Source organism: Crinia signifera, chromosome 5 (assembly GCF_055691185.1).
Source record: "Crinia signifera chromosome 5, ASM5569118v1, whole genome shotgun sequence".
NCBI lineage: Eukaryota > Metazoa > Chordata > Amphibia > Anura > Myobatrachidae > Crinia > Crinia signifera.
This window is the reverse complement of record NC_139221.1, coordinates 82,953,477-83,025,565: the sequence shown is the minus strand read 5'-3', so window position 1 is coordinate 83,025,565 and position 72,089 is coordinate 82,953,477. Positions and strand designations below refer to the sequence as shown.

At 41.5% G+C, this 72,089-nt stretch overlaps 1 protein-coding gene and 1 long non-coding RNA gene across 2 annotated transcripts; both read right to left on the bottom strand.

Moving 5' to 3' along the window:
- Nucleotides 1-31,729: 31,729 nt before the first annotated feature.
- Nucleotides 31,730-33,778, bottom strand: LOC146079497 (uncharacterized). Its single transcript, XM_083186256.1, has 3 exons — nucleotides 33,573-33,778; nucleotides 33,337-33,375; nucleotides 31,730-33,119 (listed from the first exon to the last, which is right to left on the bottom strand). The coding sequence occupies exons 1-3, from the start codon at nucleotides 33,601-33,603 to the stop codon at nucleotides 32,065-32,067; spliced, it is 1,125 nt and encodes a 374-aa protein (XP_083042382.1). The 5' UTR covers nucleotides 33,604-33,778; the 3' UTR covers nucleotides 31,730-32,064.
- Nucleotides 33,779-34,311: 533 nt separating this feature from the next.
- Nucleotides 34,312-35,059, bottom strand: LOC146079496 (uncharacterized). Its single transcript, XR_014474568.1, has 3 exons — nucleotides 34,816-35,059; nucleotides 34,637-34,736; nucleotides 34,312-34,437 (listed from the first exon to the last, which is right to left on the bottom strand). It is a non-coding gene; the product is annotated as an uncharacterized LOC146079496 (long non-coding RNA).
- Between the last annotated feature and the right edge of the window lie 37,030 nt (nucleotides 35,060-72,089).

The window sequence follows — 72,089 nt, the reverse complement described above, 5'->3', positions numbered from 1 at the left end:
CAGTGCCCATCCTACGTCAAGGTCATAAGGAGTATGTTGTTGAATCCATTCTGGATTCCAAAATTTCCAGAGGGAATTTTTTTTTCTTAGTGCATTGGAGGGGGTTTGGACCGGAAGAGAGGTCTTGGGTCACTGATCAGGATCTTCACGCTCCTAGGCTCAAAAGGAGATTCTTTCAGTCTTTTCCCGACAAGCCCGGAATTAGAGGTCAGTTGACCTCTCCTCAAGGGGGGGGTACTGTCAGAAGCCGCCGCCGCGCATATGTCTCCCCGTCCTCCGGGGTGCGCGGCGGGCGGTTCTCTGACTATCGGGACGTTGCTAGGCAACGTCCCGAGCGTCCACGACGTCACGTCCGGCGGCCGGGCGTCGGGGCGTTGCCTAGCAACGACATCCCCGCTGCCTCCCGGCAGGCCCCGGCTTCCGCGTCATCATGACGCGTCCTCTCAGTGTGCTGTGCGCACGTTCTTTCCTTTATAATGGGGCCAGCGCTGCCAGGCAGACGCTGGCTATAGCTCTCGTTGGACTCTGTGGTGCTATTCACTTTGTCCTCTCCAACGCTGCACTTTGTCTCCAGCCTGCTCACAGTGGATTCCCTTCTCAGTGCTGCAGTTTCTTCCCTGCTCCCGCTCGTGGATCCTCTGGCTCAGAGACCTGCAGTTCTTCCTAGCTTCCTGCATTCTCCCCTCTCCTCGAGACCATTCCTGCTATTCCCATTCACTGGAGTGGTATCGTTATTTACTCATTATTTCTATTATTATTTCATTTGCTGTACCGTAGGTTATTATTTTCTGTGGTTACTCTAGCTAGCTAAAGTTCAGGGGTTTTCTAGGGTCCCTGTCCTGGTCTCTTAGGTGTCCTCTGTCCCAGCCACCGGGGTTCTAGTTAGCTCACCCCTTGTCCATCTTGTTTCTCCGTCGGTAGGTTGTCGCCACCACCTAAAACGCTTTGGAGGGCACCGGAGTTGCACAGGCTTAACCCGTGCTTCAAACGTGGCTGCCGTGCGAGAAGATCTAGGGCCTCTGCACCTACCGGTGGACATACAGGGTGGCAACGGAGTTAGGGGCTGGGACAGTATCATCCACTCCGGTGCTGACCTCTCCCACCTTCGGGTCAGTAACCGGTCCACGTCAGTGTCCCGTTCTACGCGGCACTCACCCCTCATACTCTCGTCAGTATAACATCTGTCGAACGGCTATGATTACCAGCTAGACCCATTCGGCTTCCTAGCTTACCTGGGTTCCTAGCCCGCCTGAGCCGTGTCGACACCACCACCTGGAGTATACGGCGCCACGCGCCTAACATATACTATATCAATTTATTAACAGACAGTACAGGCCGTGGCATCAAGATGGTGGTACTTTTTACCCAGGTCTGCTCGAGGGAACCAGGTCCCACTCCCCCCTCCTGCAGGTAGCTGGGTAGTGGGGAAAGAGATGACAGGTTGCTGCCACAGCACAGCCTCTCTCCCCAGCTCAGTACACACTGCTCAGTGCCATGTGCTGAACTGAGGAGAGAGACATCTGCAACAGCAGCCTGTACTCTCTCTCCCTTTCCTTTATGGGGGCATGGCCAAGTCCCCACCCGGTGACCCCACCCCCTTAATTTTGCCGGGGCTCAGCCAACCTGTCGACACCCCTGAGTACAGGGCAGTGGTACAGTATTTCAAAGTACCAATATAAATGGACACAAGCTTTTATTTTTTCCCAACTATTTCATCATTTTTCAACTATTTAATTACAATTGAGAAGTAACCTTGCCTGATGCCTGGCAAGTGGAGCCCATGAAGGTACACTAATTTGATTCAGATATGTTGGGGAAACAATTGTGGCAACCATTTTCATGTTGTTCTTTTGGACCTGTCAACTTTTTGGAAAAGTGGATAACTTAGACTAACAACAAGACAATGAAAGAATATGAATCAATTAAAATGGATGTATTGTTTACATTTTTTACTATTTATAGTAATTCTCCAAACTATTTTATTTATCTAAAGACATGTACCACTAGAACCAATTTATAGTCACTCCCATTTGGGTGATGAAACAAATCTAGATTTTTTTTTTTTTGCACATTTCAGGATCCATCCATCTGTTTTAAGTAGGGAGCAGTGCTGCTCAATTATAGGTATACGCAATAATAATATTTACAGTACTATACTGTATGTACAGTACTTGGATTAGTTACATGGTCTATTATATTTATTTGAGAGCCAGCACTGGGACTGTGGACTGGTGATGTTGGGTTCCACGGTCCCCGGCGTTATGGAGCATTGTGTGGGTGCTGATATGAACAGAAGAGTTTTCATATTTGCAGAGAGAGAAAGATTGCAGTGTAAAGGCAGCATACAGAGACCAGAGGGAGAAACAAAGCTGCAGGACGTGAGGTGTGAGTCTTGGGAGAGGACCATCTGGGTCAGTGGAGAGGAACCAAGTTGGTGAGAGGCCCCTAGTGCACATCCATGAGAAGTCCAGTGTAGAAAGTGTTGAGAGAATCCTCCATGTATAGGGGAGGGCGCACCACAAAGTATAGTGAGAGTAGCTTGCTGAGGCACTACTAATCCCAACAGGAAGCTGTGGAACTACAAGTCCCAAAATAACCCTGGTAATGTACCACTTTCCTATTCATTGTTATGCTACATTATGGAAAGGAAATCATGAAATGTTGAACCTGACAGAACTTAAATGAAGTGTTCTGGAGAGAAGAGAAAATGAACTGATGATTATTTCTGTGATCAACTGCCTGAACTTTTAAAACGTTGTGCTGTTTATGAGGAGTTGGTCTGGTGTCATGGACTTTATCACAAACCATTATAACCATTATTTACTGTATTGTGTGCTGCCTGGGGTTGCACAACATACATGCTTAACCAATATTGCTATACCTCTAAACACCCGGGTAGGTACCACATTTGCAAATACAGGTCCAATAATGTCCATACACCCTTTTAGAAGCTTACATAGTGGTAGAGAGAAGCTTAAAAGGATTGGGGTTTAATATAGCTCACCAAATATAAGTGTACGTTACATATAAATAACTGTGCAGGGATCCTGAAACAACTTTATGGCAGGTGTTAAACAAATCTCTCCTCGGAGCTAAGTAGGAAACTTTTGTATCCCACCATGACACTACAGTCTTATACAATAAAGAAATAAGAAAAAAGATGGTTCCTGAATGCTCTCAATAGTGATTTTGGAGGCCATCTTGGTATAATTCATGAGGCCTCCGTGCAACACATGAATACTAGAGTCTGTGCAGTAGCACACTCTTCTTTGAACACCTGCCATCTCCAAGGTACAGCTCCACGGACTCCAAACAGCACAGGACTGTGTGATAGTAGCTCTGCCAACCTCACCCTGTCACCCACTGTATCTTCCTGTTATACAGTAGATTTCCTCATGTAATTTCAGTAATTTTTCACATCACTATGCAATGTTTTAAATTAATGTTCTGTCACTGCACATTTGTAATTAATGTAAAATTAAATCATCACACAATTATTAAATCTCCATATGAAAAGGAGTAATTATGACTATCTTAAAGTATCTATCAAATTAAATTAATTAGTTAGTATCTTCACTATACATCTGTGTTTTTTTTTTTTACAAAACAGAATATTTTTTTATTTTTAAAGTAGAAACAATTAAGTCTATACAATGTTACCGAGTTACTGAAGTTTAGTTTATGCTTAATAATGATTGTTATACCTTTTTTATATTAATTTTTTTACAGTTTAAAACATCAAGAATATTGAGGATTTGTCAAGTAACTTTGCTCCACTTTTTGTAATAATTCCACACCTGAAGGTCAGGTATATTGTATTTCTTCAATCTGTCTCACCAAGAAAGAATTACAGAGGTAATTCTCATCTGCAAGCTAATTACCTGATGGATAAAAGCCAGTGATTTCTAGAACATGTCATTTAACAGCCTTCAGGGAGTTTGAATCAATTCCATATACCCTGCATCTCCTGGTTATGGGGAAAGATAAAAGATATGCCAAGCAAAGTATTCCTGTTTTATTTTAAAACACACATGAATTAGGTGTCACCTGTAGCTATTATATCATATTTAGAGTTCTTAAATTGAAAGTAATACTTTTCTGCCATTGGCATGCAGTTGATGTAAGAAACCTATCTATATTATTCCTCTATATTAAGCCGTACAGGAGATGGAATATATAATAGCTACTCTGGGGATCAGGTGGATTATTTTTATTAAGTTCCTTTATTCATGAAGCACAAGCATATTATGTAGCAATGTATATGGGAGGAATTGTGATACAAATAGATATAGGAAAATAAATAGGAAGATTAATAGGGCACTGCTCAAATGAGATTCTAATGTAGAATGTGTGTGAAACAATTGTAAGAATGAGATATAGTCAAAACATAGACAATCAAAGGTCGCTAACATGGTCAAAATGTGACAGCTCGACAGTCAGTATCCAGAAGGTCGGTATACTGACATCTGAATCCCAACTGTTCAAATGCCAAACAGTTGGGATCCTGATTGACTGGGGCTATTCTCTCTTGTGGGGTCCAGAATAGAACCTGTGGCGAGCTACCGAGCCCGCAAGGAGATTCTTTGTGCTCACCTCCCTGTCGAAGTACCGGTAGTCATGATTCCGATGTTGGTATATGGACCATCAGAATCCCGCCAGGCTGTCATACCACATATTAAAATGTTATCAACCGAAAAGTCAACGTGGACAAGGTTGATAGAGTCAATAAGGTCAACCGATAATATGCAGACACAGTAGAAATGTATTATTATTATTATTATTATTATTATTATTATCCCTGCTTTATATGGCACCACATAGATTCTGCAGCCCCAAAGTGACTTACAGTACAAGACAATGCAGGGTAAGTATGTGCTGCAATAGCAGTCATAACACTCCAGGATGGCAAGGGGTTGGTATAAGATCAGATATGGAAATAGGAGAGTGAGGTGAGAGCTTTGTAAGTGAGTGTGAGATGCCTGAATTGGGTTCTGATTGGGAAGAGGAGCCATTGTAGGGCTAGAAGGATTGGGGAGGCAGATGTAGTACATTTGGAGAAGTACATACTCTAAGCTGGCCAGCAGAATGGAGTATAGATTGGAATGGAGAGAGGTACTGTAGATGTCAAAATGCTGACATTGAAAAAAATGTCACCAGTAAAAATGTTGACAGGGTCAAAATGTCAATAGTTTGAAGACACAGGTTAAATGTTGGCAGTCATAATGGAGGACTGTATACCCTAATTCTAAACAAACAGAGGTGCTACAATGATAAAAATTGTATTGCCACACAGAGAAAAAGATAATGCAGGTTCACACACTCAATACTGAATCCTGTCAATCAGAACAATTAGAATGAATTGCAATCTAATTTATATTTTAACTGGGGTTCTTAATATAATTTTTGCCAAAAATATCGGCCACCATGCCCAGGTGACCTCATCAGTTGGGTCCCTAACATACAGTAAAAAGACCGAATGGGTCTTTGTTTCTTGTTTGATGCTCATATACTGTACAGATTGCAATCTTGGTTCTGTTTGGTATTTGACTCTTTTTGTATGATTGTTTTCATTGCGATCTTCCATGTGCCTGTGTTTTCAAATATTTGTTTTTGTTTCCTTGGTCTCCAGGCAACCTCTGGGAATGCACCGACAGGCGCACGTCACAGATTTGTGATGTCATCTGCCAGAAGGTACATGGTGCCGATTGGTGATCCATGTGCACTCGAAAGTCAACAAAAGTCTCATTCAATAAGCAACTGTTCTGGTGCACTCCTATCAATCCAATCCAAAATCCAGCAAGAAAAAGGCACTCTTCAAAAATAATGAATATAAGTAAGCTGTATTAGCACCAAGCACTTTTGAGGAACTGTATAACCTCGTCCTCGGGGCACAGCTGACAAACACACATTGAAATCACATCCTTACCCATATATATACCCTGTCCTCGGCCGCTGCTTCTCTGCTGGGCACCGGTGTTCGGACTACCAGAAGTCATCAGCGCCCCACTTCCGATTACACCATACCCAGAAGTCAGATGGTCACGATTGCGTTCCACCTGCCCAGGTCCAGCGTTCCACCGGGCCCGTCTTCACCATGTGCTAGTATCCAAATCGCCAGCATCCTGGAGGAAAAGCCATGCAAATCGGCTTTGGACTAATGCAAAATACAGACATTTCAAAAATAATTAGAAAAACACAAAACACAAAAAAAATATAAAGATCATATGCAAAGAAATATTGTAAAAACCATGAAAAAATACATTAAAAACTTGAAAAATCGGAACATATTATGCACTATCACCAAACCTAACTCAAACAAAAACATGAAAAAAAAAATGAGAAATGTTTTGTTATCTAGAAAAGTATATATATAGATATATACGCAATACTTTAAATCTGTATATATCCATTCAAAAACATATCTACTGTAAATTAAACTATTCCAGTTTATTTTTTTGTTTAACCCTCCAGGATTCAGAGTGCCTAGTCCTAATATCCACTGCAACTCCTTCATAAGTAATTGTTTGGCATGATCCCCCCTCTTATAGATAACAGGACCTGGTCGATCATGAAGTATTTTAAGGATTCCAGGGAGTAGTTCATGTTCCTCCAGTTGATCAATATACCGATATACCAACCACGCACTGCAAGATTGATAGAGTACCTTTTTTGAAAGCTGGCGGATGGAAGCCGGATTGCCTGAAATAAAGGAATAGCAGTTTATCTCTACACTATTCATACTATCATGTTAGATACATTCATTGCCCCTGTTGAAGACTTAAAAGGACGAAACGAGTAGGGATGCAACGTATTTCTGTATGTGGCACACCATGAAATATGGAAATGCATAACTGAAGATAAACTACATGATGTACTACTGAATAAATGTTATTTGTTTTGATCTATTTGATATTCTTTTTTTGTGGCCCTTAGGTCACCTAGGAGTGCTGGTGGGACTGGAGGGAAGATGTATAATATAATAATTAGGACTGAACACAGTTGCTGCCCCTTTTACGAGGTTGTGTACCTCAATCGAAGACCAGAGTATTGCAGATACTGCATGCAGCCTAAGCTCGCCTGCACTGCCAAGAGGTCCAGCTGTGCCCAGGACACAAATTAAGAGGATGCAATTTCCTTAATATACAGATGGAGCCCCTGCCATCCTTGGCCAGGGCTCGCCAGACCCTCCCCGCTGGTGAGCGCCAGCGGCAGGGGCTTCACTGAACTGGGACGCGCGTGCGTCTCACACGCACGCGCGTCCCAGTCTCTCGGCGGGGACGCTGCGTGTCCCTGCCCGTCTCCGCTTCAGGGGGACAGGCAGGGTTAGGGGGTGCCCGGCGCGGTGAGGGCGACGGTCGGCGACGGTGGGGGAGGTGGCGGGGACCGGAGGAAGGCTCCGTTTCCCAGGGGGAAAGCGAGCGTCTCGTGCGTGCGCGCCCCCTGGTGGGGCTGGCGTGATGGCGGGGCTGGCATTTAAAATGCCAGCACTGCAAAGATGAAGCCAGCCCCATCTGTAGATATTTATTTAAAAAACACATATGAAAAATGTATAATTCATAGAGAAGTGCACTTCATATGTCTTCACAATGACAGGACAAATACAAATCAATTACAAACAACATTTAACATTTAGAATGCTTGGCATATATAGAGTATGAATGGCTAGAAATGGCTCAATTCTTAGGCTTTGACATATTCAGCATGGCAAGTATTTATAGTTACCAGTCCCGCTCAACATTAGAGCTCCAAAGGCTGTATTGTGGATTTTCTCAGTCAACCTTATATTAGGTGTTCACTTCAAAGTCCACCCTCATCAGCCAGCAAGCTGTTATGAGTGCTGGGGAGACAGGCAGTGTTCGGGGGCGCCCGGCGCAGCGAGGGTGATGGTCGGCGACGGCGGGGGAGGTGGCAGGGACCGGAGGAAGGCTCCGTTTCCCAGGGGGAAAGCGAGCGTCTCGTGCGTGCGCGCCCCCTGGTGGGGCTGGCGTGATGGCGGGGCTGGCATTTAAAATGCCAGCACTGCAAAGATGAAGCCAGCCCCATCTGTAGATATTTATTTAAAAAACACATATAAAAAATGTATAATTCATAGAGAAGTGCACTTCATATGTCTTCACAATGACAGGACAAATACAAATCAATTACAAACAACATTTAACATTTAGAATGCTTGGCATATATAGAGTATGAATGGCTAGAAATGGCTCAATTCTTAGGCTTTGACATATTCAGCATGGCAAGTATTTATAGTTACCAGTCCCGCTCAACATTAGAGCTCCAAAGGCTGTATTGTGGATTTTCTCAGTCAACCTTATATTAGGTGTTCACTTCAAAGTCCACCCTCATCATCCAGCAAGCTGTTATGAGTGCTGGGGGGACAGGCAGTGTTAGGGGGCGCCCGGCGCAGCGAGGGTGATGGTCGGCGACGGCGGGGGAGGTGGCAGGGACCGGAGGAAGGCTCCGTTTCCCAGGGGGCAAGCGAGCGTCTCGTGCGCGTGCGCCCCCTGGCGGGGCTGGTGTGATGGCGGGGCTGGCATTTAAAATGCCAGCACTGCAAAGATGAAGCCAGCCCCATCTGTAGATATTTATTTAAAAAACACATATAAAAAAAATGTATAATTCATAGAGAAGTGCACTTCATATGTCTTCACAATGACAGGACAAAGACAAATCAATTACAAACAACATATAACATTTAGAATGCTTGGCATATATAGAGTATGAATGGCTAGAAATGGCTCAATTCTTAGGCTTTGACATATTCAGCATGGCAAGTTTTTATAGTTACCAGACCCGCTCAACATTAGAGCTCCAAAGGCTGTATTGTGGTTTTCTCAGTCAACCTTCTATTAGGTGTTCACTTCAAAGTCCACCCTCATCAACCAGCAAGCTGTTATGAGTGCTGGGGAGGGATGTAATCAGCGGCCACAGAGGAATTGTAGTACCAGCTTATAGATGTAAGCAGCGGTGGATGAACTTTTTAAGCAGCAGTGACCAGATCCATACAGCTTTTTCCTAGCCTCATCAATAGCTCAACAATCCCTCGCCCCTCTCCAAAACAGGTGGGGAACCACGAATGACCAAACCAGGGTGCATAAAGGCCACGCTGCTCTAATGGTGACCAGATCATCAAGGATCAAGGCCCGCAGCTCCAACTGGGACATTTTCCCAAGGTCATTGTCACGAGATGAAGCACCAATACCTCAGACAATCCGTGCAACCTCACCTTTGCCAGGGGAAAGCCCTTAGCTCGCGCCAAGACATCCCCCTCACTCCCAACCAACGCTCCAGGCAACAACAATCAAAAACGGGTCCATCTCCAGAAGCTACTAGCCTAGCCGCCCAATGCATGAAAATGACCCACTATCCACACCCTGAGGCTATCGTTGCCCACACCTATATGGAGAGAATTGCATAGAGAGGAGTTAGAATTGTTTAAACAAGGACAGGTAAAGTGCACATATTAGGAGGATCTGCCAAAAATTTTGAATGTTGCACAAATTTGGGGCGGTAGAACTGCTTCAATAGCAATTGAAGCCTCTCCTAGACATGGAAGGGAAGATAACAAACAAAGGGGGGGAAAGGGGATGGTCGGGAGTATAGGTAAACTAAGGATTACTCGGCCGGAGAAAAAACGTCTGGACCTGCTGAGGGACTCTTAATTGGAGCCAAATTAGCTGATTTGATTGTGCCAAATTCAGTCTGTCAGTCAGGTAAAAAAGAGTGAAAACTCCGGACGCTGGCCCAACAACAGAGCGTAGCTAATCCCTGAGTAGGAAGACCAATAGGGAAGGGGAAACACAGGAGTTCAACCAATCAACAGGAAACCATACATGCACAGACCATCAGGGCAGGAGGTGTGGACGGATATACTTCTTATAGGTCCCAGAGCGCCATCTCCCTAAATTCTTGATGTTCTTTTCCTGCCAGCCAGCCCTAGCCGCAGACGTGGCCGCACCTATGTGAAAGGAATGAGTGCCAAAAGTCCCCCGGTGAAAGGCACAGTCCGCTCAAACAATGACGCAACATCAAGCTGAATTGATACCTGGTCATAGGTGACCCGTAATAGTGTAAAAGCCAAGAACTTGCAGCCACAGGCTGGACAAGGGCATATTGCTTTGCTAAAGCCACCAGGCAAACTGAAACTGGCATGATGGGACCCATCGGCACCCAAGTCCCCTGGCCCCCTGATCTGTTTTGGAATGTCTAATCCTACACCAAAGAGCCCCTTCGTCTATGTGAATGTCTGAAAACAACAGTGTGGCCTCTCTATGCTTCGAAGGAGCAACCAGCTCTGAAACTCTCAATGCTCCATGAAAGGCCACTGAAAATGCTAAAAGGAACAGTAAAGCCTCAAATGCGGACTCTGCAAAACAGCTTACCTTATCAGAGAGAGAAAGATTTAGAGAAAAATCTATGGGGCGCCTACTATCTGGAGCAACGGGAGCTGCATGAGACCAACCTTTCATGGCCTTCCGCACTAAGAAACCTTTCGTAAAGTCAGGGAGGCCCTTCAGCTGTGCAAAGAAAGCTATTCTGGCTAGACATGCTGCTACCGCCCTGGACTTGCCTGCATTGTAAAGTTTCCAAATAAGAGAAAGCAGGAGCTTTTCTCCTCGCCTACCTGGCTGCGCAGACCCTCCAGAAAAAGATTCCCATTCCAACCAAGCCTGACGGTATGTCCTCAGAAAACTTTTTTCTCCACTGTAGCAACTGCGCCTAGAGCAGCAATGAAGATTACAAACCACAATGAGGGATAGTTCGGTCCCTCTACACAAATGATACAAAACACAAAATGTGGTGTGATCCTCGTAGCGCTCAAAGTTATGGGTACATTAAAAAAGGAAGATAATAAAAAGTAATAGTAAAAAAACAGTAGTTACGTGTTCATATGCCTCATACGTTCCAGGTATGAAATGTGTACCATCCGCAATTCAAGGATGATTCGTACATAAAAAGAGAAAAAAAGGGGCACATATAGCGTAATTTGCTTTTCAAAAGTTCATACTGGGTCTGTATTCCCCAACAGGACACAAATGAGGTTCTCCACTAAGTGGTGTTGTTATTCTTTATAGGTTCACCTCCTGTGTGCGTAGTAATGGATAGTGCTTACAATAAGCTTACATTCAAACTGGTGGTATAAAACACATCAAGGTATCTTTCAAACGCTCACTTGTATGCTTACATAATCCTCGTGGTGGATCCTCATATAACGGTTTCTTTTCCAATAAGATCACGTCCAGGCAGAAATGTTAAAAACATTTTTTTGGAGTTTATTTGGAATAAAATAGTAAAAGGGGAGGGACTTGTTTGATGACAAATACAATTCAAATAGTCTCCTCCAGCATCATAAAACACCAACGCGTTTCAACAGTACCTGTCTTTGTCAAGGTGCAATGTCTATCTGCCTGGAGCTTCTGTTTATACCTGAGGGGTATGGGACCACCCTTCTGGGAGGTGTGGTTACACATTAACTGAGATGGGCTAAAATGGCTTGATGGAGGCTAATTAAGATGTGTATACTGCTACACATAAGACAAGCGATATTGTAATTACAATTGTGTCCAAAATATGAGCATGTAATATGCTGAAAAAGGTCTGAAAAAAGTTAATTAGTGGCGTGCGTTCCACACAGGTGGAACGCACTTCACTTCCGCCGGAAGTGTGTATTGCGGCAATGCATACTGATACACGTGTTACACGGGCTGTTTTAACGCCCTCCAATAGATGTGAACCGCTATATAGGCTAGTTCTAGTTTAGGGGAAGGTCTCACGAATAAAACCATCTGTATACCGTTGTGTTATAAATTAGCGCTATAGCGGAGGTATGTCACGCTCCCGTCCACTTCCGGTTTCGGAGCGCAGCATACCTAGTCCTAGGGGAACTATACACAGTGTCAGAGGTTCCTACTGAGCAGAAGGAGCTGAATGGAACGCAAATGCGTTTCAACTTGTAGGAAGTGCCCTGTTTAAAAGCATATAAACTGAATGGTACGCAAATGCGTTTCAACTTGTAGGAAGTGCCCTGTTTAAAAGCATATAAACGTGACTTGCAGCAATTTACATAGCATACATGATAAATCCTGCATATATATAATATTTAAAACAACATATGTACAATTAATTCATGCAATGAACTGGGTGTTTGAAGATATATGGTAGATGAATACATAAATAAAGCAGGGATGGGATATAGGAAGGACTCTATACACATCTAGGGGAATATATTATTTTATGTATTTTTTATGGCTAATAAGGCTTCACAAGGGATTTTTATGTGGAGGAATTTTATAGGAACCATTTGAGTTCGAACTCCAAGTTCAATCCACCTGGTTGGAGTGTGCCGAAATTAAAAATGGTTCTCATCTCATTTTTAGCCAATAATTCTTCCAGATTATTTTTCCTCCAATTGTTCTTAACCAGTTCAATTCCGCAGAAAAAGGACAGATGTTTAGGATCACATCCATGAGTGGATTTAAAGTGGGCTGAAACACTATGAGAATCTAGACCCTTCTTAATGTTCCTCACGTGTTCAGACATCCTATCTTTGAGTTTTCTGCTGGTTTGGCCTATGTACTGTAAATTACATGTACACTGAAGGAGATAAATCACACTTTTACTATGGCAGGTTATGAACTGGTTGATGGAGTGTTTTTTACCCCATTTGGTGGAAGTGACCTCTGTAATTTTCCGTTCGGAGCTCTTGCAATTCCTACACATCATACAGGAACCACAGCGATGGAAACCTTTGGTATAAATGGTACCCGGTGTTCTCTTCTCTTGGTAACTGCTTACGCTTGAGACGACATTGTCTTTGATGGTTTGGGCTTTTCTGTATACGAATTTCGGTCTTTCTTTTAGTGTATTCTTCAGGGTGTTATCCCGTAATAAGATGTTCCAATGCCTCTTTATAATTGTTTCCATTTGTTTATGTTGACTATTGTATTTTGTGATATAAGGTATGGTATCCAATTTTTTTATCGTTTTTTCTGTTGTTAAGAGTTCTCTTCTATTGCAGTTTCTATATTTTTCAAATGGTTTCTGAATTGTTTCTATTCTGTAGCCTTTGGAGAGGAATTGTTCTTTAAGTGTATTTCCTTGGGTTTCATAATCCTTTAACGTAGTACAGTTCCTGCGGATTCTGTGGAACTGACTGTTGGGCACCGATGTTAACCAATTGTTATGATGGTTACTGTTAAAGGGAATGAGGGAGTTGCAATCTGTAGGTTTGATGCATGTTTTGGTTTGGATACAGTCGTTTTCAATGTATATCAAAAGATCCAAAAAATTAACTAATTCTTTGCTGTATGTGTAGGTTAAATTGATATTTCTTGTATTATTGTTAAGGTACTGGAGGAAGTCTTTAAGTGAGTCTTCGTCTCCCTTCCACAAGAACAGGATATCGTCAATGTTTCTTGACCAGAGGACCAGGTTCGCCCCTAGGCCATGCCCCCCATAGACACACTGGGATTCCCAGTGTGCCATGAAGAGGTTGGCATAGCCCGGGGCGAACCTTGTCCCCATGGCCGTGCCGTTGGTCTGCAGGTAGTACGATTCGTTGTACCAGAAAAAATTATTTTTCAGTATGAACTCTATTCCTTCCAGGATAAAGTGAGTTCTGTCCTCTGTCGATTGTTCTTTGTTTAAAAAGTAGGCCACAGCATCCAATCCATCCTTGTGGTTGATGATTGTGTAAAGAGAGGAAACGTCCGCTGTGACTAAAAAATATGTGGGATCCCATGTAATGGTCTCCAATTTTTTTATAACTTCCATGGAATCTTTGAGATACGACTCCGTCCTGACGACCAAAGGTTGAAGGAAGTGGTCCAAAAGATGGGACAGATTGGCTGTCAAGGATTCTGTGCCGGCGACTATGGGGCGACCAGGGGGATTTTCCTTATCCTTATGGATCTTCGGCAAGATGTACATAACCGGAATAGATGGATTGGGGATTAGTATGTATTTTTTCGTAACCTCTGGCATGAATTCTTTTCCCAAATATTTGTCTAGCATCCGGATCAGTTTCCCTTTTATTTCTTCTGAGGGGTCTTTTCTTAGTTTTTTGTAGGTTTTGTCGTCGTTAAGCAACTTCATCACTTCATTATGGTACGCCGTGGAGTCCATGACGACCACTCCTCCGCCTTTGTCCACTGGCTTAATAGTAATGACCTTGTTATCCTGTAAGTTCTTCAAGGCTTCCCGTTCTGCTTTGTTAAAATTATTCTGGGGTATCTGTTTGAATGTTGTATTTTCCAGATCTTCCCTAACCATTCTTTCGAAAGTTTCTATGAAACATCCCTTTTTGTGGGTAGGGAAAAAAACAGACTTTGGTTTAAAAGGGTTAATAGGTCTTTCTGATTCGTCATCCTCTTTGTCCTCGAAGAATTTTTTCAAGGTGATTTTACGTATAAAACGTTGTAGATCTATGTAGGCCTCAAATGGATTAAGTTTGCTGGACGGCGCAAATTTCAGGCCTTTCTCCAGGACTTTTACTTCTATATTAGTCAGGGTGTAACTACTAATATTAAAGATTTTTGTACACCCGTTATCTTGATTCTCAGTCATCATTCCTCCATTCTGATCCATATCTGTATTATTTTTCTTTTTTCTTTTTCTACTTTTCTTTTTTGTTTTATGTTTAGGTTTGGTAACTCCTCCTCTTTTCCCTCTTCTTGTTTTGCTTGGTTTCTTAGAACCAAGCTCCCTCATTCTAAAAAATCATTGGCTACTTCTGGGTTTCTTAGGGGTTCAAATCGGTTCGATCTTCTTGGCCTTACTCCGAGTGATTGGAACGTGTCCCTTGTGCCGTGATGTCCCTCTCTATGTTCCCGATAATTCGACTCATACCTCCGGGTTGGTGGGTATTGTTCCCTTCTCTGATGGTCCCTATGATTACTATGGTCTCTATACGATTTCCTTCTTTGGTGCATGGGAGTAGATCTTTCATTCCGATTATCAGGATGAAATCTATGTTGGCCAAATCCGTTGCTCCGTCTCTGGGGTTTGGGCTCTTCGTACTCATCTTCAGCGTCTCTCCTATATGTGTTTCTTTGTCGGATGTTATCTCTTTGATTGTACTGATCTCTTCTATCCTGGTCCCAAATCCTAATGTTTCTTCTTATGTATGGTTTGTTGATGCGGGGGGATCTCATTTCCCTGTTATTTATAAAGAAGTTTTTCTCTTTGTTGGTGATGAGATGTGGTTTTCCTTCTTTAAAGTCGTTGACATCCCTCAGGTATTTTTTCTTTTTTTTCTCCATAAGTTCCTTTTCATTCCTCCTTACTTTCTCTATTATTTCCTGTTCCATGTCCAGGAAATCTTGTGAGTCTTTGATGGGTTCTACCATACTTTTTAGGGAATCGATTTCTGATTCTAAATCTTTGAGTTGTTTTGCTCTTTCCCTAATATTTAGTCTCATAAGTGACAGTGAACATGAGTCAAGTATTTTGACCCACTCTTTTTCAAAACCTACAAAGAAACACATATAGGAGAGACGCTGAAGATGAGTACGAAGAGCCCAAACCCCAGAGACGGAGCAACGGATTTGGCCAACATAGATTTCATCCTGATAATCGGAATGAAAGATCTACTCCCATGCACCAAAGAAGGAAATCGTATAGAGACCATAGTAATCATAGGGACCATCAGAGAAGGGAACAATACCCACCAACCCGGAGGTATGAGTCGAATTATCGGGAACATAGAGAGGGACATCACGGCACAAGGGACACGTTCCAATCACTCGGAGTAAGGCCAAGAAGATCGAACCGATTTGAACCCCTAAGAAACCCAGAAGTAGCCAATGATTTTTTAGAATGAGGGAGCTTGGTTCTAAGAAACCAAGCAAAACAAGAAGAGGGAAAAGAGGAGGAGTTACCAAACCTAAACATAAAACAAAAAAGAAAAGTAGAAAAAGAAAAAAGAAAAATAATACAGATATGGATCAGAATGGAGGAATGATGACTGAGAATCAAGATAACGGGTGTACAAAAATCTTTAATATTAGTAGTTACACCCTGACTAATATAGAAGTAAAAGTCCTGGAGAAAGGCTTGAAATTTGCGCCGTCCAGCAAACTTAATCCATTTGAGGCCTACATAGATCTACAACGTTTTATACGTAAAATCACCTTGAAAAAATTCTTCGAGGACAAAGAGGATGACGAATCAGAAAGACCTATTAACCTTTTAAACCAAAGTCTGTTTTTTTCCCTACCCACAAAAAGGGATGTTTCATAGAAACTTTCGAAAGAATGGTTAGGGAAGATCTGGAAAATACAACATTCAAACAGATACCCCAGAATAATTTTAACAAAGCAGAACGGGAAGCCTTGAAGAACTTACAGGATAACAAGGTCATTACTATTAAGCCAGCGGACAAAGGCGGAGGGGTGGTCGTCATGGACTCCACGGCGTACCATAATGAAGTGATGAAGTTGCTTAACGACGACAAAACCTACAAAAAACTAAGAAAAGACCCCTCAGAAGAAATAAAAGGGAAACTGATCCGGATGCTAGACAAATATTCGGGAAAAGAATTCATGCCAGAGGTTACGAAAAAATACATACTAATCCCCAATCCATCTATTCCGGTTATGTACATCTTGCCGAAGATCCATAAGGATAAGGAAAATCCCCCTGGTCGCCCCATAGTCGCCGGCACAGAATCCTTGACAGCCAATCTGTCCCATCTTTTGGACCACTTCCTTCAACCTTTGGTCGTCAGGACGGAGTCGTATCTCAAAGATTCCATGGAAGTTATAAAAAAATTGGAGACCATTACATGGGATCCCACATATTTTTTAGTCACAGCGGACGTTTCCTCTCTTTACACAATCATCAACCACAAGGATGGATTGGATGCTGTGGCCTACTTTTTAAACAAAGAACAATCGACAGAGGACAGAACTCACTTTATCCTGGAAGGAATAGAGTTCATACTGAAAAATAATTTTTTCTGGTACAACGAATCGTACTACCTGCAGACCAACGGCACGGCCATGGGGACCAGGTTCGCCCCGGGCTATGCCAACCTCTTCATGGCACACTGGGAATCCCAGTGTGTCTATGGGGGGGCATGGCCTAGGGGCGAACCTGGTCCTCTGGTCAAGATACATTGACGATATCCTGTTCTTGTGGAAGGGAGACGAAGACTCACTTAAAGACTTCCTCCAGTACCTTAACAATAATACAAGAAATATCAATTTAACCTACACATACAGCAAAGAATCAGTTAATTTTTTGGATCTTTTGATATACATTGAAAACGACTGTATCCAAACCAAAACATACATCAAACCTACAGATTGCAACTCCCTCATTCCCTTTAACAGTAACCATCATAACAATTGGTTAACATCGGTGCCCAACAGTCAGTTCCACAGAATCCGCAGGAACTGTACTACGTTAAAGGATTATGAAACCCAAGGAAATACACTTAAAGAACAATTCCTCTCCAAAGGCTACAGAATAGAAACAATTCAGAAACCATTTGAAAAATATAGAAACTGCAATAGAAGAGAACTCTTAACAACAGAAAAAACGATAAAAAAATTGGATACCATACCTTATATCACAAAATACAATAGTCAACATAAACAAATGGAAACAATTATAAAGAGGCATTGGAACATCTTATTACGGGATAACACCCTGAAGAATATACTAAAAGAAAGACCGAAATTCGTATACAGAAAAGCCAAAACCATCAAAGACAATGTCGTCTCAAGCGTAAGCAGTTACCAAGAGAAGAGAACACCGGGTACCATTTATACCAAAGGATTCCATCGCTGTGGTTCCTGTATGATGTGTAGGAATTGCAAGAGCTCCGAACGGAAAATTACACCAAATGGGGTAAAAAACACTCCATCAACCAGTTCATAACCTGCCATAGTAAAAGTGTGATTTATCTCCTTCAGTGTACATGTAATTTACAGTACATAGGCCGAACCAGCAGAAAACTCAAAGATAGGATGTCTGAACACGTGAGGAACATTAAGAAGGGTCTAGATTCTCATAGTGTTTCAGCCCACTTTAAATCCACTCATGGATGTGATCCTAAACATCTGTCCTTTTTCTGCGGAATTGAACTGGTTAAGAACAATTGGAGGAAAAATAATCTGGAAGAATTATTGGCTAAAAATGAGATGAGAACCATTTTTAATTTCGGCACACTCCAACCAGGTGGATTGAACTTGGAGTTCGAACTCAAATGGTTCCTATAAAATTCCTCCACATAAAAATCCCTTGTGAAGCCTTATTAGCCATAAAACATACATAAAATAATATATTCCCCTAGATGTGTATAGAGTCCTTCCTATATCCCATCCCTGCTTTATTTATGTATTCATCTACCATATATCTTCAAACACCCAGTTCATTGCATGAATTAATTGTACATATGTTGTTTTAAATATTATATATATGCAGGATTTATCATGTATGCTATGTAAATTGCTGCAAGTCACGTTTATATGCTTTTAAACAGGGCACTTCCTACAAGTTGAAACGCATTTGCGTTCCATTCAGTTTATATGCTTTTAAACAGGGCACTTCCTACAAGTTGAAACGCATTTGCGTTCCATTCAGCTCCTTCTGCTCAGTAGGAACCTCTGACACTGTGTATAGTTCCCCTAGGACTAGGTATGCTGAGCTCCGAAACCGGAAGTGGACGGGAGCGTGACATACCTCCGCTATAGCGCTAATTTATAACACAACGGTATACAGATGGTTTTATTCGTGAGACCTTCCCCTAAACTAGAACTAGCCTATATAGCGGTTCACATCTATTGGAGGGCGTTAAAACAGCCCGTGTAACACGTGTATCAGTATGCATTGCCGCAATACACACTTCCGGCGGAAGTGAAGTGCGTTCCACCTGTGTGGAACGCAAGCCACTAATTAACTTTTTTTAGACCTTTTTCAGCATATTACATGCTCATATTTTGGACACAATTGTAATTACAATATCGCTTGTCTTATGTGTAGCAGTATACACATCTTAATTAGCCTCCATCAAGCCATTTTAGCCCATCTCAGTTAATGTGTAACCACACCTCCCAGAAGGGTGGTCCCATACCCCTCAGGTATAAACAGAAGCTCCAGGCAGATAGACATTGCACCTTGACAAAGACAGGTACTGTTGAAACGCGTTGGTGTTTTATGATGCTGGAGGAGACTATTTGAATTGTATTTGTCATCAAACAAGTCCCTCCCTTTTTACTATTTTATTCCAAATAAACTCCAAAAAAATTTTTTTAACATTTCTGCCTGGACGTGATCTTATTGGAAAAGAAACCGTTATATGAGGATCCACCACGAGGATTATGTAAGCATACAAGTGAGCGTTTGAAAGATACCTTGATGTGTTTTATACCACCAGTTTGAATGTAAGCTTATTGTAAGCACTATCCATTACTACGCACACAGGAGGTGAACCTATAAAGAATAACAACACCACTTAGTGGAGAACCTCATTTGTGTCCTGTTGGGAAATACAGACCCAGTATGAACTTTTGAAAAGCAAATTACGCTATATGTGCCCCTTTTTTTCTCTTTTTATGTACGAATCATCCTTGAATTGCGGATGGTACACATTTCATACCTGGAACGTATGAGGCATATGAACACGTAACTACTGTTTTTTTACTATTACTTTTTATTATCTTCCTTTTTTAATGTACCCATAACTTTGAGCGCTACGAGGATCACACCACATTTTGTGTTTTGTATCATGGTATTTCCTCAGAGTAGCTGGCCCCACCTGCCAAACATAAATTGGGCACGAGACCCCAACAGCATCAGCACTAGGAGCCAGTTGTCTAAAACACTCCCATTGGAAGCGCAACCTCATTCTGCACTCCAGGGACATGCTTAGCTTTAAACAAAATGTTGAAACGCAAGCACTGCAAGGACAGTTGAGCCAAAACTCGTAGCACCATCAGTGACTTGGCCTTCTGATTATTAATTGTGTCAACGGCACTGTAATTATCGCACCAGAAGAGCACGCTGCGATTTGCCATACAGCGCCCCAGATCTCCATGGCGACCATTATCGGAAAAAGCTTCAGAGGCAACATGTCCCTGTTAAGTTAAAAATACACAATACTGTGGGTGTAGAGTGGACCTCTAGGGGTTCTCCACAATCCACAGGGCCCGGCGCTAGATGAAAAGAAAAATATTTGTTTATGTAAAAAGTAATAGGGCTAATTTGCACTCAGCTGCAGCAGATGCAAGTGGGTCTGCTTGGGACACACTAAAGAATTGCAAAGGACTGGGGTTTTGTTGCACTTGTGCAAGTGCAACAAAACCCCATGTCCCTGTTAAGGCCAATTTTGACCCAGGTTGGCATTACCCGGCATGCAAAGTTAAGCTGCCCCAATAGAGACTGCGCCTGACGTAGAGTAACCTTGCATGGTTCGCCACACAATGCAATAGCACCCTTCAGCTTGGCAACCTTATCCTGAGGCCCCAGAAATGCCCCAGCCCCGAGTCCATCTGGATCCCCAGAAACGACAAAAAAGTCACGGGACCCTCCACGCCGAATTGCAGGAACAGGGAACGGATTGTTGACAAAAGGTTTGCGCATTGCTCAGAATTTGGGGGCCCTATGCATAGGAAGTCATCCAGGTAATGAGCGATCCCGCTCACCCCTGCTGACCTCTCAACACACCAATGCAAAAAGGTGCTGAACCTCTAAAAGTACATACAAGATACCGAACACCCCATTGGCAAACATTTGTCAATTAAATATTCCTTTCCTATGCGGAAGCCCATGTACCTAAATGCATTGGGGTTCAGGGAAAGAAACCAAAAAGCCGACTCGACGTCGATCTTGGCCATAAGCGTCCCGGACCCAAATAAGCAAACCATCGCCAGTGCATCATCGAACGACTAATAAATCACCGAACAGCATTCCCAAGGAATGGCGTCGTTGACTAAGAATCCCTCAGGATAGGATAGGTGTTAAATCAGCCTAAATTTTCCTGGAACCTTCTTTGGCACCACTCCCACCGGTGAGATAACCAGGTTCGCCAGGGGAGGCGCCAAAAAAGGTCCCGCCATGCAGCCCAACTGAATCTCTTTGTCAACTTTCTCTCTGAGAACTGATGAAAGTGAGCGAGCAGACTGCAGTTTCCGAAATGAGCCTCCCTGCACCTCGTCTTGTATGATTACGCCTCGCCTTATTTAAAAACCTTTAAACAAGAAATTTGCCACCTATCTGTCCGGGTACTGCAGGAGCCAAGAAGACATGGCCCCGACATGTACCGGGGTGGATGCTCTAAGTAGATAAGGCACACTTTTTCTTCAAACTAATTGGTTTTGACAGGTCCACGCCCCTTTTATACAGTTTGTCCACGCCCCCATTTATCCGCGTTTGATATGAAAGTGGTATAAAGCTATCACGTTTGATATCAAAGTGGTATAAATAATATTAACCCCCCGTATTAAAATATAATTGGTTTGATACTGTAACTTCATACACTGATATTGGTTATGTGAAATAACACATATATAAAGTACGCTTAATGTTATCTTAATCAGCTGGTAGAATTTCTAAACATAATGCTAAAAAAGTTGTTAGAAAAATATGGTATACAACAGATATATAATTCGTAGAACTGTAGATCTTGTTTTATATCAAATTTGATTTGTGTAGGATGTCGCGCAACGCCGATCATCAAAACAGCCGGCTGAAAGCCAGTTATTATAACGTATTAAAGCCGGGGAGTTTTTGCGGCTTTGATAAATATTATAAAGCTTTGAAAAATAAATTTAAAAGATCCGATGTGAGAAAATGGTTACAAGAGCAAGACGCGTACACATTGCACAAACCGGCTAGAAAAAACTATAAAAGGAATATGATATGCGTATCGGATATAAATCAACAGTGGCAATGTGATTTGGTATCACTCATAGATCTGGCAAAGCACAACGACGGCGTAAAATATATGCTAACCGTCATCGATATATTCAGTAAGAGGGCCTGGGCTGAAAGTCTGACTGCTAAGAGCGCGACGACTGTCGCTAAGGCTTTTGAAAAATTATTCCAACAGGGGGACGTACCGCGGAAACTACAAACCGATAATGGTAAAGAGTTTCTAAACAAAGTCCTAAAAAAGTTGTTAGAAAAATACGGTATACAACATTTCACAACCAATAATGATGTGAAAGCAGCCGTTATAGAACGCTTCAATAGGACTTTAAAAACACGAATGTGGCGATATTTCACGGCGAATAATACATACCGATATATAGACGTTTTACAAGCGTTCATTACCAGTTATAATAACACATACCATAGAACGATTAAGCGGGCGCCGAATGAGGTGGATGGCTCTAATGCGCTGGATGTCTTCAAGACGATATATGGCGATTACTTTAGAAGTAAGAAAACAAAGGCTTGTTTAGCGATCGGGGACCACGTTCGTATCTCAAAATATAAGGATATATTTCAGAAAGGTTACGAACAGAGTTTTTCTGAGGAAATATTTGTAATACGCGGAGTGAACACTAAAGGACTTAAGCCGCTTTACACGTTGGAGGATCTCTACGGGGAGGCTATAACGGGTAGTTTTTACCCCGAAGAACTTCAAAGTATACCGAAAAACTATAATAGGATTTACAAAGTGGAGAAGATTTTAAAAAATAAGACGGTTAGTGGGAGGAAACACGTATTAGTCAAGTGGCGTGGATACCCCACAAAATTTAACAGTTGGGTCGCTGCATCGGAGATAAAAGATATATAAACAAAGAGGAAGATGGATGACAAACCATTCTACATAACATTGCCGAGTAACGCCTCAGCCGATACATTTCCACAAAATAAGATTTCTGACTATACCACAAAGTTAGCAAGGCCGATAGACTTAAGTGGAGATTGGGAAGTAGCTCTTACAGAAATACAATACCCACACACCTGGAATACAATCGATGTGCGTGATTGTGTGTTGAAAATAACAAAGTGGGATGGGACGAGCGGTACAGCAACGAGGGTTTGCGTTAAACCGGGGTTTTATGAAACCATCGGGGCGTTACTGTTTTCTTTCAACGCTGAAATTGACCGACATAAACTGGATGGTTTAAAACTATTGTACGATCCGCTTGAACGAGAGATAATCATCGACAACAAGGCGATGTACAACATCACAGCCGGTCCTAAATTGTCGAGAATACTGGGGTTATACCCGAAAACTAAGTTTTTAAAACCGTGCGCCGACATCAGCGGCGGTCAATATACGCTCTTCGTGTACACAGATATTATCGAACATCAGAGGGTCGGTGATAGTTATGTTCCGTTGTTGCGTACCGTTGAAATAAAGGGCCGTAACAACGAGATGGTCACTATACGGTATGAGAAGCCCGATTATGTTCCGTTGTGCAAGACGCATTTTGACACTATAGCCATAGAGATAAAGAATGATCAGAACGAAAACATGTCATTCAAGTTTGGGAAAGCGAACGTGAAACTACATTTCAGACGCCGCAAATCCGAATTTTATTAAAGACAATGGTGGCCGTTAAAAATTATGGCGACCCGGGGCTCTACGCGCAATATTATAAAACACAGGCCGGTAATGGATTACCCGGTTTTCACGGCAGCGCGTATATGTACGGGTGCGGTTTAGGTGGAATTTTTCGAAGCCTGTTCAGAAAAGCGGTACCGCTTTTCCGAAGAGGGCTGGCGATAGCAAAGCCCCACGTGAAGAATGCAGCACGCAACATCGCGAAAGACGTCATCGGACAAGCCACAGCGGCTGTTGTGAGCAAAATACACGACGCAAATCAAGCGAAGCAAGATGGATCAGGTTTAATCTATGCCAGGAAAGGGGCGGCTAAAAATAAACGGAAGCGGGCAATACGACTTCCGACATGGTGCAGACCCCTTTTAAACAAAAAACGGAGCAGACGCGGCTTAATTAAAAAAAGGAAACCGAAGCGAAGGGTCGGTGATATTTTTTAAGCATGTCTTTCATACACAATGAATCCATGGAATGCGCAAAATCTGAACTTGACCTTTTTGACGTACCACCGACGCAGACCAGCGTAGAGAAAAGCCTCTACGTCGAAGTTCAACCTTTGGCGGCATTATCCGAGACCGCGCCGCTTGAATTCTACATAGCGGCCAGCGGTGAACACTACTACGATCTGAACAACACGTTGCTGTACGTGACCTGCAAGATCGTACGGCCTGATAACACGGCTATACCTCAAGACGCCAAGGTCGCTCTTATTAATTACCCCATAGCAACTTTATTTAGTCAGGTTGATGTCACTTTGGGCGATAGGCTAATATCGCAGTCCAATAATCTTTACGCTTATAGGGCCTACATAGAGACCATACTGAATTATAGCTCAGATGCGCTATCCACAAAACACACAACTGGATTATTCTACAAAGATGTGGCTGGAGAACACAACACAAGAACCCTGGATGGTGTAAACACAGGGTTTATAAAAAGGGCAAGAACAACGGCACAAAGTCGAACGGTTGAATTATTGGGGCCGCTACACTGTGACCTTTTTCATCAACATAAACTAATATTGAACGCCGTGGACTTGAAGATAAAACTCATCAGAAACAAAGATGCTTTCTGCTTAATGTCTGCTGAAGCGGAGGCCTTTAAAATTCAGATTGTTGCAGCGTCCCTGTTTGTGAAAAGGGTTCAGGTCTCACCCGCCGTCCGGATTGGACACGCCCAGGCCTTACTGACCACCAACGCCAAATATGCGATCGATAGAGTGGGCATGAAGATCTATAGCATACCGACGGGGAGCCGCGTATTTAATTTAGAAAACCTGTTTTTAGGACAGGTGCCAAAAACCGTTATAGCCGCTTTTGTAGATAATGAAGCGTTTTCAGGAGCCTATGACAAAAACCCTCTACGGTTTGAACATAAAAATGTAAACTTCGCATCCCTATACCTGGATGGAACACCGCATCCGGCCAAACCATTTCAACCAGACTTTGAACACGGTAATGCGGTTCGCGAGTATATGTCGCTCATTCAGATCACAAATAAACAGAAATCAGATTCGGGTATACTAATTGACCGTGAAGAGTACCTCAACGGCTACACACTATTTGCTTTTGATCTGTCGCCTGAACAGGAATGCGCGGAGCATCTGTCTCTAATCAGAACCGGAAATCTACGAGCTGAATTCCGGTTTGCAGGAGCGCTAGACCGGACAGTCAACATAATAATATACGCATTATTTGATAATATCATCGAGATCAACCAGCGGCGCGATGTGCTGTATGATTATCTATAAATGAAATAAATAATTTTTATATTTATCGTATATTTACCAATATTCATCACCCCATCAGCGATATGAACACATTGCAGATAAATTGTATACTGTACGCTAATCCGGTGACGCGCCTGTTTTTTAAAGGGACCTACCCGTGTGATATGCTTCCGAGCGGTAAACTATCGCAATACCCCTGCGCGTTTGTAATCAACACACACACCAGCGCCCAACCGGGGGAGCATTGGTTGGCCGTTTATTTTAACAACCAGCGCGAGTGTTACTTTTTGGACTCTTACGGTTTAGAACCTGACAACCCCCTATTCCCAAAGGCCATAATAAATTTTTTAAACTCAAATTCAAAAAGAATTTATCACCAAAATAAGCAGTTGCAAGGTTTTAACAGTACCGTTTGTGGACAATATTGTATATACTTTATATTTTTCATGTGTAAAAATTACAAATATACAGATGTGTTGGGCCGTTTTAGTTTTGATACAAAACGTAATGATCGCTATGTATCAAACTTTGTAAGACGTCTCCCTAGAAGTCATTGTTTGAGTCGATATACGGGTAACTGTATACAGTCCTGTGTCACCAGTAACCAACATGTGTTTGATAAAAATAATGTGTAATACAAAATTGTTTGTGTAACTTGTAACTAATGTTGTGATTGAAGCGCTGTATGTACATTGCTTATGGTTACTTTCTATTAAAAAATCTTGCTTATTGAACTTTATACCGTGTGATTGCATATTTTTGCAGACAAACTGGTTAGAATCAAAGAACAAAACAGCATTTTATAAATCATAATCATATTTTATTGGTACAGACAAAATGTATTTACAGCAAAATAATCACGAATAACACGATAAACTTTACAGTTAAAACAATACACTAAATACATGATACAATACAAATTAAACGTCATCGTACAAATTAAACAAACAAAAAAAAATACATCGTATAAAAACATTATAAAATAGTTATATGTTAAAGGTTCAACCACTGCGAATCCTGAAACAGATTTACGGATCTTTTCCTCGGTAGTAAGTATCCGTGTGGCGTTGTTAACCCGGGGGAATTTAAAACATTTATACGACTTTTTTTAATGTTGTGTATTGGGGAGGCTATATTTACATTGCCAATTTCATCATCGTAGATTTCAGCTTTTAAGCGATCTAACTGTAATCTGTTTGATGCATTACCAACTACAGTGGACGGGATATTCAACTCAGCCATAGCGCGCATAAATTCAATCCATCCGTTAGGCATTTTATGACTCGTCACGCTGTGGTTTTGCGTGATACCCCTTATCAAGTCTAACACATTGGATCCTGGCACTGTGACACCTTTATACATAAACACACCCTTGCGGTCCCAATTCGCAATGTCTTTAGAGCGAACCATTTTACTCATTAGTATTTCACAGTTCTTTTTATACCGCGCATTAACACCGTTCAAGACATCGTGGTAAACAGCGTCGGTAGCATCGTCTTGTGTTGGGTTAGTTGTATCCTCAACAGCATTTGCACCGGGTGATAAAAGCGTTAAAGTTGACATTTCTCTATCAGTTTGTTTACTCAACACCAGGTATCTCTGTAACACAGCTGTGTAGCGTTTTGCCTTTTCATACTCTGATAAAGCATTATTATGTAGTATACTTATGATCTCAGCATCTAGGCTTTGCGTGGCTGTTTTGCGTATATCATCGCCGGTTGGTTTGTTGTTTAAACGGTCTATCTGTTGCTGGGGGACCAGATACATTTTCTCAGAGTATTCCATCACCGATTAGACAGTAGTCCGGTAATTAATGGAATGGCAAATCCTAGCAACGATCCGATGAACCCACCCGACTGTTTCACCAACCTCTTCTTTTTCCCAATGGCGCATTTCTTATTACAAAGCGATTTTATAAGGGACCTCTTCTTTTTAAGGTAGTTCAACTGGCGCTGTGACAGGGGTATTTTACCTTTAAGCGTATTGAGAGCAATCTCACATATGGCTGTCACCAAATCGTTTGAAGCGTTGGATAATATAGCGTTTCTTTGGGCCGGTTTGGCTTTAATGAGGGTTTTTAAAAGGGCCCAATTACGCCTTATCCTGGTCGACATGTTCACAGCTGTTAGAAGTGGTAATGAATGACTATAGGATGCGCGGTTATAGCTATTTAGAACCCCGCTTCTTAACAACATAAGCTACTGGTGTGTCGGGGGGAAATAAACCGCTTCGTAAACGATAATCATCAAGGGCATTGTTTCTTAAATCAACCAGTAAATAACCGTATGGAGGCTCCGTAGCGGACTCATAGGCTTCAAGAAAAAAACGATATTTTGATGGGTACATTTGTCTAGCCAGAATGCTAACCTGCATTTTATCCCTGGGGTTTTTAAACAGGACCATATATTTTGTGTTTAAATGTATAGTCCTGCTCTTTCTACCTTGACAAAATATGTTTTGCACAAGGTACATGACACTGAGATTACGATGGTGCACATACTTTGTGAACGCTTTCTCAACCTCAGAATTATTACTCGCAGCATCCATCAAGTCATCTATCACCGTTAAATTAATCTTATCAGGGGGAAAAAGCTGGTCGTCGCTAAATGACTCGGGCAACCCCTCTATAAAACGCATACCAGGGTGAGCACTCAGAAGTTGGTCATATATCGGTTGCCAACAGGTGTAAAACCAAACAATATTATCAGGTACATGCGTCATATGTGTGGATGCGTGTTGTATTAGCGTTTTCACAAAATAACTTTTCCCCGAATTGGAGGGTCCGGCTAAAATACAGGAGAAGGGGTGTTGAAAACGGATATCCATCTTAATAACCAAATGGTAGGGTTGTAAAATTATCCGTGAGGTTACGTTTAGTGTAAATGCACTTTTGCGTTTTCTGCAGCATACGGGTTTCAATCTGCCAGTACTTTTTCACACGTACTATACCGGGCTGCCTGGTCACAATTTTTTTCTGATCCTCGCCTTTGGGGTTTAAAGGATAATCTAAGACCAGTTCTTTCAGACTGTCAAAGTTAACGTGCTGCTCATTACAAACATTCAACGTTATACCTTTGACCTTGAGGCTCGTCTTGCCGTTGCTTAGTCTATAGCCGTATGACTTGGGGCCGGCTGAAACAAACTCTGTTATATGCGTACCAGATGGTAGTTCGCTGGTCAACTCCCCTAGATAATCGCCTAATGGCGGATTCCAGTCACCGGGCCTGCTGACAAAAATTACAGAATCTGTATCGTGATACAGACATCTATCTTGTAATCTATCCAATAGGTTGTACAACTCGACGCGGGCGTGCGCTGTGGTAAATGCTGCTATAAATATATTTGTTGTTGAAGACCTGGTATAATGGTCTTTGGCGTATTTCCAGTTGACCATAACAGTTTCTGAGTCTATGAAGTCTAAAGCAGACACCTCATAGTGTGGTTGAAAGGCATATTCAAAAAGCTTATCAGGATCTGTCACTAGACAAGTATTGGGCATGTTGCTACGTTGACCAAATTTACCCCATAATGAGTTTAAAAACAATTTAGAAATTTGTCTTTTGGCGGGGTTGACATTTATGTGTTCGTGTCTTAAAGCTATGCCCTCATTTTTTTGATACGCGTCTATGTACTCTTGTTGTTTCACAGAGTCTGTACACCAATCGGGGTAACCAGAAGCCTCCTGTTTATCTCTGAGGTGTGTTTTAATGTAACCTGAAAACAGATCATCAGATCTCTCATCAAAATGCCACACCTCATAGATTTTACACACTTTGTACCCCTTTTCTATAGCAAGATTTATCTCCACTGTGCACCATGTACCGGTTAGGGCGCGGTTTTCTGAGTCATGAACACACGGCTCACACTGTCCAGATTCGGCGCATGTGCGGCACAGCGGAAACATTAACTTACCATTCATTTTAACCGGTAAAACTGGAAAGAAAAGGCCTCGCGGAGGATTAATTTTTAATTTAACAAAACCGAAATACTTTGTGACATCATCAAAGTCCTTATAAATGATGCGTGGGTGACGTATAGGATATGTTTTGGTCTTGTTGACAAATGGGTATAGGCTAGTAAAGTCAAAATAGTGTATTTTTTCATCGCACTCTGTCTTGTGATAAAGTTTTATGGCGTTAGTGCGGCCGCCATAAAGACCATCACGAGGATCCAAGGGGTCAGGGATTTCCAAACCTTTCAGAAAAACCTGAAGCTCCTCATCAGTCTCCCTCATTTTCTTCCACTCACACCCCCACATCTCCCTTATCTGAAATCCACACCGTTTAAGGTATTGTATCCTTAACTGTGTCTTGTGCCGCAGTTGACCGTAGGTTGTTTTAGTCAGATTGTTTTCATCATCGGTTTTGTAACAGTTGTCACAACCGTGATAAAAACACCCCTGGAATTCAAAAGCTGTTGGCACGCCGTTAATCACGGCGTAACCATCCAGACTGTATCTACCGACTTTCTTCTCACCACCTTGTAAAGCGTGTCTTATACTCACACCTTCTTTGTGTTCTATGTACATTAACCACTGTATGGCTGGTGTTGAGTAACGCTTCTGGGTCTTGTGATAGTTATCACCCGGTACAAGAGCCAATGTGTTTGCCTGTAAATATTTACAACGATACATAGCCATACAAACCGACGCTAAAGTCGTCAGCTGGAATGGATCAACGTGACGTTTAACGGCTACATCTTTTTTCTCTGCCGCTATTACAAACTCCTGTTCTGTCATGGCTATAACGGCTGATCTGAAAGCTGCGCACCCTTTTTGCAATATTCTGACATCCTCTTTACAATATCGTATTAATTCTTTTTGAAAATTAAACGCCTTGTGTTTGTTTTTTTCGTACCACTCTGTAACATCAGCGGCCTCCTCAGGCATCATGTGTTGTAGGCCAAAATATTCTATTGAGGGCATGACCCCTATGTAATTTTGGTTATCGGCTGTGTTAAAAAAATGCGGGAAATGACCTTTAACGCCATCAAATCCCATGGCCTTTGGAAATCTGCTCAATTTCATGGGGAGAAAATTGAGAGAGTCTATAAACCTAATCTTCAGATCTTTTATTGTGATACACATTATGTTTCCGCCATTAGAGATGAGGGATACTGTATACCGTTCTTTGATGATCTTGTTCAATACAAAATACGAATCATACCGCCCAGCGTTATGGGCTATGAATGTGTAATGCGCAAATTTTGGTTTCATGAACGTCTTTACAAAATCATCGATACAAGCTTTGCCCTTAAACTCCCAGGATTTCTCACCCATTAATGTGAGAGCGTAACAGTAGTTTGGTATATGTATACCTGTCTCCTGCATGCATTCGAAATCAAAAAAGATGTATTTGGTGGTGGGTTCTTCCGCTTTGATGGGCTGTATGTAACACAAATGATCCGCAAACCCATCAACATATGCCTTGCAAGTAGAACACTTTAGCCCCTGACACTCATGAGACCTGCGACGGTAGAGACAACACCTGTCGCAATAAACATGTTCAAGACAGGATATTTTGCGATCTAAAGCTAAGGATTTGTGCTCCTCTAAACATTCACGCGATCTGCAAAACACCCTACAAACCGAACATCTTAATGCGGAAGCCCCATCATCAGCGCACGCTTGTCTGTGACAAGCCTTACAAAAGAAAAGACAATCGTGGCTATTTTTGCGCTCATAAGTTCGATTACATAAGGAACAGAAATATCTCGATCCGAGAAATGCGCAGATATTAATCAGGCCATAATAGTGTGAATCGTGATATAATACATACAGGGTATCACCGTAGCGCGATTCTGAAGAATAGTAATGCCAAGAACGATTATTATGATATAATATTGTAATTTTTGTTTTTAAGTGTTTTTCAAAAACAACAACGTCGCTAAAGCTGACTGCTTTATCGATCGGTAGGTTCAAATCCTTATGAATTTGAAGCGCCCGATCGTGTATTTCAGCGTCTGTGGCATTACCTTTATCCAGAAGTTTGCAGATCGATGCCGCAAAGCACAAATAATTGTGCGTATTGTTGAAATCATACAGGTGTCTTCTGCGCCTTTCTATAATTAAGCTGTATGGAATGCGTCTAAGGCCGCGACCAGTTAGGGCCCCACCCGCTCTATTTCTAAAAACAGTGATCACAAACCTTAAACCCGTGCCTAATAAGAATTCAGCGTTACTTTGAAGAGTGTTTGTAATTTGATTCAAGAAACTGACAGCGTCTAATGATTCTTGCGGCTTTCGGTGTGAGTAGATGGCGTTGTGTAAACCACCCCCCTCCAATCTTAACTGTACACGATCATTAGGGTCAACACCAACCATGAATTCATCAATCATAACCTGTATAGCGTTGTGTACGGCTTCAACACCCTCTGCAAATGATGTAACTCTTTCCAAATTAACAAATTGAAAATGATTATGATACTCAATAGCTCTGAAATTAGGATGGTGTCGCTCATACCTGTTAATAGCTTCTAAGTACACATCTCGCCGACCTTCACCATTACCGGGTGGCGCACCCCCATCTATGTCATTATGCATGGGCGTTGCGGGGTGTTCAACATTGTCAGGTGACGCAGCGTCACCCGGTAATGGTTGGTCCGGTGATTTGTCAGCCTGTGCACCGGGGGTTGGGGTTGTGCATCGCCCCCTGTGTTGTTTACGCTTTCTCAGCCTGTATATGCATTTTAAAGCCTGTTTTATTTTCGAACGGCGAAATAAGTGTGAGATTTTGCACGGTACATTTGCTTTAATTCTTGGGGCTTTTTTACACACATGTAAATTACGTTTCAACCCATAACCCACCATGCCTAGTCACGGATCCGTTTCAATTATCTCGGCAAAATGATACATGTTCGCTTTAATAAAATCCCTAGTCCTCACGGTCTCTGATATATGATTTGATGTTACATTCATGTACATTTCTACAAGTTCTTTAATGATCTCTGGCTTCTTTTTTGAACCATAAAGCTCATCTTTTATACGGTTCAACATGGTATTGACATTTCTACGCATGTACCCTATATGCTCACGCATCCTCCCCATGACCGCGTAGTATTGTATTTCCGCATCTTGTCCTAATTGTTCCACATTCTGACCCCCATCAACTATGTCTGTCGATACCACGGTCGGCGGGGCATCCACACCGTCCGATGCGGTTGCCTCGCCGACCGTGGTAAAAACACTGGGCAGTTTTGTGTAATCATCACCCATTACTTTATCAGGGATTCCGGCTACAGATGTTACAGCCTCATCATCATTCTGTGGTGTATCTGAGACTGACTCTTCACTAGGGGTGATAAAAAATGTTTGACCATTTAAGTCCTCATCATTAGCGGATAATGTATCTGCAGGCGTGTTACTGACCACGCTTTGCGTTTCTGTAGTATGATGTTCCTGCGTGTCTGAAATTACGATGACATCATCATCCGTCAGCGGCGTGTATCTCTCTCTTGACAGTCGTAAAGTTTTACGAGTCTTCACAGTCTTTGTATTACCGGCAATGTCAATGTCGGATTCAGTAGGTGTTGCAGGTGTTGTAAATGCGTGCGGGTAATCCACATTACTCACGGTTGGCACTGTTTGTAATGCAATTCTTTTTCTCACGGGTCTACCTTCCGAATATTTCAATCTTCTTTTAAGGTCTGATAAATCGGCCTTGTTTTCTTGACCGACTCGACTTTTTGTAATTCTCCGCTTGCTTGGCTTGAAATCGTCGCGCTCGGTGGCCATGATCTCGGCCCTTGATACATCTTCTTGAAGTTGTGGGTCGATCACCGTTTTAGCTGATTCACCCCCATCCATTTCAGCATTGAGTGGTTGAGCAACCCCGGCCGCTGCTATCATTTTTGCGAATCGTCGCGGATCCGCTGTAAATAAAAAATAACAACGTTTTAGTTACACATTCGCGGACACTAAGACAACCGCTTTATAACACCTTCAGACCCGCCTCCCAAAACACCCACCCCATCCATGTCGGTTTGCATCTACACAGTCTGTTTAACACCTGTGGTTTCCATTTGTAAAGAACAATGATGAACGCGGTCCTATATAAGAAACTAAATAAATAAACATTACATTACACACCTGAATATTTGCCAGATCTTTCCATCGGCGTGGTTCCTACTGTAATAAAAATCACACCGTTTTAGTTACACATACGCGGCCACAAAGACAGTCGCTTTATAACAACTTCAGACCTCCCAACCCCCACCTTCCTTGTCGGTTTTCATCTACACAGTCTGTTTAATACCTGTGGTTTCCATTTGTAAAGAACAGTGGTAAATGTTGTGCTATATAAGAAACCAAATAAATAAACATACACGGGTATTTGTCAAAGGTTTGCGCCGGCATGGTTCCTTTAAACAATGACCAGAAAGCTTGATCGCTGATCTGTGTTCTTTTTGCTCCTTTAGCCAATGTGCTGTTGGGTTGTTTGGCGTTTGATCCAACACTCGATGTCGGTTCTCTGTATCCGGATGGTCCCGCTTCAAACGTATCGGCCCTAGGTACCGTAGGTTCATACCGGCTAGCTATGTCATCTGTAATACATATATTATCAATTAACGACACATTCGCCGACTTGAGAAAAAAAAAAAACCGTCATTTAAGTCATGATAACAACAACTCCTGTGGACACTATTCATGATTTTGCGACGATATGTAACATTTAACACAAAAACACATTATAAAAACATCACCAGCCAATCGTCAAAATTCACCTTGTATAGCCGGGGTCTGGTATAGCTGTTTATAGTGTTTTGCCGATGGTAAATTCCAGAGATCATCCATTATGTGTTCTGCATCAGATTTCGACATAATCGGCGCTACTAACAGAGAACAAATAACACATTAATATCACAGGCTGTATAAAAATGAATATAACAGGATATATATATATATATATATATGAGTGAGAACGTGAGAGTTCGCGCGAGATAGCGTGAGAGAGAGAGAGAGAGAGAGAGAGAGAGAGAGACATATTTTTGGAAATAATAATATATCACATTTTTTTAACATACATCACATTTTTTTTTTTTTTGACGGCTTATGATCACCTACATTTTTGCGATTCGGACAAATCAGAGTATGCTGCGTATGGGTTTTCGAATGTCGTCAGATCCGGCCCGACTGTGAAATCCGAACCATATGATCCAACTTCAGATGCGTCATTTGTGACATCTGAAACTGATTTATGGGATTAACAATTTAATAAAAAATAATATATACATAAAAAATAAAATAAAAATTAACACAACAATTTTGTAGAACGAAAAATACAATCAACACGTGTAACATTAATACCAATAGGGCGCTTGATAATTAACACCAACAGAGTAACATTTATAACCACCAACAACAATGTGTCTTTGATCTGTAAACTTACACGTATTTGTCTGCTCATTTGACTGCTGTTGAAAGCTGGGTAAATCTTGAAAGTCTCTGAGACTTATTTTATTTGCATTAATGGTTTTGTATTCCTTTCTCTGTAATAAATAATAATAATAAGTTGAAATAACAATACAATAAGCTATTGTTAAACTATTGTAAATATCATATACACACCTGCATGTTGGCGTTTTGTTGATAGCTTAAGTTCAAAGGTGTTTTCTGCAACAACCACTAGATGGCACTGTTGATAATAAAAGATAACACGATAAGTTTCCATAACGAAATTTGCGTGCACAAAATCACATAAAACTATTAACGCTCTCACAAAAACCTGATCTATGAATACCTCCTGACATTGTATTCTATAGATCGGCCTATAAAAATTAATTACAGGGGATCCAACAATGCTAATGACTAATCCCACCATATCACATGTTTAGCCAGCAGACAGGCATACATGGCAGCATAGCGTGCGGCTTTACACATGAAAATGTAATAACTAGCGCATTATTTAAAATCATTATGTATAATACAATGATACAATATTAAAATGAAGCTATTTAGAAATATTGTATATACATATATATATATTGTTACTCCATATCACATGTGTAGTCAGCAGACTGCTCATACCTGGCCGCATTGTGGATAACCAGCTTATAAAATTACACTATAATAACAAAATCACTTTATACAGCCGTTACACGTCCGTTATACCGTAATCTGCGATGACTAACATTAACGAACTGTAAATTGTAATAACACAATATACTGTATTTTTAAAAGCAATATGTATAATGTACAGACCACAAAACATCTTGCTATGTATATTATAAAATATTAAAACTATGCTATTTAGAAATATTGTATATACATATATATATTGTTACTCCATATCACATGTGTAGTCAGCAGCCTGCTCATACCTGGCCGCATTGTGGATAACCAACTTATAAAATTACACTATAATAACAAAATCACTTTATACAGCCGTTACACATCCGTTATACCGTAATCTGCGATGACTAACATTAACGAACTGTAAATTGTAATAACACAATATACTGTATTTTTAAAAGCAATATGTATAATGTACAGACCACAAAACATCTTGCTATGTATATTATAAAATATTAAAACTATGCTATTTAGAAATATTGTATATACATATATATATTGTTACTCCATATCACATGTGTAGTCAGCAGCCTGCTCATACCTGGCCGCATTGTGGATAACCAACTTATAAAATTACACTATAATAACAAAATCACTTTATACAGCCGTTACACATCCGTTATACCGTAATCTGCGATGACTAACATTAACGAACTGTAAATTGTAATAACACAATATACTGTATTTTTAAAAGCAATATGTATAATGTACAGACCACAAAACATCTTGCTATGTATATTATAAAATATTAAAACTATGCTATTTAGAAATATTGTATATATATATATATATATATATTTATTTAGAAAATTAATATAGACTCACCCCTCCTTTCTGAAACAAAATCTTCAAGTTTTCTATGAATATTTCTGTGAAACAAAATCTTCAAGTTTTCTATGAATATTTCTGGAACAAAATCTTCAAGTATTCTCTGAACAGTGTGTGGACAAAAGTTTTCAAGTTCTCTGCCCACAAAATGTGTGGCCTGGTTCCTCATGGAGAACATATATATACACATCAGCCAGTTAGCACATCTGTGTTGCATTTGTTTCATTTGAATATTCATGAGTTGTGTTCCAAAGTTAAAGACTGGCATAACAAATATATAGAATATTACCCAAAACACAGCTGTTTTCAGAATATAGTGCTCGACACTAAATTGCCCTGTATAAAAACCCTTATTCTTATTATTAATAATTCTTATTATTAATAAATGACAGGTATGTTTCAACATCAACAGCCTACATAAGACCTATATATACATGTGTATGCTTTTTAATTTAAAATATATACCTTATCCACCACCCCTGTGTAATTTGATTGAGATATATATATATATATATATATATATATATATATATATATCTGATTTAAATAATATAGCATTTTATCCATATTTTATTCATCACATTATATAATGCTACCATCACATTACACATATATATACTGTATATATATATATATATATATATATATATATATATATACTGTATATAGCTATATATATATATATATATATATATATATAAATCCTTTATTTATCAGCATTGATAATTTTCAGGGTTAATGTTCAGTTAAATATAATATATAAGTTAATTCTGTAGTCTCTAGCTCCGTCTGGAACTTGCATGCAACTGCAATACATGGCCACTAGATGCCACTCATGCTCTGTTGCAAAGATTTCATGGCCTTTCTTTGTACTGTCTAAACTAATTAAACGGTTAGCCGTGTGAAAATGTTTTTTTCAGAGGTATGTGCTTTCTAATGAATATAATTGTTACCAGCCCTGTTGTGCTGTCTACGCTAATTGCGTCATACGTAAATGTCAACGTCTTCAAAGACTATGGAATCCGGTGTTTAAAATTACTTTTGAAAATTACAATCATCAGTCAAAATGGGTTGACGTGTGTGTAAAACAATATGCCATTTCTCAGGCCCCTGTCTTTAAATGCATAACATATGCATCCCACAGACCACATCACCATTCAAACCAGACTTATCAACTATACTTACATGTTCTACAAATCCTTTGTTTAAGCATTTGTGTGGATTATACCCTTATTTTTATTTTATTTATTTTTGATACATGGTTGGTCAGACACTTCGTTGTAGCGCTTTTGGATCGTTCTAAGGTAAGTGTTATTATAGTTGGTAATGATCTGCCTGTATTATTCACTGTGAAAGATCTATGAGCGATACCAAATCACATTGCCACTGTTGATTTATATCCGATACGCATATCATATTCCTAGAAAAATATGGTATACAACAGATATACAGTTCTACGAATTATATATCTGTTGTATACCATATTTTTCTAACAACTTTTTTAGCATTATGTTTAGAAATTCTACCAGCTGATTAAGATAACATTAAGCGTACTTTATATATGTGTTATTTCACATAACCAATATCAGTGTATGAAGTTACAGTATCAAACCAATTATATTTTAATACGGGGGGTTAATTTTATTTATACCACTTTGATATCAAACGTGATAGCTTTATACCACTTTCATATCAAACGCGGATAAATGGGGGCGTGGACAAACTGTATAAAAGGGGCGTGGACCTGTCAAAACCAATTAGTTTGAAGAAAAAGTGTGCCTTATCTACTGCTCTAGCGAGCGGTGTTTGCAGGGTGGGCTTGGGTGCCGCCTAAGCAGCTACCTCGAAAGCAGTTTGAGGCCGGGTGATTGCCTGAGCAGTTGATACACATGTGTTTATATTTGCAATGCTGTCCAAGCTGGCAGGAGGAGTTGTTAAATGTGTAGCATTTCCCTTTTGCAGTGACCGGAGTGAATGTTCTACCCCCAGGAGGGAAACGCCTCGGTGCCGCAACCTCTGTTCCTGCACGCTGCTGGCAATAATTCAGAGGAGCGACAGGTGGTGGTGGGCGAGTCCCTTCAACCACTTCTGTATGTACTCTAGCCACCTCCATCCAGACTTCTATGTCTTTACACCCGAAGTCCATTATGTGTAAGGAGTCCTGCTTACGCCTGAACTGCTCATCATAAGTCCTCCAGGCGACCCCACCATACCTCATGTACATATCGTGGACCATGTGAATATATCTAATGATATTCATATGTTCATCTGGGCGGTCCTCAATATATACGCAAAAGCCCTCTAACCAGTTATCATAGGATCGGAATGCGTCCGAACCTATGCTCCTTTTGCTTTAGCTGCCTTGTAAGCCTTCTTGGACTCATCGGTTAAACTAAATAAGTCCACAAAAACCCCTTTTTCAATCTTAGTTCTACAACTTTTCCTGAGGCCCGAAGCACTGCAGTGTAATCGCAGTGAACGACGGCCGGGAGATTCCTACGCTTCCTTTCTCTGCGGGCCTGACTCGTGAAGTCATCCGCCCCCACCCGGCCGCAGGACTCCCAGCACCACACGCCGCAGCCCTGCCTTGAGGACTCGCAGCTACAGCTGCCCCAGCTCGGCCTAAACCGGAGCCATGAGCAAAACGGGCAGGAGGCCAGGTAGAGCGCTTGGGGAGTGGGGAGGGAGGCTGCCTAGACCTGGGCATGGTAAAATAATGACCTGTAGCCTAAAAATGAGTTACCCTGCGACTAATACAATAGGAGCTCAGGGGACACGTCTACTCACTGAAACTTTTCAGGAAAGAGAGGAAGACTCCCTTTCCTGGACTAATATCCCAGCTAACAAGCCATTCCCACTAAGCCTATAGGCTCCCCCGAGTCACATGCTGATTAAGGTACACACCCAGCTTATCATGTTTAAATCACTATGGGTGAAATTTACTAAAGGAAATTTGTAAAAAAAATAGGTGTATTTGTATTTAGAAATACACTTATTTTTGACATTTACTATCCTGAAAATACGGCAATTCGTATTCGTATCATTTTTATTTCTAAATACAAATACACCTATTTTTTACAAATTTCCTTTAGTAAATTTCCCCCTATATGTCTATTCAGCCATTACGTTGTTCTTCATCTGAGAGATTTTCTCTAAAGTGGATTAAAAATGTAAGCAACATTTTAAAATATGTAAATATTATTAACTGACATTCTAGTTTTAAATGTTAAATATTGTTTTATGCCTTAAAATTATATAAACACATTTTAATGTCAATTGTGGCATACATTATAATATATTTTAAATTATATTATATAATAATAATTTATTAGTCTAATTAACTTTACTCGAACATTTAACAGCATCTATTAGAGTTAATCATTTCATAAAACTAATTTATTATTAAAAAATACATATACTTCTAAAAGTAATTTGTTCATGAACATCCGGAAAAAAAAATCACAATAAAAACATTCATACAACTCCCATCGAGAATTTATAACAATATAAATATTGGGGATACCTCTGATATGTAGGACCACTGTAAGTTCCAATTATATAGGCTATATATGGCTATTAATTGTAGGGTCAAGATGTTAAAGTTCCTGTAAAATGCCCAGCAGAATAGATTGGTAAATTACCCAATATCCATGAGAAATTAGCAACATCTCCAGACATGCATGGTAATCGTGGATGGTGGGCTGTGATCTCTTATACCCCTTTTCGCCCTGACCCGGCATAAAGCAGGAGATGAGTGTATTTCTCAGTGAAAACCTCGGTACTTGTTTCCTAGCACGGCATCTATCGCATTGCATACCATAAGGCATACGATGGTATGCGATGCGATGTTAGCCGATGTTATACAATTTAAAATTGTATACCATCGAATTGTATGCCATTTTAAATTGTATAAGCACTCTAATGGGTGTTTTCAATGTTAAATGTGCCCCCTATAAGATAAATAATTGTATAAGCACCGTAATAGGTGCTTACAATGTTAAAAGCACCCCCACCCCACCCGTTCTATCAACGCCAACCCGAAGAGTGCAGCGAGCCCGCGACGGGCGGTGGTACGCGTCCTCCGACCTTTTCATACCTCCACTAACCACGTTGGCGTGGAGTTGTTTCTAATATAGTGTGGCGAGCGCAGCGTGCCACTGAGCCCGAAGCGTGGCGAGTGGACGCGAAATACATGTGAAGTAATGCGCGTCCGCTTGCCCCGCTTCGGGCTCGGTGGCTCGCTGCGCTATCCACACTATATAAAATCAACTCCACGCCGACGTGGATAGTGGGGGTATGAAAAGGTCTGAGGACGCGTACCACCACCCTACGCGGCTCGCTGCGCTCGCCATGCTTCGGGTTGACGTTGATAGTGGCGGTGGCGTGGGGATGCATTTAACATTGTAAGCACCTATTAAGGTCGCATCGGATTGTATGCCATTGTATGCCATATACAATGGTATACAATTTTAAATTGAATACAATGCCATACGACTGAATATCGTGGGCGCCGTGCTAGGAAACAAGTACCAAAACCTCTTTATTGTAGTGAACGGGACCTGGGTCGCATCGACATGGGTTACCAGTTTCCACTGCCCCTAGACCCGGGAGCATCCCGGGTCCAACCGAGGTAACTACTCGGGTTGGAGTCATTTTGCATTTCCACTAGCAGAAAACCGAGGACCATTCATGTCAACACAGGTTATTTTTGCCAGTGGAAAAGGGGTATCCGTGAAGACTTGGGATCGCTGGCCTGGAATCCAATGGTAGGTGGAATGAAGAGCTATTTTTATACCCCTCTTTATTAGATTACGTGACCCAAATTGGAGTGTACAAAATCAGTACATTTAAGAAACATCATAAAAATATACTATACTATATACTATATTAGAAACCAATAATCATTAGGAATGTATCGGGTGCCACTACAACTATCTGGTCATGGGGCTTCTACCTAGTCATGTAACCCACAGGTTCTGAAAGTCAGTCCTCAGGACCCCACACAGTGCATGTTTTGCAGGTCTCCTCACAGAATCAAGTAAAATAATTAGCTGTGGATCTTTTAAAATGTGTCAGTCAGTAATGAGTGCACCTGTCAGGTGACCTGGTAAACGTGAACTGTGTGAGGTCCTGAGGACCAATTTTGAGAAACACTGATGTAACCCAAAAGTTCTGCAGGTCTGATTTCCTTATCTGGGTAAATTTATGCCATATAACCCATTGGTATTTCTCTATATAGAAAGCATTATAATACTCACCCAATATCTAAACAGCTCAGATAGCTGATTGCTTTAATTATTATGAACGGCGACAGCGCATTGCTCACCCCCACACTTCAGGTCGGGAGAGTGGCTGGTCAAAGTTTCTCTTAGTGAAAATTCAACTGTCTCAGGTGCCCCAGTTGGTGGGCTACCCTGTATCAGGGTTACATGGTAGTTATGGTTGGCGGATATTACATTATTTTCTGGGGATGCGATCATCAATCTTCTGGTTGGCGGAAATAGAATCTCAATTGTCAAACATGTCATAATCTTAGAAAGGACTTAATTGATATATATATATATATATATATATATATGTATATATATATATATAAAATTATCTCCAGAAGCAGATGCAAATATTGTACTTAATCACTGAATAGTGGTTCTATCTTAGCAACAATAAAACAGGCATATTATGCTGCTTTCCCACTGCAGACCAGTTTAAAGTACTGGTAATCTTAAATGGTATTTAAAACGGTATTAGCATTCCCACTGCAGCAGATTACCCTTTTAAATACCATTTAAGTACCATTCCCATTGCAGTGAACCGTGTATAATGTAGAGTGCCTAACCCCCCCTTCCCCCAGTGTAAAGAGTGCCTAATCCCCCCCCAGTGTAAATAGTGCCTAACCCCCCCGTACCTGCCCTGTGCCCCCACCTCCCCTCCCCTTGTACTTACCTGTGGGCAGTGGGGAGGCAGCGGAGGTCATTGCAGGGTCCATGCAGGATACAGGCAGTCCCAGTGCCTGATGAGACCTAGTAGTTCTCACTTTGCGCATATGTAATGAGTGCACGTGCATACTAATGAGCCGCTCATTACATATGCGCATATGTAATTAGCGGCTCATTAGTATGCACGTGCACACATTACACATGCACAAAGTACGAACTACTAGGTTTCATCAGGCACTGGGACTGCCTGGAGGCTAAATAACGTTTAAGAGGCATTCCCACTGCCTCTTAAACGTTATTTAGCCGTGTAGGACTCTGCTTTGAACAGGGGTTGAAATACCGTTTAACTTTAAACGGTATTTCAACTCTGGCGCTTTCCCACTGCAGCCTTAAACGGTATTTTGCCCTAAAAAATCGGCAATATACCGTTTTAAGGCTGCAGTGGGAAAGGGGCATAATTGAAACAAAAAATAATAATAAATAAAAATATATACTCATAACGTATCAACAGACACATTAATGAAAGGGGAGATTATATACCATCATCATTCAGTATATGTTTATAACCATTATTTTTATTTGTATTTTTATTCTTATTTTTATTTGTATCTATTTTTGTTTTCATTTGTCTACTTATATTATATTAGATTGATCATCAGAGATAGACCAAAACTATGTTTGTTTCTCTGGACAAATAGAATATTATACATATTTTATGTTATAAAAAACTCTTAAACACTATACAATGTTGAGTGCTTTTTCATAATATATTTATTTTAACATGTTTATTTGACCTTATTATGTTGAAGATATTTTATTTATTTATTAGCAAAGCATGTATTTTGATCGAGATATTTGGTATGGTACACCATTGGAGATAAAGTTGTGTCTGTTTAAGTTTTTTTTTATAAGAAAGAGGTAGCAGTTTAGATGTACTCTATATGCAGACACTGGAGGTATGTCCCAGTAAACTCTGCTCATTAATGCATGCTGTTTGCAGAACATACAGTATTGCCTATGTAATTGAAGCATATGGATAGAGGGCTTACTCTGTCAAAAATTGTAAAAGGATAAAATAAATACTTAAGTGAGGTGACCAACAGAGTTGTCACTCAGATTAGAGAACCAGGTCAGGTATCATTATTTATGCATTTTAGATAGCTGACTACATCCCATTAGCAGTAGTGTGCCATCCCCCTAAATCAAGCCCTTACCAATGACATTTCAGGCCTGAGTCTGACCCTGTGTCCAGGTGGATTTTGCTGTGACACTACATTTTAAATCATTGTGTGAAAATTAATTGAGAAATATGGTATCCGTCATTTAAGCAAGTCAGTGGCAGGAGATGAAGGAAGTATCTGGCCAATAGGTCAATACCATATTGCCGAAATGCACATGGTTGATGTCAAAATGTTGGCATGGTGAAATGGTCACCATTGCAAAGGTCATTACAAGGAAAGGTTGATATGAGGTTTTTTTTCTGTTTTTTGAAGTTTTTCACACTATACCATCTATGTGGACTCAGTTGGGAACTGGACATTTGCAAGATCTTGCAAGAGTCTCGCAAAATTTCACATGCAGTCTGGAGCCAGAAGATGCCTTAGTTAGGGACAGCATTGGCCATGCTATGGTGTATTGGCAAGGACATCGATAGCTTAGGTGTCAGAATGGCCAGAGATACAGACCATTTATCTGTAGGGAAAAAGCAGTATTAGCACAGATAATACTGCTGAAACCTCTTTTCCCCCATAATGCTGCTTCATACATCTACCCCATTGTTCATTTAAATTATTTGGGGTTGACCTACACACTGTGGACCTTCTGACTGCTGACCCTTTATACTATAAGAAAAGAGAAAGTATTGAGCGCTGATTGTTATTTTATTCTGCACTGCATCTGTTTCCCAGAAGGGGATTTACCAAAACTCCTTAATGGTAGATACAAGCAACAACAAACAGATTGGGACAGTGCTGTACAAAATATTCTATATATTTAAAATTATTGACATATAATCAGGGCTATTTTTGTGCAGGCTCCAGCAGGAACTGTGGCCCTTATTCTAGTTCACTCTTTCTGACAAAATATTTCTTAGATGGGCAAAACCATGTGCACTGCAGGTGTGGCAGGTGTAAAACCCCACCCAAATCTAATTATCTCTGCACAAGTAACACCTGCCTCACCTGCAGTGCACATGGTTTTGTCCATCTGAGGAATATTTTGTCAGAAACAGTGAACTAGAATAAGGGCCACAGTTCCTGCTGGAGCCTACTGAAAAATAGCCCTGCATATAATGGCCAACAACACAGACAAGACAAACACACATAAAAAGCTGAGTAAATACTCAAATAGATTAGTAGCTCCAATTAGTAAGTTAGTATGCATGCTTTCTCTGATACAAGTATGTAAAGTCCATCCACTGGTTAGTAACTTTATTTGTAAGTCCCCCACCTATGTGCAAATATTAGTGGTGTAATTTTTAACTTGGTTAGAGCTCACAATAGGCATTAGGGGGTCCAGCTTTCAATAACCTGGTGGGTGGCCCGACCGCTGGTGCAGTCCGTATCATGCGGTCTTTTCAGAGTATCCTCACCGGGGGATGCAGTTTAAATCCCGGCGGTCGGGATCCCGGCGTTCAGAATCCCGATGCTGGAATCCCGACCGCCAAAATCCCGACACTTTCTCCCTCTGTGGGTGTCCACGACACCCCTGGGGCGAGAATAAATTAGCGTGCCGAATGTAGCGAGGCACCGGGCCCGCAAGAGGGGGCGATCCACGTCCCCCCTTGTGGGGATTTTGGCGGTCGGGATTCCGGCATCGGGATTTTGAACGCCGGGATCCCGACTGCCGGGATTTCATACTGAATCCCTCACCGGTATAAGTCCTGTGTAGGTTAGCCAGGCAACGATCCCCGATGTCCTCATCGGGGATTGTTGCCTGGCTAACCAACACAGGACTTATACCGGTGAGGATCCACTTTATACTATAACCAATGACATCTTAACAGCATTATGGGCCCCTGGGCAAAGCAGTGCAGTGGATCCCCTGATCTTCTATCAGCACACTTCACTGATAACATCAGATAAGGAATTCTTCCATTCTGACATCACACTCGACATTCAGTGCAACCACTGGAGGAGGACAGGGGGAGGAGAAATGCTGGCTAATCCTTGCCAGCGCTAACGGGATTGCCATAAACAACTTGTTTTTTTTTAGTTTTCATTTTTGATTTTCCCTCTCTGAGGCTGCTCTGGAACTCAAATTCCTGTGAGGCCCCCAGGCAGTAGCCCAACCAGCCCAGTGGAAAATATGTCCCTGACCATATCTGCTGAAAGGTAGTTCTATATTCACTTTAATGTAAACATATAAGTAAATAAACAGTTTTGGATTGTTTTTAAAGCATACAAAAACTAAGCAATTGTCATTATAGCCAATATACAAATATGTTTGATTTAACATCCCTTTTGATCAAATATAATATATTTTTTTAGTATTGTAGTCAGGATTTTGACCTGTGTTTTGTCATAATGTTCGACCTTCTCCATTCCCAAGACAAGACAAGTATTATAGTGTTTACCCTTGTTTCTACAAAAGATACATACAGTAGCTCTCCAGATTGATGAGAATGTGACTACTTGTGTGTTGCTTTCTTATTATCCTAAGGCTCTGCCTGAGACCTTACTTTCAGTTTTCATTAGATGAATACAGCAGATGAATGAAAAAGTCAAAATGCCACAGTTGGCAAGAAATATATTTTTTAACATTTTATTTTAAAGCTAAGTTATCATGAGAAGAATATATACATTTGATGTGGCTTCATATTTACTAACACTTGAGAAAAATACCGCAATATTGCAATATTGCTCAAAAAATTTAAAGTATATCTGACTGGTAATGATTGATAAAAACGACAGTATATGTACAGAAATTGAGATGTCTAGCACTGGCTGTAATTGAGTGTTGGCCCTGTTCAGTCACACATACAAGGAACATGGTTAAAAATACATGAAAGCTCTTGACCACTTGTGAACAGCTGTTTATTTGGGGAAGGGGGGGGGGGTACATTAAATTAATGTAGTACAGTACATTAAAATAATCAGTGAAAGAGGAAATAATGTTGGTGATCTACTGTGCAATCATTTTTTGCTCTTTGGAGTTGGTTTCCCACCTAGTAACAGGTACGATATATTACCTAGTAAAACATAATGTAGACAGCATAATTTCAACAGGTACATTATGTAGACAACCAAAATGCCAACAAGGGTTTATCTAGGGTTTTCCAAGCACTCCTGGCCAAGTAAGTGACTATCATCTACCTCCCCTTCATATTTTTTATAATAAACTTTGGATGCATTTGTTACCTAGATAGATAAAGAGATAGACAATCAATCAAAATCAGGCTTTACTGGCAATGGATTACCCAGAAAGTGATCTATCATTGCCAGCACATACATAGTATTGATCATTGTGTATAAATGGCTTTGGGGTTGTTCTCACAGTCTAACCTATACTCTGGAAACACCTGTTAGTCATGTGTAGGTATTGTGGGCACCCAGGGCTGCTGCATGCCTGGCCCCAATGTTTCTGGTGAGGCATCTGGTTACTGTACAGCTGCTCCAACCTTTCACTTTGCCATTGGCAACTTCTCTGCTGCCTCATGGGACATGTGAGGGGTCATCCTTCCTCCTCCAAGTCCAAATAGACCCATGACTTATGGCTATTGGTCTGTGCCAAATTTAAACTAGCACTGTCCCCACTACCCCCTTGTAATGGGTGGTACTGCCAGAGGGTATTACCTTTGACCAATTGCACCGGTGATTTCCATTCTGGCTAATAGGAAGATTTGCCCCTGTATGTCAACAATTATGTAGACCAGTGTTCGCAAGCGTGATCCTGAAGGTCCCCCAAAAATTTATGTTTTCCTGGTCACTCTGCAGGTGTACAGGTGTACACATTAATTACTGACACAACATTTTTGACAGTAAAATGTATTTTTTACAAACATGTTAACCCAAACTTGAATCCCTCAGAAAGCCAAGGGTTCTGGTTAGAAATGGAATGCTTTTCTTCTTTCAATGTTACTTTTTCTAACAAGCCAGCTTTTAGAAATGTTTGAGGCCAGCCATAAGGTCTGTATCCTTTTATTAAGACTGTCACCAAATTTTAACTATGTCTTTTATTAACTGTCAACCTTTATTAATGCACTGTTGACATTTTGACAATGTCTACATTTCAACTGCTATTCTTGGTACATGTTTCCAAGCACGGCGCCCGTCGTGTGTGATCGCATACCTTAACTGAAGGTATGCGATGGACGCGACCAACGCGATTTTAGGGCTATTTTTAGCCTTTTCCCCAACAATTAAAAAATCGCGTCCATCGCATGCCTTACGTTAAGGCATGCGATGCGACGGACGCGACCAACGCGATTTAACATTGAATGCATTGTATTCAATGTTAAATTCCTATGTAAAGTCGGGTCCATTATAATGTCATACAATGCGACCGATGCGATGGACCCGATTTTACATAGGGAACAATGTTAAATGGGTCAATGGACCCGATTTTTCATTGTATACCCACCCTGATGGGTAATTTACAAATGCCCCCCCATTGTTATCGCCACCCCACGATGAGCGCCAACCCGAAGCGTGGCGAGCGCAGTGAGCCCGCAAGGGGCGGCGGTACGCTTCCTCCGACCTTTTCATACCCCCACTATCCGTGGAGCGTGGAGTTGATTTTATATAGTGTGGCGAGCTCAGCGAGCCACCGAGCCCAAAGCGTGGCGAGCGCAAGCATAATACCTGTGAAGAAATGCACGTCCCCTCGCGGGGCGGCGGTACACGTCCTCCGACCTTTTCATACCCCCACTATCCGTGGAGCGTGGAGTTGATATTATATAGTGTGGCGAGCGCAGCGAGCCACCGAGCCCGAAGCGTGGCGAGCGCAAGCATAATACCTGTGACGTAATGCGCATCCCTTCGCGGGGCTCGCTGCGCTCACCACGCTTTGGGCTCGGTGGCTCGCCACACTATATCATATTTTGGTGCCAATATTTTGAATGTCTAAAGGCCTATACACACTAGGAGATTTTAATTTCAAATGACTTTGCCAAAATCTCTGAAAGATATAGTTTTCACTTACAACGTATGTTAATATTTCAGATTAGGTATATTGCTTTTGGAATTATTTGCTCCATTCTTTGGTAAATTTGAAATGTCCAAAGCTTCCATGCAAAGGAACTTTAATTGATTTCCCCAATTATGTTTATGTTGGTCATAGCTATCAGATAGGTCAAACAGGTTGGAACCGTAGCATTGCCTATCTTGTGATAACTCGCTTCTCTAACCAATATTCTCATATAGCTCTGTGTTGGGACAAAGCATTCCATACCAGAAAAGATGCATTCAATGTTATTGTTAAAATCAGAAGAGGATCCAGGCCTATAGTTTGGAATAGACAGTGAATCCCAGCTGAAAATATCCCATATGACATGGGAGGTCAAGTAAACCATGCCTGACCAGCTGTGACATATTTGTAAGAACAGCCTACGGAGAGCTTGTGAGTTCCTGTATAGGACAAGAACGTGGAAGACAGTCCGAGGCAGGGCTATCATTGTCTGAAAAAGTAAACTATAGTGTACGATTTACAAGAAAGTCAGAGCTGAAATGTGTTTCTCATTCCTCTATAGGAGTGCACAGAGAGAAAGAATGTGCATCCTTACTCAGGATCCATTATTCAAAGTGTATACTGGGCGTAGGATTACTCTGTCAGGATTCAAACTTAGTAATTTTTCCTCTAGAGAATGGTTTTCTGCTGACTGTGCTATTATCGCTGTTTACGCTAAAGGCCAAGTATATTAAAAGAGATAATGTCATGTATCTGTGGTGCATTAAGATCTGCAACAACACAATTTGCAATTAGAAAGTCATCCAAGTATTCCACATTCTGGATGTATTTAAGATGGAAAAGTGAAGTAACTACTTTTCTTGCCTAGACAATTTAAAAGGGGTGTTTGAGAGAAAATATAACAGAACACTGGTACAATATTTTCTCCCCCAATTAAACATTTCCTTCTGTTGTTTAGGTGTATGGAGTTTGAAAGCAAAGCATCCTGGATATCTACTTTTCTACAGAAGCAATTATGGCCAGATAATAAAGGGAATATCATTAGAATCCTTTGGGTCTTAAAAGAGGTTTACCACTCTTATATTTAATATAAGGAAGATTTGCCTTTTAACCATTCAAAAACAGTACTTTGTTTGAAATGTTGATTAGATGGTGGCTGTATATAGAATGATGTACAGTATATGCCTTATGTGAGTAACCAAATTAATTGCAAATTGATGCTAAATTGATTTGTCTTAAACAACCATCTGTGTTAATCTTTCTACATCTTTTATAAATGACCACAGCGAGTGTACCCAATTTGAGATTCTTGAGATTCTTCCTGCAGACTACTGAGCTCTAGCATCATAGCATAATTTCCTCGCACAAATAACAAAGTCAATCTTGAGCGCCAAACAAATAGTCCTGCGGCTGCTTATCCCCAAATAAAAATCCAAAAAAGATCAAATGACCAAAAGAGGATTTCTCCTTGGGGTTTTCAATACAGCGCTGAACCTTTGGAATCAATGTGAACTGGATGATCCTTATGAAATAGTGCAGTCCCAACACTCTTCTCACGATATGAAAAGCATTTATTTGAAAAAACATGAAAAACACAACTAAAAAGTCACTCTCATAAAAACACAAAAATGATCCCGGAAAAAAGACTTATATCATACAGTCACTGTATCATAGGGAATGCATAAGGGGTTCCTGATGTAGCAAGCCAGATCTTTTCTAGGTCACTATGCTATGCCAAAAAACATTTCACGGAAGGAGATGTAATGCCCGGGAAATCTTCCTATGAACTTTTCTGCACAGTCTATAGAGACCTTTCCAAGGTCTGGGGCATGGAATAAAAGAAGGAGAACACTCTCACCCTTTCACTGTCGACACACTGGTGATAGGACCTCTCGCCTTGGAATGGGGATGACACGGATTTGCACGCTGCCACAGTACTCCTCCGCGCAGTCCCTCACCCTCTGGATACCGTCCTCTCAGGAGAGATGTTTCACACAGGGGCTGCTCTGCCACTGCAGCTTCCTGGTGCATAATTTCCATAGTAGGGTATGGCCTAGTATTTTGCTCTAGAAGGACACAGCCCTTTATGGAAAAAAATTTATTTGCCTATTCTACAGCACACATGTGAGCTTTAAAAGGATCCATAAGCATTATTACAGGGTTTTTCCTCTGTCTGAGATTCTGGTTCAACAGGTCTGCTGTTAAGAGAGTAGTATAGTCCAGAAACTCAGGTATTAGTTCTAAAAAGACTGCTCTAGTACTGTTAGTCATCTAGCCCTTCTAGAATTTTTAAATAGTTGACCCACAATAAAGTAGCATTGCTGATGGCCTTTATTTTTTTTAACTCTTTATTTATATAAGAAGAGCTGGGCAAACATACACCGAATAATCAGCAATATTCAATTGACAAACAGCTCATCATTTTTCAGATAAAACAGGGTGGGAAGGGAGGATGAGGGGGAGAAGGGTCATAGAAGACTAGATTCGACAAACAGAACACAATAGTAAATAGATAGCATTTTAAATGACATTAGCAGTGTGACAGATCTCATAGAATGTGTGTGTGTGTGTGTGTGTGTGTGTGTGTGTGTGTGTGTGTGTGTGTGTGTGTGTGTGTGTGTGTGTGTGTGTGTGGGGGGGGGACCCAAGAGTAAATAGCCATAGGTTTGTGAGTTGTAGCAAAGTAGACTCCCATTCCTAAATAAGATGAGGGAGTAAGCTGAAATCCAAGGTTCCCAGACTAATTTAAATTTATGGGGACAATCATAAAGGAAATATGTGATCTTTTCAGTGCCAGCAATAAACCAGACATAATTAATTAATGCCTGCATGCTAGGGGGGGAGACGATTTCAAGTTCCTAGCTATTAAAGACTTTGCGGCTGACCATCGAAAGATTTCTCTCCCCTTCGGAAATAAAAGTCAGTCTAAACTGACTTTTATTTCTGTCGCAGATTGACAAAGACGGGCTGGATTCTGAAGTCATGTGCTGTCAGCGCCTGCCCCAAGCAGGCAACGCCACACCTGCATTCCCAGAGGAAAGCAGGACATTTTTATGGGGACACCCATAAAACGCTCGGCGTTCCCCCACTGCCACCCCCCTGTCCACCCCATGCCTGCACCCTGCCAGTGCGAACGCCTTGGCGAGTGTGATACTCCCCAAAGGCATTTACACAGGGGGTCTGTATGCTCATGCGTAGACCCCCACTGGCGGAAACTGAGCCAAAGTTGGCCCTGTCTGATGGGGTCTGAACTACCCCCTAAAATTCTGCCACTTAAAGAGAAAAATATTGCCTATTCTTACATTATTATATGAAAAATAGGGCATACTCTGTCAAGCACAAAGCTTATAAATTTAGCACACAGTGGTTGGAAGGACGTCATTGACTATTATTTGTCATATTTTTTATGCCCTTTTATTGAATTTTTTTTAACGTGTTAACAAGTCATCCAGTATAAGTTCAGATTCTCTTCTGAATCTAATCTAATCTATTTTGGATCCAACCTAAAACTAAGAAACTATATTTTAGGCTTGTTAAATATAGGCATATGATGTACTGTTTGACATCAGTTTTGTACATGCTTGATCAAATAGAATTATTGTTCCCTCAGGAAAGTGGAATGATACTATGAAAGTTACTTGGGATACACCCTTTAAACAACCACATTTCAATTACTGTACACAGAATAACACAATGTCAAAACAAATCAATGTTCTTTATTACTCTGGAAGTTCTAAAAATAATCCAGACGAAAAGACAATGAATAGACAAGTATAAATAACATTTAGAGTGCACTTTACAATTTTTACCCACCTGATAGTTAGGCTAAAGATCAACCAAGAAAGCAAAATTAATTAAATTGTTTTACTTTGATTACAATACTAGACTTTGGGGGTTATTCTAATTCAATCAGTCCCCTGCACGTTCGCACAGGGGACCGATTGTTCACAACTGTGCATATGTTTTTATGTGCATGTGCCGGCGCTGTGTGCAAGCACCCGCACTGCTCGCACACAGAAGTCCATGCAGGGGTGCGAAGAGGTGTAAATACAGGTGTGTGTGTGTGGGGGGGAGGGGGGGGGGCGGTTGTGCCCCTGCTGTCATTCTGCCCTTGGCAGGCACTAGGAACTGCAGTGGCTCTAAATTCAGGTGCATATGGCATTATGCTACTTCACATTCATGACAATGCATCAGTCAGCATTAGATGAGCAGAGATCAGATGTTGTGAAATTTGAATGCTGGCAGTGGATGCTTTGCTGCTATGCTGTAAGGGTAAATATTGGAGAGGCTGTAAAGGAAGGGGGGCTGTGCTCTGGACACTGAGGGAGTTGGGAGAGAGGCGATAGGCCCATGTGCAGTAGGCCCATATGCAGCCTCCTTGGCCGGGCCTCCTCCTCTCTGCTGGGAGCAGTAGGGTCTGAGAGCTCTAGTGCTAAGACCCTACTGCGCATGCGCAAACCTCCACTGCACTGTGGAGTCTGAAGCATTAGAGTGCTCAGAGTCCACAGCGAATGCGCAGATCGCCTAAAAAATTGCATTACCACTGGATACACCACTAGGTATGGGAAAATGTGTGCTGTGGACAGTGAAGAGAAGGAGGGAGTGTGCTTTGTTGTGGACATTGAAGGAGTGGCTTTGCCTTTTAAATTACTGCACTTTAATAAAACACCTCTTCTTTTCTGCCGGTATCCCACTGGCAATGCATTGCCGGTATCCCATTGGACTGGCAATGCATTGCAGGCCTGATTCAGACCTGCAAAGTTTCACAAAACCTGCAACCCCAAAATTGTAGGCTGTGGAAGGGCCACCAAGCACAGGGCAAGGCCACTCCAGTCACCAGGTACCTCCCCGCAATGTACCTACAAAAAATAGAAAGCATATTGCTAAAGTGTGTGCACTTTGGTCCACACGGAAGTGCTTGCACATGACCAGCATCCCCCTGCTTGCGCAGCCTAGCTGCAAAGCCAGGAGTCGGCTGACCATGTTGGGGGTTCCCCTTCAGCAGCCCAGATACACCTGCAGCAATTTAAACTGTGGTCATTGTGAGTTCTTGGGCATGCATGTTATGAATATCTGCAGTTGTCCCTCTCCCCCTTTATGGTCCTCACCAGATGCATGGATTTGGATGAAACCAATGCAAAGTGGTCCAGTTGGATCTAAGCCAGGTATTAAGGGGATTTGCATGCCAGTTGGACCTACTGTTGGTGTATGCATGGCAGAACTTTAACCCGGGGCAACTCTTCTGAGCTTTCTACTGGATGGATTTAGACAAAAACTTCACACTGTGTTAACATTAGATCCCAGTAGACATTTTAGTGAGTTGAGGTCCTGGTCGGACCTCATATTGGAGTATGCTGGCCAAAATTCGACCCAGGGAGCCTGTACTGGGCCTCCCACTGAAGGGATTTAGACAAAATATTTCCAGAGTGGTAATATTGAATCCCAAAAGATGTAGTAGGGAGTTGGGGTCATGGTTGGACCTCCTGGTATTGTTCACCACACAGAGCTGTTATCCAGTGAGCCTGCTCTGGGCCTTCCCTTGAACGGATCGGGATAAAAACTTTAATGAACTGTAGTAACTGTGAGAATTAACCATAATTCATTACTTGAAACTGACGGAAATATCCACACATAAGTGAACTAACAAAACTGACAGAAATGTACATGGAAAAACAAAAAATATTGTGTAAAAAAAAAAACAACAACTGCAAAACAAAATGAAGCTTCAAGCTGCACGTTGTTTCTTTCAAACATAGAGATTACTGGTCCAAATTGGAGCACAATCTTAAATGAAGTGTCAGACGGCTAGGTCTCTGTCAAAGATTGTGACGCCACAATTCCACTTTTAAAAAAATGCTACAGGGTGATTCAAGACAAATTGTATTGATAAGAAGTGGTCAACAATCGGTTCAGATCCAAGTTTCATAGAAAACTTGTGAAAAATCTGAAATAGCAGTTGGGAGCATAAGGAGAAAGGTATCCACAGTAAGAGTGGTCAAAACTGCCAATGGAGAAGTGCAGGAAGCTCATCTATAACTATATTAAATGGTTGATTGCAGGAACTTTGACCAGAGGATATGTTATCAAATATTCATTTCAAATATACAATTCAGACCTGCTTGCTAGGCTGAGTATATTCAGAGCCTAGAGAGCATGCCACACTGGTGAATGTACATCTACCCTGCCAGCCAGATTCCATTGCATCGTTCCTCAACATCTAATGATTTTTCCTCTGTTCGCTATTGGAAATAAGCCAGGTCTTACTTTTCAGTTGAACGGCGATGGGCTAATTGGATGCAGGTGCTGATGTCATGTGATGTCATTCACGCCCATGAAATGCTGGGTCCCCTTCCCGAAACACCACCTGCCAGTCAATCAGGCAGTGAACACCCCGGAGAATGGAGAATGAAAAATTTTCCGAAGGCGCTCGCTGTGGGGGACTGCACATATGCATTACCGCCTGTGTGCATGTGCAATCCCAGCATCTTTGGGGACGGGGCCAAAAAAACGTACCTGAATTGGCCCCACTATTTTTTTTATTTGATACAGTAGTTTTATTATTCTAGCTTTAATAAAATCTCTTGCCATTGGTTTTTTTACATCATTTTTATTAATCAAAAATAAAAAAAATGCTTCTGAAATGATGTTAACAACATTGTTAACTAAGAAATTCCAACAAATGGCATGCCATATGTCAAGGTCCAGAGGAAGAAAGTTCATTATTAACAGGTCAGCTTACAAGAAAATTACTTTTTTGGGGACAGCTACAAAAGGGCATATAAAGTATAGTAGCATTTCAAAAGCAGATAATAGTGGAATAGCTGACAATGGGTGAACAGTTACCCTGACCCTTTCATAGTAATTCACCTTCTGAGCCTGCTGCTATTGTACTGCTCCCATCTACAGATATATAATAGCCTTACATTTCTGTAACATGAATTCCTATAAAAATATAACTCTTTGTGCTCTCTGCTATTTCCTTCTGGCATAGGAACATTCTGTCAACACACTGCCCATTAAATCACATTATTATTACTGCAGAATGTTGCTCCTATTTTATGTGTAGTATAATATACAATTTATTTTCAGCCATATTTCCTATTTTTTGTTGTTACTGAATTTTCAAAACTTTCAATTAAGTGAATTACATGGAATGTGTTAATGTTTAAAGTAATTAATTATATGTTTAGCTGTCGTATATCAGTTCACACTTAAAAGCACATATAAATATTTACTGTGCGAAAGAAGCATTGCAGAAAATTAGCAAATAGTTCTTACTCTGTGTCCAAGAAAATTGTAATGTGTGTTGCACAATTAGCTTTGCAATACATTTGGCCTAACTAAGAGCAGGTTTACAGGTCCCCTGAGTGATGAAAGAGGTGGTATGAGTCTCATATAAAACATATATACATAATTGTAGAAAAGAAATGGCACTCAGAGACTATAAGTAGTAAGTGACTCACATCGTAAAAGATCTTTCAGGTCAAACGTCTTCAAGGTCCGAACTCCGTCATCAGGAAAATGGAATACATTCCCTTTGCCTTTCTTGTGCTTCCCTTTTTACTTTTACATTTCAAGTGAGTCTCATATATAATCTGTGTATAGCTACTTATTCTACTTAGTTTGGAACACCAGTTTTGAGGAACATGTTTCCTGAGAAGCAAGGAGTAATGAAAGATTCATGTAGGACATCTAGGGACATGCCTATGTCCAAACCTATATATCAGATCTTAGGTATACACTATATATCAGTGATATTACCCGACCAATTAATCTGTTTTTCCTGCAGAAGTATCAGTACAATCAGGTAATCATTATGTACAGTTGCCCCCACTCTGCTTTTGTGACTTAGGGGTGTGAGTGCTTTTAGGAGAATTCCAAACGCCATAAAGTGCGCTCGGTGACATGATGAATCACACTCGTGAATCATTTGCATCTAATAGGATCATTAGATGCGGATGATTCGCGAGCGCACCTAATAGGATCATTAGATGCGGATGATTCGCGAGCGCACCTCCATAGCTTTGCAAGCAATTTTAAGCCAATTTGGTCCAGTGAAGGGTTCGAAATTGGTTTAATTTGGATGCCATTTAAATGCGTTGGAACTGCTCCCAAATGCCACCTCGCACCCTTTGCAGCTAATAGGATCGACCCCTTAGAGGATGACGAATAAGATATTGTACAGTGGAGAAGTTACCTAAAGCAACCAGCAACCAATCAGCTTCTGTGACTTCACTGAATGTGCCAAATAAATGACAGTTAGAAGCAGATTGTTTGCATTGAGGAACTGATCCACTTTATCTCTCTGCAAGGCTTGAGATACCTCCCTCTATGTGAGCACCGGCGGTCAGTAAATGCACAGCGTCTTATTTTCTAAATAGCCCCAAACAAGTAAATGTTAGAAAGTGCAAACAACAGTCATTTCAAAAGTTATGTGTGTGTCTCACATATGCATCCTTTGATATTAATAATATGCCTTTAATAGTTACTATAGTTGAACAACTACTGTAGTTTCTAAATAAGCTTTCTGTAATATAATTAAATGCATATGTGTGTCTGCCATTTGGTTACTACCCAATTGCAATTCCTAAATAAAAATGAAGCATTTACTGTGGTCATTCATACCTCATACTGCAAAGTATATAGTTACTAAGAGGAAAGCTTTACAGCCAGAGTGTCCATACAGTATGTGCATATTATTGTTCCCAATACAGAATAAGGAATAGCTGTATTTAATTAATGATTTGGTCTGATATAAAAAAACAGATGAATATATTACTCGTATATAATTCATTAACCCCTGAATCTTAGCCAAAAATGTCAGTGGAAAAACTGCAGTCACCCAGTATCCAACCAACTGAATTATTGCACAAAACCTTAAATCTGTGGTTTTATTTTAAAATATTCATGTATATATGTATACAAATCTGAGAAAGAGGAGCTTTGTTATAAAATGAAATTATTATGGTTGCATTGTAAAGTAGTACATTATTCATGGAAAAGCAAAGTGCCCACATAATTAATAATTCATTTATGTTTCTCATTATTTCAGTCTCCTGCTATGTTTTGCCATTGTTGCCCACATTGCAAACATTACAATTTTAGTTTTATCACTTGTCATGTCTCTATCGAAAATATGTTGTTCCCATTCAGAACAAATAATGCTATTAGGAAAAAAAAATACTGTATAAACAAATTGTTTACATTTCATGAGATTGTCAGTTGGCTTTTTATCTGGCAAAATACAGTACAGTATATCAAAGAATATTATTTTAGCACTTTATTATCCTTATGCCAGGAAGGAGCTCATACATACTGTGATCCATGGTCTATCATGAGCAATGCCAGAGGTCACTCAAAGGCGAGATTAAATTAGCCGCAATGTAACATCGGAACTGCACCTGCTACTATGATGCAGGTATCTGTTGGGAAAACCTTGCTCATTTTCTGCTTACACCCCACAGAGGTATGAGTACAGTAAGTCAGGTATTCCTCCCGTAGCAGTCTGCAATGTGGGCAGATTAATCGAATCTTCTGCTTCATATTGACAGAAGGCAGAAGGGGGAGAGAGAATAAGTTTGTGTTTGAAAGTCATCTAGTCCTTCAACCAAATTTTTTTTAGATAGACTGATACCAACTTCCTCTTAAAAGCCAACAGTCACTGCAAATTACTTGAGCCACTTTAAAATGATTAATTTCATGTGGTTGATAAATGTGTCTGAAAGGGATTGTGATTAGGAAAGGGATTAAAGAAACTTCTAGCCCCACCATTTCTTCCCATAACTGAGCTGGCTTATGTCCTTATAAGTGCTAATAGCCCATAGTGAATTGTTTTACCTAGAGGGAGGCGTGTTACCAGTGATGGCTCCAGAGGTTAAATCGGGAAACAGCAACTGCCACCCTTCCCCCTTCAGACACTGCCAAACAATTGCTGTTCGGGAATTGGACTCAATGGCAATTGGTGTGGCTCCCCACATTTGGGGTTTTCACTGTGTCAACTGTATTTCCACATACTGTTTTGGGGTTTTGTCCAAAATATGGGATTGACAACCGGCAACAACTGGGACTAACAAGAAAACACATACTATAATGGGCATTCAGGCTCTACAAGATAATGAAATCTTCAAGTACAGTAAATAGCTGACATTACTCCTAAGAAATAAAAACTTGCTGTACTACAATTTGCATCCTCATATGAGTGGAAGACATTTTCTTATAGATTTCCAGATAAAACAATGGACCAAATCATTGGCGTAACTAGACATTCCTAGGCCCCATAGCAAAAGTATATAAGGGCCCCCTGTTTAGCAACTGATGGTGATAAATGTTTGTAAAACATATTACTGTACATAGATGGTAAAGCTGGGCCCCCTTAAGCTCTGGGCCCCATAGCAGCTGCACTTCTTGCACCTCTGGTAGTTACACGCTTGGCCAAATGTGTGAGAATCAGGAAGTGGGAAATTTTGGGAGAGCTTTCCCATTTTTTTAAAGCAGCAATTATTTACACTGCAAAACAGCTTGATTTTCCCATGTAAATGATTGCCACTTTAAAGAAATGGGAAAACTCTGCCAAAATCTCTCACTTTCTAATTCTCACAGACTATTGCATTTGGCCCAATATCTTCCCTCTTTGGGCAACTTTGCAATGTAAAGAAAGATTCAGAAACGATTACATTTTGCAACAACAAAACACATATAGAATTAAATATATTAATAAAATGCACATAATATGATATTACTAAAGTTAAAAAAAAACTGTAAGTGAATCTAAACTGTTATTCCTATAGTGCAAAATGTATTGCTTAGTAATGCTGCTCTAACAAACATTAAAAATATCACTATACAGTACATGCTACAGACAATTCTATGCATTATAAAGTATTAGTCACTTTGTAAATTTGCATATTTTCTAGACAAACCGTCTTAAATGGAATCTCACATGACACACCGGGTATTTAACCCCTTCCCGACATTTGACGTATATATACGTCATGGCCGGGATGTACTTCCCGACACATGACGTATATATACGTCATGACTTTAAACTGTCCCCGCGTCTATAGACTCGGGGACAGAGGGACGATGTCTGCTGTCCCTGACAGCAGACATGTCCCTGCATGCCCAGGGGGGCTGCGATGCCGCCCCCCCCGTCGGCGATCGCTGTGATTGGCTGTTCAGTGTGAACAGCCATTCACAGCGTTTTCCTGTGTTACCGGCGAATCAGACGCTCGGTAACACAGGTGTCAATCACCGCCGGGCGTCAGGGGGCATGAGGGGGTCATCGGTGACGACGACACCTCACCCCACCTGCCCCCAAGGCTGTGATTGGTCCGTGGGACCCACGGACCAATCACAGCCAAGGCGCGTGATTTAAACTAACGGTGACTGCACTGCAGACGCCATTCCGGTCTGGTATTGCGTGCAGAGCGGTCACCGTGCCAATCTGTCGTGATACATACCTGATCCTTGCCTGAAACTTACCTGATCACCGCTGGTAGCGTGCTGCCAGCAGTTGGATGCTTCCTGGATCTTGTGACTTCCTGTGTGTGCTGCTGCTGCAGTGTCATAGAGTCACAGATCGTGAGAGATAGGGACAGATAGTGACAGAGAGTGATAGAGAGTGATAGAGAGTGATAGAGAGTGCTATATTTTGTGTCTGCTGCACCCCCTTTTGTGCTGATCACTATATCTGAGGTGATCAGCAACTTTTTGGGGGTGCAGAGGTTTTTTTTTATATATATACCTGTCAGTTGCAGCAAAGGTTGTGCTGCCTGTGCAACTGACTGCTGCCCCCCCCCTGCTGCCCCCTCTTTTGTGCTGATTGTGCTGATTAATTAACTGATCAGCAACTTTTTGGGGGTCCAGGGTTTTTTTTTTTATATATATATACACCTGTCAGTTGCACCAAAGGTTGTGCTGCGTGTGCAACTGACTGCTGCCCCCCCTGCTGCCCCCCCTTTTGTGCTGGTCAGTTTAAATTAATTAATCAGCAACTTTTTGGGGGTCCAGGTTTTTTTTTTTATATATATACCCTGTCAGGTTGTGTGTCTGCTGCCCCTCACTGCTAATCAGTGGTGCATCACTGCATCACTGATCTGCAGTTTTTTTTTTTTTGGAGAGTGCAGTGGGGTTTTGTTTTTACACCCACGTTGCTTGTGTGGGTGTCCTGTGGCCGCTGAGCGCTGATCAGTGACGTACAATCACTGAACAGCATTTTTGGCACAGGGTTGATATCATTTTTTTTTCTGCAGTTTTTTTAAATTGTTTTTTTTTTTTGGAGAGTGCTGTGGAAATTTTTTTTAAATTGTTTTTACACCCACGTTGCTTTTGTGGGTGTCCTGTGGCCGCTGATCAGTGACGTACAATCACTGAACAGCATTTTTGGCACAGGTTGATATCATTTTTTTTCTGCAGTTTTTTTTAAATTGTTTTTTTTTGTTTTTACACCCACGTTGTTTTTGTGGGTGTCCTGTTGCCTTTGAGCATTGTTCAGTGACGGACGTTACTGACCAACATCTGTGCTCAATTTTTGGCGCAGGACCTTTTTTTTTTTTTTTTTAACCCCTTCAATTTTTTTTTTTTTTTATTGGGATCAAATTCCTGTATAAAGTATTTTTTTTTCTGGACTACATACACACTACACACTACATACCCCCCGTGTTGAAATAAAGTTTGTACCCCCCCTACACTATACACGTGTTGAAACATTACACTTACAGAAACACAAAAATAAAAATGGCATCCCAAATGTCATCCCAAATGTCATCTCAGTCATCCAGAAGAATGTATTCAGCGGAGGAGGCATATGCCATGCTTACCTCTGACTCTGACTCTGACACAGCCAGTGATGCAAGCGGGGAATTTGAAGGTTTCGCCTTAAGCTCCTCTTCCTCCTCTGCTGATGAGGGACCCCCTCAAAGACGCCCCCGTAGAGCAGCTGAGACCCCCCCCCAAATGATTGATCCCGTATGGACCCCACCACCAGACAATTTTGAGCCCCAGGTTCCTGAGTTTTTGGCCATCCCAGGAATCCAATTTGATTCAGCAGGTCTCAGAGAAATTGACTTTTTCAAATTATTTTTCTCTGATGATTTTATAAATTTAATGGTGGACCAAAGTAATTTATATGCCCAGCAGTTTATTGCTCAAAACCCCACGTCATCATTTGCTAGGTGGACCCCTGTACATGCAGTAGAGATGATGACGTTTTGGGGTCTGGTGTTACATATGGGCATAGTAAAAAAGCCAGAAATTAGGCAATATTGGAGTACAGATGTTCTGTACAGCACCCCATTTTACCGTATGGCCATGACCTGGACTCGTTTTGAGTTAATCCTTAAATTTTTACATTACACCGATAATACACTGTGCCCACCCAGAGATGATCCCACCTTTGACCGGCTATTCAAAGTCAGGCCGGTCATTGATCATTTCAGTGCCAAATTTGCAGAGATGTACATCCCTGAAAAATTTATTTGTATTGACGAGTCCCTTATACATTTTAAAGGAAGGGTTAAATTCCGCCAGTACCTTCCCAGTAAGAGGGCAAGGTATGGCATAAAAATGTATAAGCTGTGTGAAAGCACCTCAGGGTACACCCACAGGTTTAGGGTATATGAAGGGAAGGATTCAAGAATTGAACCGCCAGAATGCCCCCCCTCCCTCGTAGGTGTTAGTGGAAAAATTGTCTGGGATTTAGTGCACCCCTTCCTGGATAAAGGTTATCACCTCTATGTGGATAACTTTTACACTAGCATCCCCCTGTTTAAGGCCCTTGGTTCAAGAGGTACAGCAGCTTGCGGTACTGTGCGTAAGAACCAAAGAGGCCTCCCAAAAACGCACATTGCCCAAGTAATGAGAAGGGGTGAAAGCAGGGGAATATGCACCGAAAATATGTTGTTGGTCAAATATAAGGACAAGAGGGATGTCCTTATACTGACAACAATTCATGGAGACAGTACCACCTCCATCCCTGTACGAGGTACCAGTACCCACACCTCAAAACCTAATTGTATCCTAGATTACAATAGGTACATGGGCGGAGTGGATCTTTCAGATCAGGTACTGAAGCCGTACAGTGCCCTGCGGAAAACAAAAATCTGGTACAAGAAGCTGGCCGTGTATATCATCCAGATGGCACTGTATAACGCTTACGTGCTATTCCGTTCTACCAGCCAGAGGGGGACATTTATGCACTTTCAAGAGGAAGTCATAAAGGGCCTAATATTTGGGAACCAGCAGGCAGAGGGCCCCAGTACTTCTAGTACTGGCCCCCGTATTGTACCAGGGCAGCATTTTCCTAACGAAATCCCCTCCACTGCAAGAAAGGGCAGGACACAAAAAAGGTACAAAGTTTGCTATAAAAAGGGAATAAGAAAGGAAACTATTTTCCACTGTGAAACTTGCCCCGACAAACCCGGCCTATGTATAAAGGAGTGTTTTAAAATATACCACACATCTATGGATTATTAGGTTCATCATTTCACCGTGCTTCGGGGGTCTTGCTAATGCCACATAGCACCCACCATTCATTCCACCAGAATCTGAGCTGCAAAATCCAAAAATCACTCCTTCCCTTCTGAGTCCTGCCACTTTTTGGTCACACATGAGGCATTGCCGTACTCGGGAGAAATTGGGGCACAGATTTTGGGGTGCTTTTTCTCCTTCATACCTTCTGAAAATGAAAAATTTTGAGCCAGAACTGCATTTTTGTGTAAAAAAATGTAATTTTTCATTTTCACTGCCCAGTTGTATCAAAATTGGTGAAACCCCTGGGGGTTTGAAATGTACACTATACCCCTAGATGAATTCCCTGAGGGGTGTAGTTTGCAAAATGGGGTCACTTGTGGGGGGGTTCCACTGTATTGGTGCTTTGGGGGTCTTGCTAATGCGACATAGCACCCAACAACATTCCACCAGAATCTGTGCTGCAAAATCCAAATATCACTCCTTCCCTTCTGAGTCCTGCCACTTTTTGGTCACACATGAGGCATTGCCGTACTCGGGAGAAATTGGGGCACAGATTTTGGGGTGCTTTTTCGGTACTTGTTTCCTAGCACGGCCACAACGATTTAGATCGTTGTGGTCGTAAGATAAAAAATCGGATCGATCGCATCGCATGCGATTTGGTCGCATACGACGCGACCGATCCGACCGACCGATTTTTCACCCGATTTTTTTTTTTTTCACCTGATTATTTTCAATTGCCCCCCCAAATGTTACTAAGTGGGCTAGACCCCACGATAGACGTCAACCCAAAGCGTGGCGAGCGGAGCGAGCCCGCGAGGGGCGGCGGTGCGCGTCCTCCGACCTTTTCATTCCCCTACTATCCACTAGGGCGTGGAGTGAGAATAGAATAGTGTGGCGAGCGCAGCGAGCCACCGAGCCCGAAGCGTGGCGAGCGCAGCGAGCCCCGCGAGGGGACGCGTATAACTTCACAGGTATACGCGTCCCCTCGCGGGGCTCGCTGCGCTCGCCACGCTTCGGGCTCGGTGGCTCGCTGCGCTCGCCACACTATTCTATTCTCACTCCACGCCCTAGTGGATAGTAGGGGAATGAAAAGGTCGGAGGACGCGCACCGCCGCCCCTCGCGGGCTCGCTGCGCTCGCCACGCTTCGGGTTGACGTCTATCGTGGGGTCATGGCGGGCACATAAAAAATGTGAAATGGGCCATATTGGCCCATTTCACCTTTTTTATCATTTTTCCCTATGTGAGATGGACTTAATCAAGTCCATCTCATCTTGTGCCATTATAATGGCACAAGACCGACGCGATCCTCCCGATTTCAATGTTAAAAGATTTTTTAACATTGAAGTCTATGGAAAAATCGGGTCAATCGGTCGGTCGCATCGCGGCCGATTTTAATTGGTCGCGACCGACCGATTGACCCGATTTCTGTCATTCAAAGGGAAAAAATTGTAAAAAATCGGCCACATCGTGAGGATCGTGTCCCTTAATTAAGAGCCACGATCACTCACGATTGTGGCCGTTCTAGGAAACAAGTACCGCTTTTTCTCCTTCATACCTTCTGAAAATGAAAAATTTTGAGCCAGAACTGCATTTTTGTGTAAAAAAATGTAATTTTTCATTTTCACTGCCCAGTTGTATCAAAATTGGTGAAACCCCTGGGGGTTTGAAATGTACACTATACCCCTAGATGAATTCCCTGAGGGGTGTAGTTTGCAAAATGGGGTCACTTGTGGGGGGCTTCCACTGTATTGGTGCTTTGGGGGTCTTGCTAATGCGACATAGCACCCACCAACATTCCACCAGAATCTGTGCTGCAAAATCCAAAAATCACTCCTTCCCTTCTGAGTCCTGCCATGCACCCAAATGGTATTTTTTGGTCACATGTGAGGCATTGCCGTACTCGGGAGAAATTGGGGCACAGATTTTGGGGTGCTTTGTCTCCTTCATTCCTTGTGAAAATGAAAAATTTTGAGCCAGAACTGCATTTTTGTGTAAAAAATTTAATTTTTCATTTGCACAGCCCAGTTGTATCAAAATTGGTCAAACCCCTGGGGGTTTGAAATGTACTGTACACTATACCCCTAGATGAATTCCCTGAGGGGTGTAGTTTGCAAAATGGGGTCACTTGTGGGGGGTTCCACTGTATTGGTGCTTGGGGGGTCTTGCTAATGCGACATAGCACCCACCAACATTCCACCAGAATCTGAGCTGCAAAATCCAAAAATCACTCCTTCCCTTCTAAATCCTGCCATGCACCCAAATGGTATTTTTTGGTCACATGTGAGGCATTGCCGTACTCGGGAGAAATTGGGGCACAGATTTTGGGGTGCTTTTTCTCCTTCATACAGATAGCGCCGGCCTTATGCTTGCTGGCGAATCGCCAGCAGCATGCTGCTGGCGATCCGCCAGCAACACGGCGCGCCATCTGACTGAGACGCGCGTGCGTCCCCCACGCACGCGCGTCTCAGTATCCGGGCGGCCGGGCGGCGAGGCGGACGCAATACTGTCCGCCTCCCGCTCGAGGGGGGCTGGGGGGACCCGAGGAGGCTGTGGGGGGGTGCGGGCGCCTGGTGTGGGCACCGGGCGACCGTCGGAAGGGGACGGCAGCACCGTCGGAAGGGGACGCGCGCGCACCTCGTGCGCGCGCGTCCCCTTCCGACACACAGATGGCGCGGGAGCAGGGAATGGCGACGACGTCGCCATCGCCATCCCCTGCAAAGATGAGCCCGGCCCCATCTGTACCTTCTGAAAATGAAAAATTTTGAGCCAGAACTGCATTTTTGTGTAAAAAAATGTAATTTTTCATTTTCACTGCCCAGTTGTATCAAAATTGGTGAAACCCCTGGGGGTTTGAAATGTACACTATACCCCTAGATGAATTCCCTGAGGGGTGTAGTTTGCAAAATGGGGTCACTTGTGGGGGAGTTCCACTGTATTGGTGCTTGGGGGGTCTTGCTAATGCGACATAGCACCCACCAACATTCCACCAGAATCTGAGCTGCAAAATCCAAAAATCACTCCTTCCCTTCTGAGTCCTGCCATGCACCCAAATGGTATTTTTTGGTCACATGTGAGGCATTGCCGTACTCGGGAGAAATTGGGGCAAAGATTTTGTGGTGCTTTTTCTCCTTCATAAATTCTGAAAATGAAAAATTTTGAGCCAGAACTGCATTTTTGTGTAAAAAATGTAATTTTTCATTTGCACAGCCCAGTTGTATCAAAATTGGTGAAACCCCTGGGGGTTTGAAATGTACACTATACCCCTAGATGAATTCCCTGAGGGGTGTAGTTTGCAAAATGGGGTCACTTGTGGGGGGGTTCCACTGTATTGGTGCTTGGGGGGTCTTGCTAATGCGACATAGCACCCACCAACATTCCACCAGAATCTGAGCTGCAAAATCCAAAAATCACTCCTTCCCTTCTGAGTCCTGCCATGCACCCAAATGGTATTTTTTGGTCACATGTGAGGCATTGCCGTACTCGGGAGAAATTGGGGCACAGATTTTGGGGTGCTTTTTCTCCTTCATACCTTCTGAAAATGAAAAATTTTGAGCCAGAACTGCATTTTTGTGTAAAAAAATGTAATTTTTCATTTTCACTGCCCAGTTGTATCAAAATTGGTGAAACCCCTGGGGGTTTGAAATGTACACTATATGCCTAGATGAATTCCCTGATGGGTGTAGTTTGCAAAATGGGGTCACTTGTGGGGGGGTTCCACTGTATTGGTGCTTGGGGGGTCTTGCTAATGCAACATAGCACCCACCAACATTCCACCAGAATCTGAGCTGCAAAATCCAAAAATCACTCCTTCCCTTCTGAGTCCTGCCATGCACCCAAATGGTATTTTTTGGTCACATGTGAGGCATTGCCGTACTCGGGAGAAATTGGGGCACAGATTTTGGGGTGCTTTGTCTCCTTCATTCCTTGTGAAAATGAAAAATTTTGAGCCAGAACTGCATTTTTGTGTAAAAAATTTAATTTTTCATTTTCACTGCCCAGTTGTACCACAATTGGTGAAACCCCTGGGGGTTTGAAATGTACACTATACCCCTAGATGAATTCCCTGAGGGGTGTAGTTTGCAAAATGGGGTCACTTGTGGGGGGGGGGGGTTCCTAAATTTTAGCATCTTATGGTGCCTAGAAACCTACATGGTGCCTAAAAAATAATCTCATAAAAAGGAGGCTCCAAAATCAAGTAGGTGCTCCTTTTATTATGAAGCCTGTGGTTTGGTCAACGTGCACACTAGGGCCACATATAGGATATTTATGAAAACAAAAGAATTGGGGGAATCAATTTTTAGTCACATTTCTCTAGTAAAATCTACTGTGTTCCTTAGAAAAATGTATTAAAATTGAAAATCTGCAAAAAAAATGAAATTTTGAAATTTCACCTACACTTTGTTTTAATTCCTGTGAAACACCTAAAGGGTTAACAAACTTCCAAAATGCTGTTTTGAATACTGTGAGGGGTGCAGTTTTTGAAATGGCATCATTTATGGGGGTGTCTCACATACAAGTCCCTCAAAGTCACATCAGAACTGAACTGGTCCCTAAAAAAATCAGTGTTTGAAATTTTCTTGAAAATTTGAGAATTTGCTATTCATATTGTAAGCCTCCTAGTGTCCAAAAAAATTAAAAGGAAGTTGAAATAATGATGGAAACATAAAGTAGACATATGGTCTATGTTAGTTATTAACTATTTTGAGTGGTATGATTATTTGTCTCACAAGCAGAAAATTTAACATTTTGCAAATTGCTAAATTTTCCATTTTTTACGACATTTTGGTATTTTTCACAAAAAAACACAGACTGTATCGACCCAAACTTACCACTAATTTGAAGTACAATGTGTCACGAGAAAACAATCTCAAAATCACTGGGATAAGTAAAAGCAAAAAAAAGTTATCCCCACTTAAGTGATACATGTCAGATTTGAAAAAAAGGGCTCTGTCAGGAAGGCAAAAACTGGCTGTGTCAGGAAGGGGTTAAGGAAATACAAGTAATCCATCTATACCAGGGCTGGGCAATTGCGGCACTTCAGATGTTGAGGAACTACACATCCCAGCATGCCTTGCATCAGTTTCAGCATGGCCACATAGCAAATCTAATGCAAAGCATCCTGGGATGTGTAGTTCCTCAACATCTGGAGGGCCGCAATTGCCCAGCCCTGATCTATACAGTATGTTATCATATGTTCCCAGTATGATTTTATATTGCAACACATGGTACTGTGGCTAATTTAAATTTTTTAGGCTCTACTAGAATACTGACGAATGCAGATGAATGCCATATATTTATTTACTACCGATCTCTTTATGTGGAAACACTACTGTTTACAACATTGCATTTAGTATAGTACTTAACAATAACATTCCATCACACCATAGGTTGTAATCAAACATGACAGATGAAGCTCAACATGAAGTCCTCATTAGAAAATGGTTTGTTAGAAGGAACACTGTTGGATCAAGTTCCATACCGTGCAAAAATCATTTCTTACAAATATTTAACACAAGAATAATGGCTTTTCCTGTTTCAAAAAATAAGTCAGAAACCTATATAGATAAGTTAAGAAAAGGTGGTAATTACCAATAAATACAAAATTGCAAATGTTTAATAGGGCTAAAGGTAATATCTTGCATCAGGTTCTTTTTGTTTGTATGTCCCATATTATGTAGATTATGCATTTTATTTAACCCTTTCAAGTCCAACGACTAGTCAGGCTCAAATGCCTTAGCGGATAGCAGATCCAATGGTGAGCCACTTTAAAATAAGAACATTAACGTCATTCAACATTCAATTTAGACCATTTTTTAATAATAATAAAAAATATATATTATTAATTTAAACATTTAAATCAGACTCTTTGAATTGATAAAAAAAAAACTTGGACTGCAAAAGGATAACTATTGTTTATTTATATAGCACTTATCACAGTCACGCTTTCGGACTCTGGACATTATCTATATTCATTAAGGGTCTTCCCTTATGTAGTTCATTAAAGAGCCCAGCTTCCGTTACATTCCAGCCCCAGACCAGAGTAACCCTCTGGTCTGCGGCTTACTCTTCTAGATGTACTGTGGTAGCTCTGAGCAAGTGTCTTCTAGATGTACTGTGGCAGCTCTGAGCAAGTGTCTTCTAGATGTACTGTGGTAGCTCTGAGCACTTCTTCTAGATGTACTGTAGTAGCCTTCTGGTCTGGGGCTTACTCTTCTAGATGTACTGTGGTAGCTCTGAGCAAGTGTCTTCTAGATGTACTGTGGTAGCTCTGATCACTTCTTCTAGATGTACTGTGGTAGCCTTCTGGTCTGGGGCTTACTCTTCTAGATGTACTGTGGTAGCTCTGAGCAAGTGTCTTCTAGATGTACTGTGGTAGCTTTGAGCAAGTGACTCTTCTAGCACTGACTGGCTGCACCGTCTGTAGTGAAGGACCGTACAGGGCTGTCAGACAGGGAGTCAATGCAGTGTGCTGCTGTGATACACAGAATTGTTTTTAGTTTTTATATTCCTTTACCTTCTTTTTTACAGGATAAATCTTCAGATTTGTAGGATATAGTGAATATAATAGTGAGATGAGCCTCACCTGACCAGTCCGAGAAGTTAATGCATAGACATGCTTTTGGCTGGGGTGTCAATTTGACCTGAAAATTGGGGTTAATGAAAGCAAATACCTTATTCCAGAATTGACTGACCTTGTAACAGTCCCAAAAGGAGTGGTAAAAGGAGGACTGGGAGAAGGAGTATATACATTTTTTTTTATCTTACACGGGTGTAGTTCCCATCTTTTCAGAACTTTTAAGATATGACATGTAGGTGTTAGTGCTGGGTGTGAAATTTGTAGTGATTGTATGTAGTGTCGTGTTTGTAGGTACATGTAAAAATGAGAGTTGGGGAGTGAGAACTTCTCCTTCAGTTTGGAAAATATGAGCATGTTACCTCCTGGGTCAAATACCTGGTTAGCTGCATGTAGCCCCCTTTCTCGCCACTGCTGGAAGATGGAGTTGTGTAGTGAGGGGATAAATGATGATTCCCCCATAGATGGACATACGGGGTCGCAATGTGGTTACCCTTTTTGTTGAGCCTTACCCAGCTTATGTAAGTGTCTCTGAATAGAGGGTGTTGCAGGATCTCGGGTGGTATAAGATTTGTCTTGGTATGTAATAGCGCATTTGGCGAATATGGAAAGAAGATCCCCCGCTCCAACGGCATCAGCATTAGACATGCGAAATGGTAATAATTGCATAACATACAATATTTTGGGGAAGATTATCGACTTTAAGACTGCAATTCTCCCCAATTTTGATTTTTTGGAGAGTGTCATATAAATGTGGCCATTCTCTGAAGTCAAAAGCCTTCTCTGCGCCTAATGAGAGGATAGCACTCTGCTAGAGAGTGCCTTCCTGTAATTAAAACTGTCTGGTCAGGGTGTATTATATGTGACATGAGGGGTTTAAGTTTATCTGCCATAATCTTTACTAAGATCTTGTAATGAAGATTGAGGAGGGAGATAGGGCGATAGGATCCGGGGAGGGATAGGTCTCTGTCTGGTTTGGGGAGTATTTTAAGGATAGCTGAGTTGAAGTGAAAAGGAGGGGTGCGTGTCGAGATAATGTTATTAAATCTCCACTGTATCCATCAGGGCTGGGGGCGTTATTTAATTTCAAATATTGAATGGCCACGAGATCTCCGTCATCACTGGGGAGTGCAGGGTGCTAGCCATATCTTCGGTCAAACTCGTGAATGGGAGAGAGTTCCATACCGGGGGGATAGTCCAGGGGCATTAGGTTGGGAAGAGGGTTCAAGAGATATGTGAAGGGAGGAGGAGTATAATTTTTCATAAAATGATTGCATGGTGTGGGCAATTTGTTTATTTGTTGTTAGTGATCCATCTGATTGGCGTAGGGGGAGGACAACAGTAGGCTTATGTGAGACTTTCAACAGGTTAGACAACAATTTGCCTGCCTTATTGCAGAATCGGTGATATTTTTAGTTCACTGAGAAAACATATTTATCTCCCATATCCACCAAATATTCGTGGGTTCTTGCTAAGAGGTATGTCTGTTTGGATGAGGGTGTGGGGAAGGATTTGTAATTTTCAAAGGCATCTGTTAGGGTCTGCTGTAAGGCCAGGTATCTCTTTGAGTGATTTTTATTGGCGGCAGCAGTGTATGAAATTATGTTGCCTCGAAGCACTGGCTTCAAAGCCTTCCAGAATAGAGAGGGGTTACAGTTTGCTGTCTCGGCATTATCTGCACAGTATCGCTGCACCTCAGCCTGCAGAAGGGTTTTAAATGCTATTGATTTACCGAATCTCACCGGGAATTTCCATATTTTGTCAGAACTATTTTGGTCTGGAGTGTGAAAATGAGCCATTACCATTGCGTGGTCGGAGAGTATAATAGGGAGCGTGTTGTTAGTGGGAAAATGGAGTGTGAGGTGAAAACATAGTCCATGCGGGAGAGTGTTCCGTGTGCAGAGGATAAGCTTGTGTAGTCCCTTTCTAGGGGATGATGCGCTCTCCAAATAACAATGACCTGGAGGATTTCCTGAAACAGGGAAATTCCCACTTTTGGCAAGGGTGGTTTTTTTTTCAGCAGGTTAGATCTATCAAGCAGGGAGGATGTGATAAGGTTAAAGTCACCCCCGACTATGAGATTGTCTCCTATGTATAGGGTTAGGGTTTCTATCATTAACTGCATGAAAGTTTTGGAGTACGGGGATGGGGCATAGATGTTTGCTAGTGTATACTTTTTACTGGCTATTCAGACAGATGCCACCACATACCTGCCATTGCTCTCAGTTGCCACGTTGGAAGTCTCCAATGGAAGAGGATGTTTTGCCAGTATCACCACTCCCCGTGCTTTGGAAGAGAAGGATGAGGAGGCCACCACAGACCAGCCAAGTATCTGCATTTTCATGGTTTCAGGCTGAATCAGGTGAGTTACAAAGAATGGTTTTTGGATCCGCACAGACTCAAGAAATTATTTCAGAACATCTCACAGAAAAATTCATCTTTTTACCAATATTGTGGACTACTTCTTAACCATTATTGTAGTCATAGATTGGTGGTGCGCCCAACACATTCAGTATTGTGACTGAATAAGAGGGGGTTTTGTTTGCAAAGGGCAAACAGAAAGACAAATGTGCCTTTTTGGGCGCACTCTTTTATATGATCATTGTATGATTAGATTAATTACTTAAAACATCACTTTTATTTAGACTCTGCACCTAAAAAAATTGTCTTTCTGTTTGCCCTTTGCAAACAAAACCCCCTCTTATTGAATCAGGTGAGTCTCCTGTAAAAAAGCCAAGTCAATTTTATTTTTATTTAAATACATTAGAACCTTCCTGCGTTTAGCGGGCAAATTAATGCCCCCAATATTCCAGGAGCATATCATGCAGTCAGGCAT

Bases quoted from the DNA above. Each gene is read 5' to 3' on its own strand.
- LOC146079497 (XM_083186256.1), bottom strand. From the start codon at position 33,603: ATGCCGGCGCAAACCTTTGACAAATACCCGT. The intron at 33,376-33,572 runs GTATGTTTATTT...TTTTTATTACAG, and splicing joins AACCTTTGACAAATACCCGT to TAGGAACCACGCCGATGGAA. The intron at 33,120-33,336 runs GTGTGTAATGTA...TTTTATTTACAG, and splicing joins AAGATCTGGCAAATATTCAG to CGGATCCGCGACGATTCGCA.